This window comes from Populus nigra, chromosome 9, assembly GCF_951802175.1.
Source record: "Populus nigra chromosome 9, ddPopNigr1.1, whole genome shotgun sequence".
Classification (NCBI taxonomy): domain Eukaryota; kingdom Viridiplantae; phylum Streptophyta; class Magnoliopsida; order Malpighiales; family Salicaceae; genus Populus; species Populus nigra.
The window spans coordinates 6,465,611-6,537,699 of record NC_084860.1 but is presented as its reverse complement, the minus strand read 5'-3'; the positions used below and the strand labels follow the sequence as shown (position 1 = coordinate 6,537,699).

Genomic DNA, 72,089 nt, shown 5'->3' with positions numbered 1-72,089 from the left:
TTTGGACATGGAAGTTGGTGACTTTTGTTTGGTGGTTTGGTTTTTTTTTTTTTTAATTATTAGTTTGACTGTAATAATGGTGCTAAAAACGCGTTATTTTTGTGTTCGCTTGTGAGAATTGAGCCGTCAGTCTCCTCTTGGATCCTCGTCTTGTCTTTACTTTTACTTCAAGTGTTCATCTCATCTACAAAATTCTCTTCTAGACAACTAACTACATTGACTTGATGCATGGATTCTACTCTCTCTTTCTCAAGCCCCGAAATTCGGAGAGTGCAGGCCTGTAGGGTGTATTAAATATGAGAGATGAAATTATTTATTTATGTGGATATTTATTGGCTGACAACTATTTATTATTAAATAAAAAATAAATTAAATAATATATAAATTTGGAGAGTGTAGCGTGTATCAAATTATTAAACTATAAAATAATATATGTGTGTGTGTTTTATGTGAATATCAAGATATGTATATATCTTATTGTATTAAAAATCTAAATGTTCAACAAATATATTTGTATAATATAAATATACATCTTGGTTTAAGTTCAGGCCTTTCAAGTATGTTTTTGATAATATTTATACCTTATTCATTAGTCATTGAATAAAATAATTATCTTGATGATAGATAAAATTGAAAAGAAAAAAAATAACTTAAAAAAATTAAAAAAACATAGATAGAAATTAAAAGAATAAAAACCAAATTTGAAATAAAAACTAAATGATGGATAAAATTGAAAAAAAAAACTACAAAACATTAAAAAAATAAAAAGACATCAAAAGAAAGAGGATCCCATTGTATAAAAAAACAAATGAAAGGAAGTTTATGTACTTTGCCAAAGAGAGGAGAGAGAAATTGAGAAGGAGAAAAAAAGTCTATCAGAGCCACATCGTTATTTTTCTGTCACTATGTGTGCCGCCACCACTAGAAAGCTCTTGGTGTGCCGCTTTAAATGCTGTCGTTAAAAATTATGTTAGATAGTCGGAGGAGCCTATATGCGCTTCTTGAAAAGCATGAGCTTCTCTTATTTACTAGGGCACTGTGCTAACAATTTATATATATATATATATATATATATATATATATATATATATAACCCAATTGTTCCTAACTGTAATTGACAATTACAAAAAATAACCAGAGTAAAATGGCAAAAACACCCTTAAATCCAAGGTCAAGAAAAACAAAACAACAAGGGTAGCTCAGTAATTACCCTGTTTAATAAACTAAAAAACCAAAAATGTCGTTTTTCCATGTTATAATTTTTGTTTTTAAAGGGTAGGTTAGTAATTTCACCACAATAAAAATATAAAAATACCGATTTACCCCTAAATAAATTAATAATACTATTTGAACCCCGTGAAAATATAATTTTACCCTTAAAAATTCAACCTTTCCCTTGCTCTCTCTTTTTTTTTTTTTTGGGGGGGGCAATAAATCAAGGCTTGCTTTATACTAAAATATTGAGCAAACTTAGTTTTTTGTAAATGATATTTTATTTTAAAAATACATTGATATTTTATTTTAACTATCAAAACTCTAAAATTGCTTAAAATTACACTAGAAAAGGCCAATAATTGAAAGGTAAAGAATATTAAAATCATATTATATTTTATAAAAATATTAAATCAGATTCTTAATTATGATCTTATCTTATCTTTGACTCTTTTTTACAATGGTTATTAATAATAAAAGAAGATTTTTTAAAGAAAAAGATTCACAAAATTTCACATGCCTATATATATAATTTAAATATAGAAATAATAAATTACATCAAAATTAAACAAATCACTAAATTAAATCTTTTTTGAACGAGACTTTTGGGTGTTATTTTATGTTATCTTTGATTCCTTTAGATTAAAGTATTCATATCTTTTTAATAAACTCTACCTATTAAAAGAACACTTAGATCAAAAGATAAAATAATTTTTTTATATAAAACTTATTATTAATATTTGCCTCACATATATTAAAAAAGAATTATTTGAAATAAGAGGATTTGTAGAAATTATAATGCTAATTTATTTATGTTAAAATTCACATCATGTACCAATGCATTTACCTTATGTATATATTTTGTTTGAAAAATGAACTTCTTTGAACACAAATAATTTACAAATATTGTAATACAATAGTAATTGTAGTACGAGAAAGCATTTCAATTTTAGAAATATTAAAATATCAATATTATTATCTAAGATCCAATGTTTTATAGATTTTTACTTCTCTTCTCTTGAAGCTTTTCAAGAGTTTTCAATAATAGAAATTACTAAATATGAACAATTAAAACAAAAAATTAGATTAAAGATTATCATATTTTTGCTTTTTTATATAATTGTTTTGACTATTAAAACAATTTAGTTCAAAACAATATTTCTAAAATTTCTATTCATCTCTATATTCTTAATTTAATTTAATCCACATCTACGTAAAATAAAAAATATGGAGCCACAATAAAACACGTGTCCCCTGCTTTAAGAACTTTCACATGCAATTAATTCAAAATATTAATAATTTGCACCACTTGAATCAATTGATAACTTACCTAAATTAACTGTTTGGAGCTTTGATAATTTATTTTTTAAAATGTTTTTTATTTAAAAATATATTAAAATAATAATTTTTTATTTTTCAAAAATTAATTTTTACATCACTACAGTAAAATAATCTAAAAATACTAAGAATATTAATTTAAAATAAAAAAATAATTTTTTTAAAATACTTTTAAAATGTAAAAATAAATAAGAATTATCCAAATTACTTATCATAGTAATATTTAGAACCCATATCATCTTCACTTTCTTCTCAATTAATAGCCTTCACATGGTATGTTTCATTCATGTGTGATTGGAGTGTGATTACGGTTGTTTTTTAAAGTATTTTTTTTATTTTAAAACATATTAAAATAATATTTTTTTTATTTTTTAAAAATTATTTTTAACATCAGTATATTAAAATGATATGAAAATATCAAAAACATATTAATTTAAAGCAAAATCAAAATTTAAATTTTTTCAAAAATATTTTCAAAACGCAGCACCATGAACATTTTCAATATATAGCAAATATCAAAATGGCTTTTCTTTCTACGTCTACCTTCTTCTTCATCAAGACACGACGACCAGCAAACACAATTATGGGAATGGCAAAATTATCTTTCAACATTTGTATGATTTTCATGGGTAAATCTATGTGTATAATAGCAAAATAAAAAAAGGCAGGAATTAATGCTCCAAAACAATATTAGGTCTTATTAGTTGACACAACAATACAACATAATATACTGGTGTAATAACTGCATGGAATTGTTCTACCAATCGAGCACATATATATTTATAAATGGAAAAGAAATCAAAAGGGTAGGAATATTGTATCTGTAGTTATTATTCAAGATCTAAGATTGAGATAGGATACCTAAAAGAAAGGAAACGATCGTGCGTGCAATGGAATATTATCTATACATAAAAGCAAAATCCTTGTGATCGTTGCTTAATTCAGTGCATAATCATTTTTGTAGTGACTATTTCTTCGAGTATTTTTTGTACAAAAAAATAAAATATCATAGCTCAAAAAGACTTTTAATAGTTTAGCAAACTTTAATGTATCTACAGGTTTTTTGTATTTTTTTGTATTTTTTTTCTCTTCTGTCTTCATAAATTATAAGGAGAAAAAACAAGAGAAAAAAAAACCGGAAGCAAACAAAAATTCCAATAACAATATCATAAGTACCATAAAAAAGTCTCGACAAAATAAATTCAATGATATTTATAAAAATCTCGATAAAACAAATTCAATAATATTTTTAAAAAATGACAAACAATAACTAAAATGAACCACACAAGCTATCCAAAAACAAGTGAGTTTTGTCATTTTTGAGTGGCTCATGTGGCTCACTGTTAATGACCTTCATTGTGTCGAGTGACATTATTATCAGAGTTTTAGCATGCTTCTAATTTTTTTTCTTTTCTTCTCTTACCTCTTTTTTTTATTATTATAAATTGGGTCAGGTTATTTTAAAATTTGAGAGAATAACTAGCAAGTGTTTTTTATAATTCTTTAAACTATGTAATTTTTGTAAATATTTTTTAGGCTATGTTATTTATTAATTTTTTTTTACCGTGCTAAAAACAAGAATAACTCCCATTTATTGATTGTTATAATTAAGGTAGAACCAAGTGCAACTAGCTGAAAATCTTAACATGAAGTGTAGCTTGAAGAAACTTCAGCATTTGAAGGCTTGGAACCTCACGTTTTATTCCATATTGACAGTGTAGGTATATTGAGTTGATTGCTTATATTGACTCCACGATTAAACAGAGGTAAGAGAGGAGGTGTAGAGTCAAAGGCGTCGATTAAAGAATTAAAAAAAAACTTATTTTATTTTTTCATCTGTTCTCTGCTATTTTTCATCTTAGATGTTTGACTCAATTCTGAACCCAACCACCAAGGCCCGAGACCAAATTTTTTCATCTGTTCTTTGTAGCTTTGTGTCTTTGTTAAGATGATGCAATGAAAAAGGTATGCTTTCATCATAATTACTGGTTAACTGTTAGAGAGGGAGGGAGCGAGGGAGGGAGAGTGCTAGCCTAAATGATGTTTCTCTTTCTCATCTCTCTCTTTTTATCGCTTTCTCTGGGTGACATACAAAATAATACAGGAACATGCACATTTCATATGTAAATATTACCATACTATATCTTTTTATTTTATTTGTACAGTGGTGAAATAACACATCATACACCTTTATAACTATCATAACCTATTTTTAGGGTTTTCCCCAAAATTTCTACATTTTTTCCTTTCCAAAATAAAATAATAATTGCAAGAAGCCTGATATTTTAGCAAAAACAAGCTGAGAGGATTTTAAATGTTGAAAAATTAAACTGCAATTTTGGATGGAATCGGGAGCATAATTGTATCTATTATACCAAAAAAAACTAAAAAGACAATGTAGATTCAAGGTTAAATTAAATCATTATTGGATAAATCTGCATAAAATTAAGTCTAAGGACATAATTAGATTTTTAATAGGTCAATTTAATTAAATCATGGGCCAAATTAAAGTTTAATTATGTTTAAGAATTAATTTGGGTCCAATTGAAGGATTTAATTAGGTGCAAGGACTTAATTATATTTTAAATGGGTCAAATTAATTTTATTAGAAACTTAATTGGTGAAAAATTAAGTTTGGAAGCCCAATTTGAGTTTAATTGAGAAGATTGGAATTTTAGGAGACCATATTTATTTTTTATAAAGTCAATTGGTTCAAATTAAGGGTAAAATCGCAAAATAATTAAAGTTTTAAGGTCAATTAAGAGTTAAATAGAAGAAATTCGCAACTAAGGATCATTTTGCAAAAGACACTGAACTATGGGAACCCAATTGAATGAAATTAGGGGTGAAATTGAAGAGATTTGAAAGTTTAATGGTCAATTAAGGGCTAAATTAAAGAAATTCAAGACCAATGACCAAAATAAAAAGGGCGTTGAAATCCGGGGCTCAAATTGAAGTTTATCAGGGGCAAAATTGCACAAAATAGAAAGTTTGAAGCCAATCAAGGGTGTAATTGAGAGAAATCACAAATAAAAAGACTAAATTGAACTTTACCAAAACGACACTGTTTTGGTTACTGGTCATCTTTTTCTTACTTTTTTTCCTTGAAAAGATTGTTCATGAATTACTTTTTAAGGGCATTTAATGCTTCATCTCTCTATCAAATTTGACAAAACTTGCACAAAAATGATCGTCTGACATCTTATTACACCCCGGTGTGGTACTTTCTGGCTGATTGACACCACAATGGTCGTGGTGCTGGCCTAAAGAGGTCAGCGCAGACAGCCTTCAACTATCAAATTTGATAGTTCATGATGTCTACTTTGAGCCAATAGTTGGGATCCTTCAAGGCTGAATCAAGGGCCAAGATTTGACACCGTTAAAGATAAAATGTTCTTCCATCCCCTATAAATAGGATTGGATTCCATGCCCTGAGCATAAAGAAAATCGAGTGCAAAGTTGACAAAAAACCAACTTCGCTCCCTAGTTTTCCTTTTCTTTTAACCGACAATTCTCTCTCTCTCTTTTATCTCTCTCCACCATGTTTTCAGTTGCCATAACCTCAGCACAACCATGAATAACTACAACATAAACCCCTCCATTAACCCATCTCCTTGTTGACAATAGAAACGACCACTGCCAATCTCTCCTTCTCCTTTTCCACCACAAATCTCTTTTTCTTCTTGCACAACAGGAACCCAGCCACCACCTTATCATTGTTGTGAGCCACCAACACTTCCACCATCCTCTACAAGACCAATGATGACAGCTGCGCCCCCTGCGCCAGGTGAGCTCTTTCTTCTCTTCCCCCTCTCATCTGCATGCAAGATGTGAAATAATTAACATCTTGCAACTGTTGGCTTCTGCCAGCAGATGCAAATTGGGCTAGACTCGTTTTGGCCTTGCCCAAATGGTTGGGACGGGTTTAGCCCACCCATAAAAAAAGAAGGAGGAGGAGGAGGAGGGTCTGTTGGGCCGTTAGTCGGGCTAGACCCATTTCGTCCCAGCCTGTATGGCTTGGCCAAATCCAGCTCAATTTATATTTCATATAATAATAAAAAAAATTCCAAAGGTTATTTTAAAATATTTGTGATTTTCTCGCAAGTTTTTCATATAATTTTGTATAATATCGAGCTGTATATTTACATTGTAAGATACAAATCCAGTATTAAAATACCCAGTATTCTTCGAAACTTTTCTAAAAAAATTTTAAAAATTAAAAAAAAATCTCAAAAATATTTTAAATTAATTTCCTTTTAAAAAAACAAAATATATTTTATTTTCATGCATATGGTTAAATCCTATAAGTTTTCCAAGCATATTTTCTTTAAAAAAACAAAAAATTATATTTTTCTCATCTTCTAAAATGTAAAATGAATATCATAATTAGTTTATGATTATCTCTTAGGGTTTAGCCAAAACATAAAAAATCCTTCACTAATCATTTTGTTCATTTTTTGTTTAAAGTGTTAGGATTTAGTTGTAGATTTTAATATTTGGGGATATAAAATTACATTGTAAAGTATACTTTCAGGTATTAAAGATACAAAGTACAAAGTAAATGCGATGCTAAAATTTAGACTTTAGAACGATTAGGATTTAATTCGATAAGATAGAGACTTCCTCACCAAGAAATGTCTACTTTAAATCTTAGACGAGACCAACAAATAGAAACACGACCTAGAAAAACAATCAAACAACAATGCAGTTTATCTTAGGTAAAATACACTAGGGGTGATGTATCTTCCCCTTACACAACTAGTCTCTTACTTAAACTCTTATAGACCATATGTTTTCTAGTAACTATAATACTAGGTGGCGACTCTTGAATCTTATAATCATAATTTTATGATTACACCCAAACCCTCTTTTTCAACACACACGCCGTCATCACTTGATAACCCCCGCTCGCGTCCCACAACAATAACAAAAGTGAATCTCATTATTGGTTATTGGTTGATAACATGACCAATCAAAGTCTCACTCAAATGAAGCTAAACTTAACATACCACGATAAGAGCATAACAAAAGTGATGCTCTCCAAATTAAAGTTTCTCTATTATACCAAAATACATTAAGCACTTGTCTTTGCAAAGACTTTGTCACCACAAAGATTATTGTGACATGTACGTCGTCGAATGACAGAGCTCCCTCCTGGGATGAAGGGGTTTGAGTTTAATCATAAAGTTATGATTTAAGGGAATTGTCACCTAATATTATAGTCACTAGAAAACCTATGGTTTGCAATAATCTAAGTAAGGAGATTAGTTGTGCAAGGAGAAGACACATTATCCCAAGTGTACCCTACCTAAGGTAAACTGCATTGATGATTGATTATTAATCTAAGTCATGTTTTTGTTCGTTGGTCTCATCTAAATTTCAAGATAGATCTCTCTTCGTGAGGAAGTCTCTATCTTATCGGGTTAAATCCTAACTGTTCTAAGGTTATATTTTAGCATCGCATTTATTTTCTCTTTTGTATCTTTAATACCGGAGGATATATTTTACAGTGTAATTTTATACCCCTAAACATCAAAGTCTACAACTAAATCCTAATACCCTGAATAATAATAATAAATTGTTGTGAGATTTTTGGTACTTCAGCCAAATCCTAATGTATAATAATAAACTTATTATGATAATCATTTTGTATTTTTAAAATATGATAAAAATAGTGTAAGTCTATCGTTCAATATTAGGCAAAAATTGTTTGGAAAAACAAGCGATGGACCCACAAATAATTTTGAAATGATTCTTGAATTTTTTTCAGAATCTTCTTTTTGAAATTTTTAAGGGTTTGTTTGACTAAACTCCAAAATAAAAACAAATTAAAACTAAAAGAAAAGACTTAAGGCGTGTTTGCCAAAGACACCCTTCACCTAAAATCAGAGACATTAAAATTTCTTAAGGTCGTGTTTGGCAACACACATTGTCACAACCCAATTTTTGAATAAATAATAAAAAATGAATGAATTAAAATATATTTGAGAGTGGGGTTAAGACAAAGTAAAATTTGAAGTTTGAGGATGAAATTATTACAGTTAAGAGTTAATTGGTCAGAAATTGAAGAATTAATAAATTTGAAAATTTAATTAAAATTTGGATTATTTTAATTAATGAAATCAAGAGCTTAATTGAAGAATTAATGAGTTTGAGGACTTAATTAAACTTTGATTTAATTAATTAAAAGAATCAGAGATTTAATTGAAGAAATACTAAAGTTTGGAGTTGATTTTAGAAAAGTTGCTAGAAAATTAAAGTTCAAGGATCAAATTGAATAGTCCAGAAACTCAGGATTGTTGTGTAAATGACGCTATAACTCAGGGATTCAAATTGAATTTAATCCAAGGGCACAATTAGAAATTAATTATTACTGATTAAGATCCCTATTGTTGATTTTATAATGTTTAGGGGCCAAAGTGAAATATAGCCATTCCCAAGGACACAAACGGCGTCGTCTGGAAGCACTGTTCATCATCCCTTTCGTTTCGCACGGAGAAAGCCGATTCAACATGAAATCTGCAGCAAATCATGGACCACGTCTCCTGCCCACGATCCCGTTCGTGATTTGAATAACAGTCCTGCAAAGACAAGACTGGTTTTGAAGCTCTCTGGCTCTATAAAAGGCAGAGCAGAAAAAAAAAGCCACGCAGAGAACAAAAAAAACATAAGGAAAAAAAAAAACACGAGGGACGAATAGGAGAAAAGAAACATAGGCGAACAAACACATACGAAGAAGAAAAAAAGGAGAGAAAACGTAAGCAAGAACCACGGAGAAAAACCCAGAAAACAGAGGAAGAAAAGCAGGGGAAACAGAGGAGAACGAGAGCAAAACAGAGCAGAAATTCAAAGCAAAAAAAAAAAAAAAACACAAAGAGAAGGAGAGAAAAAAAGAGCAGTGTACACAGAAACGAGAATTAGCCTTGCTATTGTCTTAGTCCCTACAGAAAAAGAGCAACCCGGAATCATTCAAAAACTCAGAGAAAACCGGCATACCCATTACCTTCTTAGTTCGATCATCTCAAGAACTGAGAAAACAAAAGAAGAGAGGACCGTGGGCACACCGGGAAATAAAGAAAGCAAAAGAAAAGAAACATAAGCAAGAGGAGGCAGTGTCGTCGTCCAGCACAGTGCGCCATCGTCTTTAGCTACGCCTCGCTGCACCAGGTAAGTTCTTCCTCTTCCCCACTTTGCAAATTCATTTCACTTATTACTGTGCAAAGGTAATATAATTACCTTGGTACTGTTGCATGCGTGAATAATTCGTGCACGCAACAGTACCCAGCCGAGTCATTGGCTTGGACCAGTAACTGGATTGGGCCGGACCAGTTTATATAAGCTGAGCTAGACTCAATAAAAAAATAAATTTGTGTATGTATAAATAAAAAATATAAATATGAATTTATTTATTTTTTATTTATTGACATAAAATCAGGAATACAAATATAAATTCAAATTTATTTTATTGTATTTTATTTGGCCACATAAAAATAAAAAAAAATGCATACGTAAAAATAATTTATTTTATTTTTTTATTCATTGACGCCAAAGTCAGGAATAAAAATACTGATTTAAATTTATTTTGTTTTTATAGCTACGTAATATTTATCAACGCTAGAGTTAGAAGTATCCGTAGTTGAATATTCACTAGTATCAGAGTCAGGAATATTACACGCAAACCATTATAGTATAAACCAACAAAATGTTAGTAATTTATGACAAAATCAACAATACAGCCTGCCCTAGACAGGACGCTTAAGGGGTGATAATATCTTTTCTTTTGCGTAACCAGTTTCGTACCATAGAATCTCTGTTGATCAGTTAGGGTTTTTAGTGACCATAATACCAGGTATCGATTCCTTAAACAAGACCATTCTCCATTAAAGAATAGAATGTCAGAAATCAATTCTTTCCAAAGATTTATTTTTAAAGCCGTCGCGATATCAAGTGACACACCTTAAAGATCCAAACAAAGCCTTATTTCCTTAACAAAATTTGCACAAGCCAAAGACACTTTTAGCTTTTGGATTTGGCTTGATCTAGCCATATGAGCTGGCCTATTAAGCTTAAAACCCAAACCCCCGTATGCAGGTTGAGCTCAAGACTTGCCCAACATGATTTTTGTTGGGCCAAAAGATAGCTCAAAAAGCTTTTATCTTATAAACCCAGCCCAACCACGTAGGGTTATATAAGATCTTAAGTCAAGAAGAAATGAACATTCAAAATCTTGCTTACAAATTGTCTTCAATTAAATATAGGACCTTGAGTCCAAAATACAAAAATCTTTAAACTAAGGTAAACACATTCTAACTAGGAACATGAGGGTTTTTGTTTTTCAACTAACAACCACGCAAAACATGGTTCAATTTAGCTAAGGAAAAACTCTTAGTCCATTAAATTCCATATTGGCTATTAACTCACAAATATTCTTATTATGTTGCTCACATCTTGTAAGCCCTAAAATTACATCCCCTTCCAATATAGCTAAATATATTTCCTGCTAGCATATCTTATCTATAAGTTCAACCCACAATCAAAACTCATTATTTATATGTAAGCAACACCACTAGGGTTAACAAAACAATGTCACACAAAATTTTCTCGTCAATAATAATCTTCATAACTTTACTAGTTCATATATTTTCCCATATCTTCGATCTAATGTGGCCATATCATAGAACTAGAGCCTCACATTTATTCTCGTTACAATATGATCTATGTCTTAGCATGGCAGGTGTCACACTCGGACATCGCAGCGACCAATTAAAGATTATCACTCGATTGAAAAAAAAGAACAGATATCTGACATCTTGTTTTTTAGAGAAAAATATCTTATTTAAGGAGTCGCCACCTAGTATTATGGTCACCAAGAGCCTTGACTGGTCAACAAAGATTCTATGGTACATGATTGTTTACGTAAAATGAAATATATTATTACCCCTTAAACATCTTGTCTAAAGTAGGCTGCATTGTTGGTTTTGTTATAAATTACTAACATTTTGTTGGTTTATGCTATGATGGTTTGCGCGTAATATTCCTGACTCTGGCGCCAGTGAATATTCAACTACGAATACTTTCAAATTTAGTATTGGTAAATATTACGTAGTTATATAAAAAAAATTAAATTAATATTTTTTTATTCATGACTCTAATGTCAGTGAATAAACAAATAAAAATAAATTTATTTTTACACATTCACATATTTTTTTATTTTTATATGACTAAAATAAATAAATAAATAAATCAGTATTTTTTATTCTTGATTCTGTCATTAGTAAATAAACTGATAAAATAAATTTATATTTTTTTTTTGCATACAAATATTTTTTATTTTTATATATTTTTTATTTATTTTGAATTGGTCTCAGCTCAGTCTATATAGGTTGGGCTTGACCCAGCCAACCTAATTCAATCATAGACCCAAGCCAGTAACCCGGCATGACAAAATCAAAAAAAGCACACGTGTGACTTCACGATCTTAAACAGTGCGAAGGTAATTAATCTACCTGCGCACAATGTTCTTGCAATACTAAACTTAGAATGCAAAACGGGATGAAGAATGGGCGTACCTGCTTCTGGAGACGGCGAAGATGCTTGCAACGCGGTGGTGCCTCTCGTCTGTGTATGACTTTTCCTACTGCTTTCTTTGGCTTCTGTGCCACCGTATGATTTAGTCTTCCAGCAGCTCCTGAGATGATGAAGGTGCCGGCTTCTATGGAAACTGATGTTTTCGGTTTTTTGTTTTTTTTGCAGGGATGCTTGCAGGGATGAAGGCCAATGCTCTGTGTTTTTTTTTCCTGTATTTCTCCCCTTCTATGTGTAATCCCTGTTTTGTTCCCCCCCCCCCCCCCAACCTCTTTCTTCCTCTGTGAATTACCTAGGCTTTTATAGGCACCTTTCTTGCTCCTTATCTTCCCCTGATAAGGATGAAGTTTTCGGGAGTTTGTGTTTTGAGCAAATGGGGACACCAACAGTCCCGCCATAGCTTGATCTTCCTCACTAATGCTTCCAACATTAAGTTTCAACCACTCTTCCAATGTTATGGAGAGATGATAATTTGCTAGCAACACTATCAGCATCTTAAGCATCATGTTAGTGCAATTATGCGCCTCTCCCCGTTATGATCATCCTACAATGTATACCCTTTACCATTAATCCCTTTCAAAATCACAAAATCTACTAGAACACAACCAGTCCTATGATACCAAATATAATAAACCATGATTTTATAAGCAATTAAGACAATAATTCAAACTCACGTACAAGAAAATATGGCCAATTTTACAATTACCTCAAAATCAGTAAATCCTTTTCCCTTTTACTTTTCATTTACATCAACCTTTTTAACACTTTAACATATGTTTCATTTTTATTCACAACTTTCACCTTTTTAGTCTTAGTGAGTTACTTTCTTGCATGATACTTAATATATTTCTCTTTTGTATTTTGATCATCCTTACAACACATTTTTAATGGAACCTTCCTTTTTAACATATGAATCCAGATGATAAGAATTTCATTTTTCTTTAGCCTTCCATTTAGGATTACCAACTCCAATTGTTTATAATATTCACTGGCAAGATGGAATATTAATGATATCTTTCTTATCTCAGTACGTTTATATACTTTAACATATTGGAACATTCATTTAATATCCACCTCTTTTTAGGCATAATTTACTCAAACAAACCTCGTTTCCTTAGGAAATATCCATATTGTCCTTTTTCATAATACTATGGTTTATCAAATTAAATAGGTAGATCTACCTGATTTATTTAAATTTCAGTAAAATTTTTTCTATACAGGACTCTACCTAAAATTTTATTTGTATAATAACCTAGAAAATCAATATCATAATCACAACCACCCATCACCATGCAAAACAATCCACCTATCATCACAATAACCTATCCTCCCTTGTATTCATACAAAACCTATATTTTATACCTCCTATATTTTATACCTCCTAATGTAATAATAAATTTCATACTATATTAATTGAAACATCATACATGCATAAATAATTCTAAATTATTACAATTATAAGTTTATATACAAATATTCCTAATTTATTAAATCTATAAGTTTACTAAAAGTCATCCAAAAGCATATTAAAAGGAAGATAACATTTTGAATACATAATAAAAAATGATAAAACTAAAGTTTACCAAGCTATAACAAAAGAATATAGCCACATCACTATTGTAACCTCAAACATATATACATATGGTTAGCTATCAATTCAAATTTGCAAACAAATTGAGTAATATGCAACTAATATTAATATTAGGGAATCACAACAATTGTTCCCATACACAATCATTAAAACACAATTCTTTTTATTTTCTTTTTGGCCTCCTTTTGACTATGCTATCTATTTCCTTAACTCTTCATCTGTAATTCTTTACAAACAAGCCCTTACCCTTACACATAATTATAAATACTTCACACTAATAACTTGATATCATGTGGTATATTGGATTATCAAAGGTGTGGTCTAACCATGTAATTAGCTTAGTTATTTCTGATGTCTTAATTATTAATGATGTCTTTGATTTCTCTTTCTAGAATCATCTAAAAAACATTTGATATGTAGATCCTCATTCGAATGATCAACTCATAAACACCTGATTTAGGGAGTGTTTGGGTGTGAGGTGTGGTAGTATTTTTTTTTTAAGGTACCACCTTCTTAAAGCACAAACCGGACCTTCTTAAAGTACAAACCGTATTTTCTAAAAGCATAAAATACATATTTTTTAGTAAAAGGTGTGGTAGCTTTTTGAAAAAAACAACAACCATACCTCTCACCCAAACACCCTCTTATAGTCCCCACTTATGTGGTTAGTTTATCAATTAGTTTTATATTTCTTTAATATTTCTCATTTCTTTTTGAGATGCAAAAAGTTTGAAACAAGAAGTTTAAAAGTAACATTGCTTTAAATAAAAGCAAGTGAAGATCATCTACTGGCTCCTTCTAATGATCTAGTTCGAGGATTCAATTACTGGTGCCTCTATTTATTAAAGAAAGATGCAAACATCAGTTTACAAATTTTGAAATTCATGAATTCACATTCATGTTGTCATTGTTCAATTGATATCAAGACATTTCATTATACCTTACCTTAATTTCACGCCTTTCAATTCGTCCATTTCTTATTTCCATTATCTTATATATTAATTTCCTTGTTTTACAATAATACACAATACCATATTAGATTTCTTTACATCAAAGTTTACCGTCAGCTTGACTCATAACCCTTACATTGACATTATTACACAATTACAACTTTTACTAGCATCATTTTTCTCTTAGTTAAAGTATTATTTATTTTATTTGACTCATTCCCAGTCTTATAACTTAGTCAAATCTTTAATTTTATTTAATATGCTAATATTTTCCACATTGCATTGCATATACAACTTTTCATAATTCACAACTTACCACTTGATTTCCATAACTACCTTGAAATTTCTAAACACACAAAGTCAACACAATATATTATAATGAGTATTCATGCACTCAATAATTTTTATCAATATCAATTTTAATTCTTGTTATTTTAATTTTGTTTTTACAATAATTAGAAATTAAATTATACAAAATTGTCCTACCATTTAATATGCGAACAACATCCAATACTATGAACAGTAATAATATAAACTATGAAAAGTTTAAAAAATTTAAGGGCAATGAAAATATAACTTTTAAGGTCTAAATTGTACATCATCATTGTTCACTAACATCCAAGCTGTAGAAATCAAATAAAGAAAAATTATAACACAACATAAACAAGGGATAATTGCATTAACAGTACACCAATTTTACACCTTTTTATCACTCAAATGCATGAATTTTATTTTATTTTTGTTTAAATACACCAACTCAATTAAGAATTCTAATTAAGCACTTTCATCCAAACTCTGTTAGTTACTCTGATAGTTTTACCAACAGATATTATCCGTCGGTAAAGATTTTACCGACTAAATCCCCGACGGAATAAGTCCATCAGAATACTATTCATTGGTAATTCCATGTTCTGTCACTAATTCTGCCGATAAAAAAATAAAATAAAAACCGATGGTTTTACAAATGGAAAATGAGCTAAAAAAAACATTCATGCTGAAAATATACCGACGGATTCATTCCGTCTGTAGTTCCATCGGTAAAGTTACCGACGGAATAACTATGTCGGTGATTGTGTGGCATGTGCAGTAAATATTCTGCAACTCTTTGTGAAATATCGACGGACTCATTCCGTCTATAGAAACGTCAGTGATTGTTACATATGCAGTAAATATTTTGCAACTCTATGTAAAATACTGAAGAAATAATTTCGTTTGTAAACCATCGGTTATAATTTAAAAATATTTTTAAAAATAAAATTGCGTAGAATAAATAATATAAAATTGTATAGAATAATAGTAAAAAAAACCAATTAAGCAAATAAAATTGTATAAAACATTAAAAATATAAAAATAAAAATAAAGTTAAATAATATTCATCCAAATATTCATTACAATTTTAAAGTGTTTCAAAAAAAAAAATTGAACTAGAATAATGGTGGAGCTGGAGGAGGAGGAGGAAACTGGTCGTTTCTAGGACCATACAGCTAAAAAAAGAGCGCACACGTACTACCCATCTATTATCTCATGTCCATGACGAGCTGGCAGAGTTGTTCATAATTCACCGAGAGTTGTTGATATTGTTGTTTCAAGGCCACAATCTCCTCAGACTGGGTGCTCGATACTGATTGGAAGCTTCCAATGGTTAAGACACTATAGGCCGCTCGCAAGTTATTGGCCATACGTAGTGTTAGAGAGTCCGTACACCCAATTTTTATCTGGTCCACCAGATGATCCTACCTTCATCCACAAATCCAAATCAAAATCCGGGTGGGTCGAAGGATTGTCCTCGTATCTCTCTCTCAACCGACTATTATATGTCTCTTGAAAATTAAAAAAGAATTCATCATATTTAATTTAAGAAAATAATAACTTATGAAATAAAATGGTTGAACGAACATACCTTGAAGTGTTGAGAGCGGTTTTCGATGAACTGTTGCACCCCCTTTTAGCGGTCTTCACTGCACATGTGCGTCTGCATAAACAGTTCAAATGGGCTCGGCTTATGCCCAAGTGACTTAGCTTGTAAGAAAAAAATGTTGCAAGTTAAATATATTTATAAATAACAACAAATTAATTAACGATAGATTTTATTAAAATTAATTTTACCATCCGCTTCATAAGTGTAGTGAACGGAACAGAGCAGCTGGTGTGCGTGGTCACTGAACCATGAATTTGCCGATTTTAATTGTCGGCTCCGAACTGTGAGTGTCGTGTGAACTGCTCAGACGTCACATGCTAGATATATAGCGGCCATATATCCTCCGGGATGTATGGCGGCCTGAAATCCTTTCAAACTGCCACGTAACCTACTTTCATAATAATAAATTAGATTTTAAAACATATATATATTTTTAAAAATATCATATAGTTTTCGATGTTACCTAGTTGTCGCATGATTCTCCCATACCCTCCTTGCAACATTATCATGTACACTATCCCACTTGAATTTGTGCTGTGTATAAATAATTTATTTAAAATAAAGATAATAATTTATTAAAAATAAATATAATTAGAAGTTAACACCAACCTCAAATCTTCGAAACCATGCATCGATATAAGGTATTCAATCAGGATGTTTGGAAACTTGACTCTATTGAAATAATAGAATCTTCATCGATGATTTAAACGTCGATGTTATTACTCGGGTGACCTCAATGTTTGTGAACCTGAAAATAAACAAAATTAATGAAATATTAATTAGTTCACAAATTATGTTATAAGTAAAAAAAAAAAAACTAAAACAAACTTACATTAAAAGGTTGTCCTTCCAATGTGCCTCGTACTTGTAGGTGAATTGACCCCGCTGTGAAGGCACACTGCCTCTGCGTTGTGAAACCGCGCTGGAAGATGCAGCATCGCGAGTCAGCGCAGGTGCTTCTTCTTGATCGACTCCTAAGGACATGTCATCCTTGTTGTTAGAAGAACTAGCTGCAACCATATGTTGACGACGTGCTGTTAATTTCATTCTACGCATTTAAACAAATTTAACGAATAAATACATAATCAAATTTGATTATTTAAAAAAAATTTAGAAACACCTCCCCTATTGACACGACCAAAATATTGATGTTTTCTCCCAAGTGCAGGAGTGTCGAAATAATAAATACTCGGTAAGACCGGGGTCGAACCACAGAGAGGTTAATTGTATAAATTATAAACAACAACAACAACAACAATAATAATAGTACTAATAATACTAATAATAATAGTAATAGTAATAGTAATAGTACTAATAATAATACTACTACTAATAATAGTAATAGTAATAGTAATAGTAATAGTAATAGTAATAGTAATAGTAATAGTAATAATAATGGTAATAGTAATAATAATAATAATAAAGAAGAAGAAGAACAAGAAGAACAAGAAGAATAAAAAGAAGTTGATGAGAAGTTTAAGATGAAAGATCAATGTGAGGATTAAACAATGATAAAAATAAATGTCAAGGTTAGAGGATCCATGCACTAATGGTATTTCAAACAAGTATAGTATAAACTCTTATTATTCAACTGGAAACCATACACAAAGAAGGTTCCAATCTGATTATAAATTGTTAACATGATTACATTAGTTATCTTATTCGAATAATGCTAATACTTGTAAATGTTGTCAGGCATTCATGATTATAACTTATGTTAACAACAAATCAAGTTCCTTTCATAGCACATGTGTCGGTTATACCATACGGTTTGGGCTATGAAAGTGTCAAGTATTTGTTGTACCAAGTGTTATACAACATAAATCTAGATTAACCATTTAACAAGCAAAGTATTAAAAGTGAACAAGATAACAAATATAAAACATGTTAGTATCCAACATTAAGGTCTATGTTGAGTTTATACTATACTTATTCTTACACCATCAGTGTATCCTTTTCACCTTGACATGATAAACTTAGTTGAACATTATGAATAAGAGAAACATAGATAAACAAGAGGAGAACATGATTATATAAGTATAGTAAAGGAAATGAAAGGCATAAACAAGAGATTAATGAAAGCAAAACTTAAGCATTACAAAAATACAAAGAGAGAGAGCAAGAACATGATCTTGATCTGAAAACTAAGATGCTTAAATGCATAGAAAATGCCTTCTTTTATAGGCCAAAATTTGGAACTATTGATTTGATGACTAATTGTTGAGTGGGTGGCCACATCTTGACTTGATCATGACAATCCTTATCTTCTTGTCTGAACAAAACATCCTTGCTAACATCAGAATTTGAACCAACTTTACCATGAAATTTATAGGAAATTATCTCAGCTTTTCAGGAAAAAAAAAATTGAGGTCATTTGGACTTTTAGAACTCGAGATATGGGCTAAACACTAAACAGTGTCTAGGCTGCAGGACAGATTCAGACTTCTCCGTTGTTGCTACAATTTGGACTTGAAAACGGCCTTTTTAAATCTTGGACTCCCATGAAATTTTTAGGCCTATATCTTAGCTTTCCATCCATATAAAGCAGACCTAAATCCAAGATCTACAGCTCCAGATATGATCCAATTACCGAACAGTGTTCCAGTTTGGACTGAACCAACATCTCTTTTCTAAGTTTGGCCCTCTTTTTGTCCTTTCAATATCAGTACTTAAACTCATCAATCAATTCTTTCATTTATGTGATATGCCTGCATTTAAGATGAATATTTACCATAAATTAAAGGTATCTTATATTATCAGACTTGTTATTATAAAACATGTTTTAGTTAAGGAGTTATTGAAATTTCAAGTGCAAAATGATACTATAAAACCTTGATAAAAATGCACTTTTAAGTACTAATTACCTATATTAGAGACAACTCAAAATTTTCAAACTTCAAATATTGACAATATATATGCCACAAACTAGTTGATTTTTTTTTATTCTTGAAATTTCATATTTTTCAATTTTATCTTATTTTCAAAATAACAATAAAATGTTTCTAACTTTAAAATAAAGAAAACAAATCATATATATAACCTAACTTCTATACAAATTTAACAATAAAATAAAGAAAAATAAAATAAAATTTAACTCTATATATTCAACTAACATCTATATAAATTCATCAATAACAATTACATTTCATGAAAACAATCAAACACTTTATTATGCAATAATAGAGTAAAATTGAGATAAAACAATTAAATTTAATCTTATATATTCAATTAACATTTACAAGGAAAATTCAACAATAACAATTAAAATTCAATAAAATATTAAATTATTATGGCAATACAAACAATAAAATAGACAACAAATTAGAAAAAAAAAACTATAGACTTTAGAAATGAAAAATGCTTACCTTGATAGTGTGTTTATTTCTAGATTTTATCTACGTACAATATTAAAAAAAAAATAAAAAACAAAAAACAAAACAAAAATATATTGTTAATATAACAAAGAAAAGATGAAAAAAAGAAAATCATTAACTATATTGAATCACAATACATACTTTTTAACTTGTTGAAGATGAAGATACAACTATAGAGAAAGATTACAAGAAAAAAAAACAAGATGTTTTGAAATGAAGAGAGGAAAAAAACAAAAGAAACGAAGGGGAGAAAAAAATAAACTAAAAGGGCTGTCAGTGCGAGTTATATTGCAATTTTTCCGATGGACTTATCGACAAACTATTAAATAATATTATTTTTAATTATTCCATCGGTATATTCACTTTAAAATTTTGAATTTCGCACTAAAATTTTTAAATAACCCTCCAGATTTTTTGAAGTTCATCGGTGATTCCGTCAGTACTATGAAATAAGTACACGCGGTTAGAAATGCATTAATTACATGCTCTTGGAATTCGCGGTCCGTCTATCGGTGTTTTAAAGGCTTCACCGACATGGGAGGTGAACATTATATTTCATGGTACAAAATTTCATCCATAATATTACATTATTAAATATTCTTTACACTTTTATGTTTTGATAGTTAGCCAGAATTTTCTTCTTCTTCTTCTTTATCAATTGAATCGTCATCAACTCCATCACAGTCTTTGATGTGGATATCATCATCATCATCATCATCTTCAAAATTATATGAGTTTATGATATAACAATATATAAATAATACATTTTTAACAAAGTTTAAGTAGTACATATACTTACTAAATAAAAGGTCTAGGCTCATTATAGTTAAATAGAACATAATTGTGTGCTTGTTTGAACTCTATCTCAAACAAATATCTTACTCTTATGGCATTTTTAGGTATGGGTTGTCTAGGATTAGAGAATATTGACAAGTTATCACTAGAAGGCACTTCACCACGATCTTCATGCTGTGGAACGCGATTGATTCTTGTTCTCAAATGAGGCTCGAAATAGTATGAGATAAATGTTGAGGCCTCACATATCGAAGCCTTAGCATGCGTCTTTGTTCTTAACCTTTTTCTTAAGATTGAACAAGTACTTGTATAGAATTAAACAAATATTTTAAATTAAGCAAAACAAAGAAAATACTTTATGAATTACATTGCAGCTGTAATATCTAACCTCTCGAATGGATACATCCATCTATATTGAACCAGTCCTCCAAATTTTGCCTCATATGGTAAATGTATGGGTAGATGCTCCATCGAGTCATAAAAAGATGAATGGAATATCATCTTAAGTTTGCATAGTGTCTCAACGATATTCATTTCAAGCCGCTTAATATGATTTGTCTGCAACTTGCTAGAGCATATATCTCTAAAGAAATGACTAATCTCCATGAGTATATCCTATATACCCTTTGACAATAAATCACGATATGCTAATGGAATGAGTATTTGCATAAACACGTGACAGTCATGACTCTTCGTTTCATACCATATGCATTCCTCTAGATTAACCAACCTTGATATGTTCGAGGCATGTCCATCAGAAAAATACAGACTCTTAAGCCATTGGTAGACTAGTTGTTGTGCATTTTTTTTCTAACACAAAGCTTGCTCTGGGTTTTGCCTTTTTTTTAAGATTGAACAAGTACTTGTATGGAATTAAACAAATATTCTAAATTAAGCAAAACAAAGAAAATACTTTATGAATTACATTGCATCTATAATATCTAACCTCTCGAATGGATACAACCATCTATATCCGGTCCTCCAACTTTTGCCTCATATGGTAAATGTATGGGTAGATGCTCTATCGAGTCATAAAAAGACGAATGGAATATCATCTCAAGTTTGCATATTGTCTCGACGATATTCATTTCAAGCCGCTTAATATGATTTGTCTGCAACTTGCTGGAGCATATATCTCTAAAGAAATGACTAATCTCCATGAGTATATCCCATATACCCTTTGACAATAAATCATGATAAACTAATGGAATGAGTGTTTGCATAAACACGTGACAGTCATGACTCTTCATTTTATACAATATACATTCCTCTAGATTAACCAACCTTGATATGTTCGAGGCATGTCCATCAGAAAAATACACTCTTAAGCCATTGGTAGACTAGTTGTTATGCATTTTTCTCTAACACAAAGCTTGCTCTGGGTTTTGCAACCCGTGACCCATCAAAAACCAACTCCATATTTTTACGGTTACAGAACAATGTTATATCCATCCATTCTAGCCTTGATGTTGTCCTTTATCTTCCCATTCATATCCATGACGGTGTTGAAAATGTTCTCAAACACGTTTTTCTCTATATGTATGATGCCAAGGTTATGGCGGAGGAGAATGGTCTTACAATAAGGAAGCTCCAAAAAAATGCTTCGCTTTACCCAGTTGTAAGTCAAACTAAAACCATGAAACTTTTGCTTACTAGATTGGAAACCAAACACAATGTCACTGTACTCTAATACAACATTATGCAATTCTTCACCAGAAAGACGCGGGGGTGCAACATCCTTTTCAATTCTGCCAATAAAGAAATCCTTTATGTTCTTTCTGTATCTGTGATTTGTTAGCAAGAAACGACAGTGGCAGTCAAAATAAGAAGTTTTATCTTTATTTGTCAGCGTGAATGCCTTGTTGTTTTCCATGTAGTATGGACATTTTAATTTTCCATGCGTGCTCCAACTAGAAACCATTCCATAAGCTAGAACATCATTGATAGTCTACATCAAAGCCACCCTCATAAGAAAATTATGTTTTCTTGATATATCATAAGTCAAAGCTCCGGAGGACTACAACTGTATTAACTCATCAATCAACGGTCAAAGATAAACATCTATATTCCGGTTTGGACTACTCGAACCAAGTATCACCGTAGATAAAAACATGAACTCCGATCTCATACGCATCCCCGGTGGCTAGTTGTAAATCGTGAGTATGACAGCCAACAAGAATAGGGAGCAACAAATGACCCGAATGGGTTGAATTTGTTTGTACACAACTCAAGACGCTCGTTCCTTAGTTCAACTGAAAAGTGAGGATGCACACTGTTAAAGTGTTTCCATGCTTCACTGTTAGAAGAATGCACCATCACTCCATTAACCACATCATATGATTGGTGTCATGTCATGTGTTCAGCAGTCCTTGGTGACATTAATAACCTCTGCAATCTAGCTGTGATTGGAAAGTATCTAAGTTTCTTATATGCCACGAGAGTCTTTCCCATGCCAGTTTTAGGTTTGTAACAGGAATGCCCACATGTCATGCACTCGGTCATCTCAGCATTTTCAAGGTAGTACAACATGCAGAAGTTAGGGCACATGTTAATTTTCTGGTATCCTAAATCGATAATTCTTTTTCATCATGGGCTTAGCAACATAGAAGTTCTATTTTAGCCTGTTCTCTTCAGGTAAAATGCTTCTTGCCCATTCGATAATTCTTTCATAACCGGCCTCACTTAACCTACAATCTGACTTGATGGTGAACACCTCTGCAATGATCGATAATTTACTATGATTCATACATCCATCCCATAATGGTTCATCAGAATCTTTCAACAAATCAAAAAACCTGGTTGCGTCTGCATTAGGTTCTTCTTCTATAATTGGACATTGAGTGACATTACCTTGATTCATTCTCATTGCATCCATACCCATTTTCCTGTAAGGATTACTGTTGTCATTTACAACTCCATGCACGTTGCTAACACTAGAAGTTGACCCAATCATCCTTTCTACCATGCTCTCATTATGAATAAATAGTTCTCCGTGTGCATACTAACACATGTAATCCTTCATGAAATCCTTGTGTAGAAGATGCATCGTTACAATATCTGGATAAAGAAACTTTTTATTTTTACACTTCCTTCATGAACACCTAATACCACCTCCACTAAAATTTCTCAGAATAGATGTTGCAAAATTAATAAAACCCTAAACCCCATTACAATAATTCATACTCCGCAATCCTTGTGGTGAATCTCGATACATCCATGAACAATCTCTATGACTTATATCAAACATCTATAAAATAATGATGACAACATGTATTAATGAACTATGTTAAGTAAAAAAATTTGCAAAAAAATTGGTTTAATTCGAGATTATCCAACAAACTAATTAGAACTTCTCTTAAATATTCATTATCAATTATCAACTATCAACGTCCATACAAATTTATACACATAAATTTACAGAAATTATAACTCCGCAATAGCATTGATAAAACTTAAAACAGACCCGTTAAATAAGCTATTATTTATTTCATTACAACACATTTAATTCAGTAATTTGACATAAGTTTAAACAATTTACAAACAAATACAATTTTATAAAATCTAAAACAAACCATAACAAGTACAAAATTATACATTCATACTACAAGTTTGTTTGAGAAAAAAAAATAAAACATGTACATACACTAACAAAATACAAATACTAAAAAAACATTAAATAATAATAAAATTGACATTTTAATGTTAAAGTTAAAAAAATATAGATTTACTTATAAAAAATAACAAAATCCAAATAAATTAGAACACAGATGCCGTCACTACAAAAGTTAAAGAAGGATGACTTGTGTTGAGACGAAAGGGATAGTTTAGGGGGGGTGAGTGTTTGCAACTCGGGGTAGGGTAGTTTCTTTAGATGCGGGGGTGGGGGAAGAAGAAGGAGAAATAGGGAAGGGGAGAGAAAGGTCGACAACGTGGTGATATATTAACTTTTACTAATAGAATCACCGACGGAAATATTTTGTCAATGATTCCATCGGCGATTTTACCGGTGAAAGGGTCACGTCACTTTACGAAGATCCCGATTTGAATCTCTCGATCATTTCATTGGTAAAATCGCCTGCAAAACTTCCACATCATCGACCTGCTTTCTTTTTTCAAAATTCTAAATGGGCCATCGGTACTTCCATCGGCAGTTACTGACGGAAAAATTATGTCGGTAAAGACCGATAGAATTACCGAGGGATTTACATCCGTCGGTAAATATCATCGCAAATTCTCAACAGAAAAATTTTGTTAGTAAGTCCGTTGGTTTTAGTCGAATTTCTGGTACTGACATTTATTAAAAAAATTACAACATTGATATACCAACTTTCAGTTTTCACTGGTCAACTAAATAAACTTTTTTTTTCTTTTCTTTTTAGGACACCATTTTAAAAAAAATCTCATACAAAAACAAGCAACAAAATTTAAAAAGTGCCTTGGGCTCTGAATTCTCACAACCACGGAGATAGCTTTCAGAGACTGTTTACATATATAGAATTATAAAATATAAATCCATAATCATACCAAGATGGATGGTAAGCAACAAAACGTTGTGTAGACGTCTAAATCCATAATCATACCAAGATCTGGTCTTTGGCTTTAGTCAAATTAAAGACGAGGTTTCACTAGGTTTAAACTTATGGAAACGGGATTGATGGGGTAGAGTTCAGGGGCAGATGTAGAGGAATTTCCAATCCATGATTTATCAGATGGAGGAAAGAGGTCTTGTGTGCTGTTTAAACTCTGGTCTGTGACCTGCTGATAGTGGCCTTTGACACGTTTGGAGTGTACATCATCACCATAAATGCTAGGATCTGAGGTCACCTCCGGGATGCTGGTCTGTCCTTCAAGCATGCTCACCACTTCTGACATTGCAGGCCTTATAGATGGAGAAGCATTGGTGCATAAGAGAGCCGCTTTGATCATCCTTTCAGCCTCTTCCTTGTTGAATTCAGACTGCAGCTTTGGGTCCACTATCTCCATTAAATTTTCCTTTTTTTGCAATACATGGGCCTGTGACGACAATTTCAAAGACAAATAAGAAGGAAGCTATGATATTTTACCAAATGTACCATGTTTTGCATTGAGAACTGATGCCTCACGCGTCATTAATTCAGGATAGCAACAGAAACAGACTGACGATGATTTACCCAGTCAAGAAGACAAACATTTTCGTTCTCTGGCCTGTAACTTGAGTTGCTCTTTCCACTGACAATTTCTAAGGCGACAACCCCAAAACTATAAACATCTGCTTTATCTGTTAGATAGCCCCATAGTGCATATTCTGGAGCCATATATCCTCTGAAATATATATATTTTTAAAAAATGCGGAATTAGTGCCCTTCAGTGACTTGAGGAGTATTACTATCAATAAACTTCAGGAATTAAATTAGTCTCAATACAACTTACATAGTTCCAGCAACTCGAGTGCTAATATGAGTGTTCTCCTCTTCATTGAGCTTAGCTAGTCCGAAGTCTGATATCTTGGCATTTAGATCTTTGTCCAGTAATACATTTGTACCTTTGATGTCCCTGTGAACAATCCTGATTGCAGATCCTTCATGGAGAAATGCTAAACCTCTGGCTATTCCAACACATATCTTGTACCTTGTAGTCCAATCCAACATCAGAGCACTTGTTTCGGAACCTGCTCCTAATAGGATTGTTGATAAGATCATGTTTGCTAGTTGATGCAGTGTTATAAATAATATATATTTTACTGAAAATTTATCAACAAATGCTACTATGGTTACCGAAAAGTGCACGAGAGAGGGAGTTGTTTTCCATGTACTCGTACACCAAAAGCAACTGGTCTCCTTCAATACAGCATCCATAAAGCCTTACAAGATTGGGATGCTGTAAACAAGATATAATGCCTATTTCGTTCACAAATTCACGGTTTCCTTGCCTGGATTTTGGAGATAGCTGCTTAACAGCAATAATAGTACCATCTGCTAATTCACCCTGCATTGGAAGTCAATCACGCATCTAAATGCTATAGTGTTTTTGGGGCGGATTCACCCATGCATGATTCCAATAATAAAATTGTGATTATATGAAAAATTCATTAGATGAAAAACCTTGTATACGGATCCAAAACCACCCTCTCCAATCTTGTTTTCTGAATTGAAATTGTCAGTGGCCGCTTTTAGCTGCCTCAAGGTGAAGGAACCAGTTTTCAAATCCAGCCCTTTAAGCTCTGCACGTAGCAGTTGGTATGGGAGGATGACAGTCAGGAGACATATCGTGAAATAATACAAATCCTTGAAAATCATATATCCATGCACTACGCGCATTCTTTAGTGTGATTCGCCATTATTTAGAAAATCAAGAGTAGACTCGGTGTGTGGAAATGACTGATTTTACAATACCTCGTTCTCTTGTGTATTTGTCTCCGTAGCAGAGCTTCCAATAAATGACACCCATTACCAAGAAAATAAGGAATACTGCTGAAGTGACAACTCCGATCACAATAGGTTTCTTACTTGTTTCCACAGGTTCTGATATTAAATAAAATTGGAAACGCAAAGAAGGCTAAACATCCCATCAAATGGATAATAAACATTAACGCTGTAAAGACACACGACCACTATAGCACAGTTCAATTCTCACCTTCACAATAAGTTCTGTAACCTGAAAAACCACAGATCATGGAAAGATTCTTAGATGGGATAATGAAGTGAGTGGAAGAAGCTTACAGTTACAGTGACAACAAAAATCAGGCTAATCACTTATGCAGATTGGTTTATGAGAAACATTAAATGTGTTTAATCTTATCAGTTAGGGGAGGGAAAAAAAAACCCAGAAAGCTCAGAAAATTGAAATAGAAATGAATTCAATGGTGTCCTTCTATTGTATATATTAAACTCCTTGAAGTCTGTAAGTTTCAAATGAGAGGCAGAAAAAGAACATGCAACATACCTGAACATACGGATATAGCAGAAATTATAGGACCATAATTTCCTCTTATTGGAATGACAGTAGTGCCTTTTCCAGCCCAGTATAATCGGATCTCCAGGGTACGGTCTGTCACGGTGGTGTTGAATGCTCTTGTGAAACTTCTGTTAGATCCTTTGGCTTCCTCTGTAAAGTTAAAATCCTTTAGCACTTGTATTCCCTGGAACAAAGTTTCCTACTCAAATGGGTTCCTTTGAAAAAGAAAAAAAAAGGACATCCACAATCTCTTCGGAAGGAAAAGATAATTAATTACCTGAATGTAAATATCAAAAACACGCCTTGCAACTTTGTTGTACAGTTTTTCATCTGTGAATTGTATCTCCGCAAAGTGGAGTCTGACAGTGTAATTCCCATTTTCTAGACAATATCCATAATAAGTGATAGACAGGGGAGTTTTACGTGCTGTTGCATACAATTCAAAGTCAATTACAGAAATATTAGAATTTGATTGAAGCGTATATTTGTTATCATAGAAACTTTCATCATCCATGAAATCTCCTGTGCTGCTGAATCCCCAGTTTGATCCTGATCTATTATAACTCCTTGCAGCAGCATTACTTCCACCACCTTGATCACCTTCATACAAGATTTTCCCATTCTTTACATCTTGTCCACCACAGTTTATATGGAATGAACGATAATCTGCAGCACATAAAACTAGTATACCATTAGACATGTTTCAATTTTCCGTTTTGTCATACTTATTGAAGCATATCAATGGGGAATAAGTTTACTACAAAGCTCCAAAACTATGATTAGTCACTGGTCAACACTTCATCAAGTGGCTTGCCATTGTTAGATTAGTTCAACCCAATGAATTCCTTCTGTCAACTTTTGGTTTCTGACGGTGAAACCAGTGGTCAAGTTCTACTTCAAACCACGTTTTGATGTATAAGTTTTCCAACAAAGTGACCATGAATTGACCTTATTAGTTTTTCGAGATAGAATCTAACTAAAAAGCTAACAATCATCAATGTCATTCAAACATTGAAGTACACAAATAAATATGGTACATCGATAAACTTTAATGGCACACTCGGATTTTATGAAGTGCGCAAGTTCTTATTATGAAAAAAATAAAATAAAATAAAAAACCATACATTTTGGGCACCGAGATATCTCTGAGCATGGAAGAAGATCGCTTCTGTATATCATGGAAATTATAGTATGTTAGAATAATAAATGGTTTTGTAGATTGAATTCTAAGAATCTGGTATCAGAAAAAAGCCTCTGAATCAGAATCAAAACATGCTTAAAAAAATTGTATCACTCAAGGAAAATATTCAAGATGTGTTTGCTCTTTGAAAAAATGATAAGCATTATACTCTGAGCATAAATTAATTCTGGATATCTATCTATTCTGCTTAGGTAGGATTTAAACATGTAGTATAGTTTATTATTTAGTTACAATATCAAAATATGTTTTGTCTGAAGTAATTGTATCTGTCTCTGCAACTCTGTACTCATGATAGCATATGTTGTTATCGCAAATAGGTACAAGATCTTGCTAGTACTCCATAGAGGAATTCTTTTGACCCTGTGGGATTTTTTGAAATCACATACAGCAGAATCTCTATTGCTAATTTCATCTCCAGAAATATAAATTAATACGAAAAACATTGCAGTCTGAGTATAAAAGAAGAGCCTTACAATTTATTATTGCTGGACGAGCTTCGAAACCAGTTTATATTATTCCTGATTTATAAACTCAAATCATTCAGTTTCAAAATCACCAAGAATATCCCAACTCAAAAATTTATGAACATCCTTACTCGTTACTGCTGCTGCATCTTGGTGACCGTAAAAAGTTATTGTACGAAACATCACTGGAAAAGATCAAGAAAATCATAAATCTAAATACAAACTTCCACATGGTTAATAAATAAAGAGAATATATAAACTTCACGACGCAAGCGCTAGAAATGCACGCGCTTTCATTTGATGATAGGATTTTTTTTACCACATCCATTTTTTTATTTGTTGTTTTTTTATAAATATATTGAATTGACAACATTTTTATTGCATGCTATAGTTTTTGTATGCAATCCAAGCTTGATGAAACTTTTTGTTAACATATATGTGTGGAGTGATGACCGTTAAAAAAGGATGCATCAGTTCGTTGATAGCCGAGCTCAATATTTTGTGGTATGTTGGTTTTTAATTATTTTTTTCTTAAGTTATTATGTCCTTGAATTTGATAAATTTTTTTTTTAATAGGATACATATAACAGCCGGTTGAAGGAGAGATACAGGGATGAGCCTTTGACCCATTTAGATATCGGTCTGGATTTGTGGTTGGAGGGAGAATCATTTGGTGGACCTAATAGAAATCGAGTGTATGGACTCTCTAACACTATGACTGAGAATTTATAAACGACCCGTAGTACTTTTGGATGCTCGCAATCAATTCTAAGCAATCAAACTCTGGAGTTCGCAGTGATGTTAGACCAACAGGTACAAGATTGGACAACCTATCTTAATGATAAATATGATGACTCACTATTGGTTATGGAGAATTATGTTGATTGGTAATGGAGATGAGATTACAGATGGATGGTTCATGTTAGGAGTGAGCAAAAAAACCAACGAACTGATTAAACTGAGAAAACCATAAAACAAACAACCAAAAAAACCGAAGCCTGAAAAAAAACTGATTACACGATTAGAATATTTTTAAAAAAATTCGGTTTGGTTTCAATTTCATAAGCTTGAAATAAAAAAACTGAATCGAACCAGTTTAGTTAAGAAATAAACCAAACCAAACCAAAAAACCGAACTGAATAGAAAAAACTCATTAGAAAGTCCAAAAAAACCCAAAAAACAATATAATTTTCAATTTTTAATATCAAATAACCGAACTGAACTGGAAATGAACTAAAATCGAATCAAATCAAATTGAACCGAAAACGATCAGTTGAGTTTCAGTTTTTAACTTAAAAAAACCAAAATGAACTGAGACCGGTCTCGGTTCGATTTTTGTTTTTTTTTTTTTTACAAAATTTCAATTTGATTGTTTTTATAGGTAGAAACTGAACTGAACCGAAAATGATCACTCATAGTTCATGTGCACCCCTTAATTGCCCCTACGTTCCCGCGATGACAACTTACCTCCTCCTCCTTATCCATTGTCGTCTTTATTTTAGATTTATTGTATTCGATCGTAAAAGAAGAAATTTATATGCTTTGTCCGTCTGTAAATTCATCGATATATTTATTACCAATAGACTCACCGACAATCTATAAATTACCGGCAATAGTTTTTTCGATAAACCATTTCTATCCGTGAGTCTTTTGGTAACATACACATCGATGGATTGCTAGTGTTTACTTTTCCATGCGGTGATAATTAATGATTTTTTGACTATTTATTTTTTCCCAATAAAATCACCCATAGAAATTAAGTACTGAATCCAATGATGGGTGTAATTTAGGAACCTACAGATTTGGGCTATTTTGGAGGAATGAGTCTTGCACTGTTCCAGTCAGCTTGTTGCCACTCAAAAACCTGGTAAGAACCACACTCATACTTTCAGCATAATTTATTGCGCCATCCTTGATAAGATTTCAATAACCAAATTTCAAATTATCAGACTTTAGCATTGCTCACGTAAACTGTCGTCGTCGTATTGTATTAGGAGGAATCTCCCCAACCAACTTGTTAAAAGTTAAGTCGCTGCAAGAAATTACAGCAAACAAAATTTTAGGCTTCAGTCTCTGAAGAAGATTTTACATCTTTGTAAATATAATGGCAATAAACAGGTGAATATATATGTCTCATAATTAAAGGTTATTAAATTCTTTGAAGTAATCCTCTATTTATATTCTTCCTTGGAGAGTTGCAGTTGCTTGAAATCACTACCTTCTCATAGGAGCTCATCGGTTGTGCAAATAAGTCAATGTTATGTTAGAAGCTAGTTGTGATTCTACTACTCACTCTAGAAGGACTTTAGTTATTATATGCCCAGGATTATATATTAATGTAGGATTTTTAACTTATCCTAACGACCTGATGATTCAGGCAGATCCCACGCACCAGCTGTAAATGGAGATCATAATGAAAAAATGTGGCAGAATTGAAATGTATAAAAAGAAATTCTATGTTGCATAGCAGCAGATGTAAGGCGATGAGTGAAGTTCACACTTACAGTGTTTTTTCCACTTTCCATGCGTTTTCTGGGATTGTTCCAGTTAAATTGATGTTCCTCAGAACCCTGACAACAAGTTACAGGTTGGTTAAACAGCTCTGAACAGAACAAATCCTCAACTTTACTGTGAAAAGTTATGAAGCAGTTCACATACAAGAATTGCCTTTCAATCGGCGAGCTAGGTAACTGAAACTCTGGTCCAGGCATATCAGCAATCCTCCTGCATAACAGTAAGAGACCTTGAATACAAGTTAAATGTTCAATTCCCTTCATTTATCTCTCCCTATCTCTCACACACAAAGAGAATTCTTCAATAATTAATACAGCAGGAGGTATGCAGCACAAGAAAGTGGTTTTACTCACAAATCAGACAACTTTTCCAAATGAAAAATCGCAAGAGGTATAGGTCCTTGCAATCCAGTAGCGTACAATTCACTTCATTAGTCACGAAAAGAACAAAAAATCTCAATAAAGTGTATCATGTTGCATTAGAATGAATTAAGATCTTGTGAAGATAAACATCTCACAGCTTTTGAAGTTGAGTCCAGTTCCCAATGAACTCGGGTACGGTGCCATTAAGATTATTATCACTTACGCGACTGCACATTGAATAAGTTAAATTATATAAAAAAAAAATATTGTGTTCAAGGAAAATAAGTGAGGGCTTACAAATCCTTCAAGTCTTTTATCTGCGCAAGTGCCTCTGGCAAGGTCCCCACTAACTTATTGCCGGAGAGTATCCTGCAATTGTTAATTCACGGCATCAAAGCAAAGATTTCAACTAATGAAAACGAAATCTCTAGCAAGTCTTCACAATGAAGAATTTAGTTAAAATTTCTTACAGAGATTTTAAGTTGACAAGCTTGCCAAGCTCAGGTGGGACAACACCAGAAAACTGATTTGATTCAAGGCTCCTATATTTTATAATTGCATTTGATAAAGTGAAATAACCATTGGAGAACAAAGTAAACTAGCATTGCTTGCAATATTCGAATAACTCAAACTAGAGGTAGAGCACTATAACAGATTCAAGCCATACAAGTAGGTGAGCCATACAAGTAGGTGAGGGCAGTAAAACTTCCCAAATGTCCAGGAATATTTCCTGACAAGCGATTTGCAGTAAGCGAGCTGCATAAGAGGTTAGTTAGGAAGGAAGTTTTAAGCTCACTCTTACATAGAAAATAAGATAAACCAGGAAGAGGGGTGAAGTTATTAATGAGCTTACATGAAAGACAGATTTTTCATCGAAGCCCATTCCACCGGAATTGTGCCGTATAGATAGTTGCGAGTGAAATCTCTGTCATAGACAATGTTGTTGTATAAAAATTATTTTCCTTCTTGAAAATTGCTCCAAAAATTAATATAAACGCTTGAAATTTTAATATAAACTGTGACAGACAATGGCAAACTAATAATCACATAACATCTGATGAGTATTAATTATCATCGAGGCATCTCAAGATTCATAATCATTTAATGGATTCAGAATTGAGGCCTCGAAGCAGAAACATGAGCCAAATATATATGTCCTTAGTTAAGGGTTCTTACATTTTTTGGACATAAGTAAGGTTGGCCAATTCCGGAGGAAGCCTGCCTGGAAGACTGTAATCTTTGAGCTGGCTTTATTGCAAGCAGGGGAGAAAGAGACATCATTGGTCACAGTTTGGGAAAGCTAAGATATATATATAACAAAGAAAAACATAAAAATGTGAAGTAATTAAGAGGCTTACAATGAAGTAATGTGACAGTAATTATCATCAGTGATGCTGCAGTTACATCCGATGGTGCTGTTCCCTTCTAAGTTTGGTGGAGCAGAATTCAGTTCTGTCTCAACAACTCCTTTCTGTTGACAACTATCGACGAACTTCAAGGATAGTTGGCCATCCTCGTTTACTGTCTTACCGATTTGTCTTAACGCTTCAACTGGTGGGTTTTTTTTTTTTTTTAAAAATAATAATTCATGAGGAATGTGCACTATTCAAAACATTCTCAAATAGTTGTTAGATTATTAATAATAATAATAAATAGATTACGATGGTGTTTTTCTTTGGGGTAGTCATGGGTGATTCATATAGGTAAAGACCATTCACATCATGTACCTCGAGACACGCAGTTATATATCAACCTATCATCATAGATATTACTCAGTTCAGAATTTAATTTGGATTAAAATTTGTATTGCATGGTTGGAGGTTAACCTCAAGATTACATTCTTTTCAGGTTTATTTTTAATGAAATTATTTTCAATTAAAAAAATAATCTAAAATGATATTATTTTAAATAAAAATAAAAATAAAAATATTATTTGTTAACTCAATTCTACAATGAGTATGTCATTTCTTGAAAAAGAATTAGATGCAAAACAAAATCACAACTTTTTAGTTGCTAAAAAATTCAGATGCCTATAAATGAATCTAATTATATAAAACAAAATACCCATAGAAGCTATTTTGTGTTATATACGGCCAAAGATATATTTTACTGTTTTTCAAGCATTTGCAAAGTTTTGGTTAATGTTGTTTAATTGTGCGAGTCTCTTGAAGTTGAATCCGAGAAATACAATTAGTACATTTTATTTATAAAAGTTATATATTCATATTATTTTATATAATAATAACTAAAAAGAATTAAAAAAAATGAGGGTAATTTGACTAACCTCTCCTCACAAATCATTGTTAATTGGAATAATAATTTGTTTTTCTTTTTTATACATATAATTTTAATTTTATCTTTCGATATTAAATTTATTAAAAATTGAGTTTTATAAAAAAAATTAATTTTTTTTCTATGGGGTTATTTTATTCTCATAATATGGATCATAGGTTTTGCAGATTAATTTGATTAACTTGATTTTTTTTTTATTTTTTTAATTAAATATTTTTTTCAGTATCTTGATTAACATTGAGTTAATTGAAATTATATTTCATAATTTGTTTTATTTTTTTTATGAAGTTTTCCTAACCTCATGATACAAGTTTAGAAGATTAACTCGAATTGACTAAAGTTTTTTTTTTTAATTTTATCCTCCTTATGACATATGTCTTGGATTTTACTTCTCTTTTTTTTTAATTGAATTTCTTTTTCTTAATTACATCATTCAATATTGAGAATTGATCTTTATAATTTTTCTCAATTTACTTTTTATAAAGTTATTCGGTCTCATAACTCAAGTTCGATAAGTTAATTCAAGTTGACTCAAGTTGTTTTTTTTTTGTTATTAAATTTTGTTTTTAATTTTATCTTTCAACATTTAACTGATTAATCACTTGAAGTTTAATGCAAGAAATACAATTAGTAAACTTTATTTGTGAAAGTTATATATTCATATTATTTTATATAATAATAATAATTAACAAGAACTGAAAAAAAACAAGGGTATTTCACTAAGCTCTCCTCACAAATCAATTTTAATTGAAATAATGATTTGTTTTTTTCTTATATATAATTTTAATTTTATCTTTTAACATTAGATTTATTAGAGATTGAGTTTTATAAAAAAAATTAATTTTTTCAATGGAGTTATTTTATTCTCATGATCTATATCATAGGTTTTGCAAATTAATTTGATTAACTTGATTTTTTTGTTAATTTTTAATTGAATATTTTTTTCCAGTTTCTCCATCAACATTAAGTTAATAGAAATTAAATTTCTTAATTTGTTTCATTTTTTTATGAAGTTATTGTAACCTCGTGACACAAGTTTGGAAGGTTAACTCGAGTTGACTCAAATTTTTTTTTTAAAAAAAATTTATCCTCTAACATTGAATTTATTAGAAATTGGAATATATAATTTTTTTTATTTACTTTCTATAGGGTTATCATGACCTCATGACATGTGTCTTGGATTTTGTTTTTTTTTTAATTGATTTTTTTTAATTATATTCTTCAATATTGAGAATTGATCTTAATAATTTTTTTTAATTTTCTTTCTATGAGGTTATCCGGTCTTATGACTCAAGTTCGATAGGTTAACCCAGGTTAACTCAAGTTGTTGTTTTTTTATTAAATTTTATTTTCAATTTCATCCTTTAACATTAGGTTGATTAAGAATTGATTTTTATTTTTTTCTTATTTGCTTTTTATGGGGTTATCACGGTTTCATGACCTAGGATGGAGATTCGATAAGTTAACTCGAGTTTATCCAAATCAATCTAATATGTTTTCTTCTCAATATTTACAAAAAAATAATATTATCTTGAGTTTTTTAAGTTAAACTATATTTTTATTAGACCGGATCATATTGAATCAATTCTACATGATTAACTTTTCTTCCTTAAAAAACATGTTAGTAATTTGTGGGTATTTCTTTACATTCAAATTTTTTGCATTCGACTCGCATTGTAGTGTAACGAGAGATGATAATCTGGTAATAAACTATTGAGTCAAGGTGCATATTGCCTGAACTAAATTGGGTTGGATCTCAATCAATCTAGCTTGACAATTACAGCCAGATACTAGCTAAATTACTGTCTTTACGTACCTATTAAAAAGTTTAGAAGACGCTTACAAATAAACAATCATCTCAAAAGACAAAAAGAAAACATAATCTTTTTTTCAAAAAATTAATAATAAATAAATAAAAAGAAAACATAATCTTTTTTTCAAAAAATAAAAAATAAATAAATAATTTGAGCTTCTCTAACAATAAAGAGCCTATATATTGTATAGTTAGAAATTGTATAGTTAGAAAGGGTTACAAAAATTAGATATGACTAAGCCCAACGAGGGCCCAAATATTGTCAACGTAGTTATTCAAATTCAAACAAAGATGATACTAGGAAGTGAAGGGGAAACTTTCATTTGGCCAAAATGCCTAGTTTTCACCTTTTTTTTTATGTTATTCTCGTTCTATTTATTAAAGTCTAAAATATAATATATAATTAAATATATGTCTTAATTACTCTTTAATTTTAACATCTAAGAAATTCCTTTTAAACTACTCTCAAAATAATAATAAGAAGAAAAACAATTACAAAAAAGAAGAAGTAACAAAGAAAACCTATATTTTAAGGATTGTATTTTATCTTTGATATTTGTATGTTTTTTTAATTTGGTATATATATTTTCTTAAATATTATATTTTGAAGAATCTAAATTATCAAACTAAGATTAATATCTATAATTACAGTACTTTTTAGTTCCTAACACATATCTTTAATAGTAAAGTCATTGCATCATAAAACAATAATAAAATATTAAAAAAATAAAATTGCTGATCAATTGAGTTATTTGTTCATAAAATTCACAATATTTACCAACGAGTTGAAAAGTTTGAAAGACTTGCTGTATAGTTATAAGACCTCACTGATCTGATCTGAATATATATTACTGTGAAAACAAAGTAATACAGAAGGTTGTTCTTAATTAAGTAGGTAGCTAGGTTGCTCTTACCTTCTCCTGGATGTAGCTGATCAGAAGCAAGCAAAGTAATAGAGCTCCAGAAACAAATCATCACCATAACTTGGCAAAGCTGAAACATCATTAGCATCCTGTGCTGCAAAATTGGCTGCAAAAGCTCGAATAAGTTTTTTATTTGTCGACATGAGACAGGCAGGGAAAAACTCTCAGATATTTTGAAACATGCTAAGAACATACTGGAAACGAGAGAGATTCCACTCAGAAAAGAGAGAAAGAAAGAGGATTTATCCTTGTTTACATTGTTTCAGACCAATCTCTTTTCCACCTGGTGCTAAAGGACATGCTAAGAACATGCTAAAATACTGATTGATGTAGACATATAGACCAGTCTCTTTTCCACCGGGTGCTAAAGGACAACAAGCTATTATTTGAAGTTTATGATAGACTCAATTATATAGCTAGTTGGTGCATAATTGACAGTTTAACACCTGCAGCAGGTTTATTTTTATGTTCGAAAAATATTTTTAGAAAGAAACTGAATTTTTTTTACTGGAATTAGTGATAAATAATAAAATTATTGATGAATGTTATTCTATTAATAAATTAATCAGTAAAATTTTTATCAATAAATTGATAATTTTATGCTTATAAAAAAAATTATATCAATAAAATTGTTAAATGGTGTAGTGATTGATTGCCAGGTTAACTCCTCAATAAGATGGTGTTTAAAAACTATATTTTGGGATTGGTGGATTAGTACTAGAAGTAAGTGAATGATGACAAGAATTTGTTATATAAATAGTATTTTATTGTTAAATGTACCGGTAGATGTATCTTAAGTGGTATGATCAAATGAAAGAAAGGAATCACGTGTTCAAATTCTACAGTGAGTTTGTCATTTCTTGAAAAAGAATTAGATACAAAACAAAATTACAACTTTCTAGGAGCTTAAAAAATTCAGATGCCTATAAATGAACCTAATTTTTATAGTTTGTCATATCTTGAAAAAGAATTAGGAGATGAATTTTATTGATTTTTAAGTTTGTGCGAAGTTAAAAACATTCTGGATAGCGAGTTTAAATTTTATTCATCAGAATAGTAGAGGTGAATAAAAAAACTGAAAAACTGATTAAACCGAGAAAACTAGAAAAAAAATAACCGAAAAAACCAAACCGAAAAAAAAAACCAATTAAACCAATAAAATTTTAAAAAAACCGGCTGGTTCGGTTCGGTTCGGTTCGGTTTCTGTTTTATAAGCAAAAAAACAAACCGAAACCGAGCCAAACCGGAAAAACCGAGCCAAAACCGGAAAGAACAGAGCCAAAACCAAGAAAACCGAGCCAAAACCGAGCTAAACCGGAAAAAGCAAGCCAAACTGGTTTTTGCCCTAAAAAACCGAACTGAACCGAAACCGGTCAGTTTGACCCGGTTTCGGTTCGGGTTCGGTTTTTTTTTAAAAAAAAAATTGGTTTGGTTACTTTTTTTGATAAAAACCGAACCTAACTGAAAATGATCACCCCTACAGAATAGTATTGTATAAAATAATTTGCAAAGATAATAATATATATATTTAATTTTTTAATTATTAATGGATCAACATAAAAAAATCAAAATATTCTTGTTTTCTTGTCATACCTGAACATCACGGCGACTAATTAAAAATAATCTCAATGAAACATATATCTGGTATCTTATTCTTTAGAAATAAAAGTCTAGTTCAAAGAGTCGCTACCTAATATTATGGTTATTAGGAATCCTAACTGGTCAACAGAAATTCTATGATACGGGACTAATTACATAAAATAAAAGACATATCACCTATTAAATGTCCCACCCGAGACAAACTGTATTGCTTGTTTTATCTTAAATTACTAAGAATTTGTTCTCCTTTTCTTTGTCTTCTTTTTTTATTCTTTCTCTCATGTTCCTGACTCTAGTGTTAGTGAACAGTTCATACGAATATTTTTATCTATGACATTGGTAAATATTGCCCAAACCCAAACAAATATGATATTCCTAACTTTGACGTCAGTGAATAATTTTACAAAAAATTGATTTTGAAGAAGAATTTTTCTATGTCATTTTCTTTTTACTTATCCTTTATTATTATTTGCTCTTTTTAGATGAAAATAAAAAAACATTGCACAATATATTTGCGTTTAATAATAATAGTCTATGGATTGAGCATATAGTAGAAAAATACAAAACACAAATAAAAAAATAAAAAAAAATGCGAGAGGCTCATAAATAAATTAACAAAGATCTCCAAATATTTTTAAAATTTTTTGATATTAAAATAGAGTTTATTTGATCAAATATCAACATAGAAGGAAATAAAATATATATATAAAGTGTAAGGATGTGTTTAACATAATTTGAACAGGCTGGACTTAAAACCCAGACCCGACATATTTTTTTTAATAAGTCAGGTTTTGTCTATTTTATATGACACCAAGACCCAGTCAGCCCAGCCTCGTCACTGGCCCAAACCAGTGACCGGCTGGGCAAATCACGCGTGAACTTTGTTCACGCGTGCATTGCACAGTGCGGAGATAATTAATTACCTTCGCACAGTGCTAAATGCAAAGAAGATTCAAAAAGAACGAAAGGGAGATGAAAACTTACCTTGTCTGGAGATTGTTCTGGAGATGAACGAGCGAAAAGGGATGGCCACCGCGCAACGACTACCCAATATTCCCTGCCTCTGTTTTGTGTATTCTCTGTTTTGTGTGCCTATTGTGCTTGAGTTCAGGGACGAAGACAAAGCTGGGTTTATATCTCTCTCCCCTCTCTTTTCTCCTCTGTTATCTCCTCTGCTTCTTTTTTTTGCTCCGTCTTTTTTTCTCCTCCTTTCTCTGTTTTCTCCTCCTCCCCCTCTGGTCTGGCCTCTGCCTTTTTTTTTTTTTTTGTGTGTTCTCTTCAATTTTTTTTTTCTTTTTTGCAAATACTGATTGATGTAGAATCTCTTTTCCACCAGGTGCTAAAGGACAACAAGCTATTTGGAGTTTATGATAGACTCAAAAAATTAAGATTTTATTTATTTTTTTATTTTAAATTAATATTTTTTAATATTTTAATATATTTATATCAAAAATATTTTTTTAAAATAAAAAAATATTATTTTAATATATTAAAAAAAAAAACGTTTAAAAACACCAATGAAGCCGCCCTCGATTTTAATGCTTCTGCCATCATTTGCTTTCAATATTGAGTTTTTTTTCCTTCATTATCACCGTGAGCAAATTTATTTCTCAAACGAACACTCTTATTATATCACAAAAATAGTCTCGTGACACGTGGATTGTGCATTTATTATAAAAAATAATAATCAATAATTGTAATTATCTACGTACTTACCTGTGGGTTGTGCATGTATTATAAAAAATAGTTTCGTTATTTTTAGAAAATACTCTGTGAATGTAAATTTTTTATCAGATGAACACTCTCAATAAAGTGTAATTTTTTTTTTGTGAGTGTAATTTTTTTTTATTACTTATCCAATGGTCTCTTCTATTTTATTTTTCCAAATTTTTTAATAAAGTGTAATTTTTCCAATTTCAATGTCGATTTCGCACCCGACATTACGATGAAGTTTAGAATGTAAAAATGGATAAGAAATCACCATTTGTGGAGAAGATGAGTTTACAGTGTGGGTTAATGGCTGGCTACGGCAGGTTTTGGTGAGAGGAAGTGACTGTGGGTGGCTGGGTTGTGGTAGAGGAATGGAGGCAAGATGATGGTGCCGGTGGAGAGGGCTGTGTTTGTGAGGAAGGGCTGATTCGGCAAGAAAGGACATAATCTATGCCTCGTGTCTTGTGTATTTCTTTTTGGCCCCCAAGCTTTATACACAGTTCTTTATTTATAATTCAAGAGTCTGTAGTCATATTAAATTCAAGAATCTCATACAAAAACAAGCTGATTCCTTCTTTTAATTTAAATTTTATTAAAAATATTCATAATATCCATCTCCATAAATCGGAAGTAATAATCATTGGCCAGGAAAAGTGTCTGGGGCTCTGAATTCTCACAACCACGGAGATAGCTTCCATAGACCGTTTACATATGGTAAGCAACAAGACGTTGTGTAGACGTCTAAATATTGATCATTATATGATTACAAACGAAGCTCCAAGCACGTCTCTGGCTTTATTCAAATTAAAGACGAGGTTTCACTGATGTTTAAATTTATGGACTCGGGATTGATGGGGTAAAGATCATGGGCAGATGTAGAGGAATTTCCAATCCATGATTTATCAGATGGAGGAAAGAGGTCTTGTGTGCTTTTTAAACTCTGGTCCATGACCTGCTGATAGTGGCCTTTGAGACGTTTGGAGTGTAAATCATCACCATAAATGCTAGGATCTGAGATCATCTCCTGGATGCTGGTCTGTCCTTCAAGCATGCTCACCACTTCTGACATTGCAGGCCTTAGAGATGGAGATGCGTTGGTGCATAAGAGAGCCAATTTGATCATCCTCTCAGCCTCTTCCTTGTTGAATTCAGACTGCAGCTTTGGGTCCACTATCTCCATTAAATTTCCCTTTTTTTGCAGTACATGGGCCTGTGAAAGCAAAAGGTAAAGTATTTGCAGAGAGTAGTGCCTAATGCATCATGAATTCAAGATAGCAACAAGAACAGACTTGTAACTTACCCAGTCAAGAAGACATACGAATTCATTTGTTGTCCTGTGACTCGAATTGCTTCTTCCACTGACAATTTCTAAAGCAACAACACCAAAACTATAAACATCTGCTTTGTCTGTTAAATAACCCCACAGCGCATATTCTGGAGCCATATATCCTCTGAAATCAGAACCATGCCAGATTAGTGACTCTACCGGAGTATATTGCGATCACTGAATAAAGGAAGCTGCAAATTAAGTCTGATTAAAACTTACATGGTTCCAGCAACACGAGTGCTAATGTGAGTGTTCTCCTCTTCATTGAGCTTAGCTAGTCCAAAGTCTGATATCTTGGCACTTAGATCTTTGTCCAGCAATACATTTGTACCTTTGATGTCTCTGTGAACAATCCTGATTGCAGATTCTTCATGGAGAAATGCTAAACCTCTGGCTATTCCAACACATATCTTATATCTTGTTGGCCAATCCAGCATCAGAAAACTTGTTTCTGAACCTGTAGCTAATCCAGTAAAGGAGGTTCACTAAATAAAATGACTTCAACTTTGCTAGTCGATGCTATTATTGAAAAAAGAAGAAGAAGTTTTTACTGGAAAGTAATCAGATGCCATTATGGTTACCAAAAAGTGCTTTGGCGAGGGAGTTGTTTTCCATGTATTCGTACACCAGAAGCAACTGATCTCCTTCAATACAGCATCCATAAAGCTTTACAAGATTGGGATGCTGTAAACCAGATATCATGCCTATTTCATTCACAAATTCTCGGTTTCCTTGCCTGGATTTAGGAGATAGCTGCTTAACAGCAATAAGAGTTCCATCTGACAATTTACCCTGCATTGAATTTATTGTAGACATTTTGCATTATCAAACAAAAGGTCCAATGATCAACTGGGATAATATGCAAGAGAATATTAGAGTGACAGACCTTGTATACGGAGCCAAATCCACCTTCTCCAATTTTTCCAGCAGAATCAAAATTGTTAGTGGCAGCTCTCAGCTGCCTCAAAGTGAAGGAACCAGTTTTTAGATCTAGCCCCTTGAGATCTGCACATAATTGTCGGTGACACAAGGGAAATGCTTCAACATCATCAATGCGCGGATGTGTTATATTCTAGATGTTTGCGCGTGTAATAGCTGCTAATTAACTAATTAAGGAAAAGGCTTTAGCACGCAGATGATTGATTTCAATGTACCTCGTTCTCTCATGAACTTGTCTCTAAAATAGAATTTCCAACAAATGACACCCATTACCAAGAAAACAAGGAGTAAGGCTGAAGTGACAGCTCCAACCACGATAGGTGTTTTACTTGCTTCTCCAGGTTCTGAAATTAAACAAAGTTACACGTACAAACACAGAAAGCCAATGGGACAATAAATCACTGTAGGGCAGCAGTTCACTTCTCACCTGGACAATAAGTACTCTGGCCTGAAAACCACAAACCATAAAATGCTTCTTAGATGGTATAATGAACTGAGTAGAAGCTTACATACAGTTAAGATGAAAATCAAAACCAGGTTCATAAGGAAGAATTTGTTTGTTAATTATGCAACTGGTTGGGGAAAAGACCAAGTCTAAGTCTAAGGGTGGTGAGATTTAAATTCATAATTACTTGGTTTATAAAATTCTAATATCATTGCTCGGTTTTCATTTTAACTTAATTGATAAAGGTCATTGTATATGAATGAAATCGCAAAGTCAGTGACTTTCAAATGAAATTCTGGGAATATATATATAAAACATGCCTGAGCATACAGTTATTGCAGAAATAAGAGGACCGTAATTTCCTCTTTCTGGAATGCAAGTAGTCCCTTTTCCATTCCAGTATAAACGGATCTCCAAGGTAGTGTCTGTCACAGTGGCATTGAATACTAAAGAAGTTTTGTTAGATCCATTAGCTGCCTCCTCAATGTTAAAATCTTTTTCCTCTCGTTTCCCCTGGAAAACAAATCCCAAGTTAAAAGGATCTTTTTGAAAGAAAAAAAAAATCTTTTTGGATAATTTAATCTCAATTACCTGAATATAAATGTCAAAAAAGCGTTTTCCAACTCTTTTGTACAACTCGTCATCTGTGAATTGTATCTCAGCAAAGTCGAGTTTAACAGTGTACATCCCATTTTCAAGACAATATCCATAATAAGTGAGAGAGATGGCAGCTCTGCGTGCTGTAGAAAACAACGGTTCATTCGAATAGTTTGAACGAAGTATATATCCGGGGCTTTTAGCATCATCATCCATAAAATCTCCAGTGTTGCTGAATCCCCAGTTTGATCTTTTATTGGAATAAATCGTAGCTGCAATATCACCGTTAATGCTTTCGTCACCTTCATACAAGATACTCCCACTGGTTTCATCCGGTCCACCACAGTTTACATGGAATGAACGATAACCTGCAATACGTCAAATTAGTACACCATTAGAACAGTTGCAAATATTCTTCTCATATATATCGTAGGGGCGTGTAAGTGTTTAGATTTTTGGATCCCTTTGCTCTACAACTAGAGCTATTACTCTACTATATAGCTTCAAATCGATTAGTCATTGGCTAATACTTTTCCAAGTGGCTTGTCACAATCATTGTTCAACTCGAATCGATGGACGTTGTTCTATCAACCTTTGGTTTCCGATTAGTGATATTGATGGTGAAAACGTGAGGTGCTCAAGTTCTGCTTGAGGCCATGTTTTGGTTACAGATAAATCCTTACTTGTCCAACGAAACTGAGAATGAATACATCCTTAATAGATCTGTGTGCAGAATAGAACGTATAATTAGGCAAAAAAATCTACATTGAAATTAGTATTCGTGCTCAAATATTATAGTAGATTACTGGTTTCGGTATGTTGATAAATTTGAAACAGATGTGCTTTGATTTTAAAGAACTTCGTTACTTCTCATTTAAGGAGGGAGAAGAATATCATACTTTTGGGGCACTCATGTATGCCTGAGCATGGAAGAATTCCGCTTCTGTAAGACATGGAAATTATAGTAAGAATTTCAAATGGTTCTGCAAACTGCAATATAAGAATCAGATATCGAAACCATACCTCAAGAATTAGCATTATTTCACAGCCCCCCCCCCCCCCCCCCCCCCAAAAAAAAAAAAAAATTCATATTATTCAAGTAAAATACTCATTTTATGTTTGCTCAATGAGAAAATCGGTACATGGCTGTTCCCTCTTCATAAGTGTTTGTGCTTATATCTTGGGGTAAATGAATAATAAAGCATGTCACATTCTTATGTTCTTCATTCATTCATTCATTCAGCATTAATCAACAACGTACATAATTGATGATTTCTATTGGTATTTTTGCAAGCAGTTTACATAACATGATCTAAATTAAAAAGTTCAAAATGCACAAGTTAGCATATATATGTTTCACTCCTACATGCATTTAAAAACATATAAAATTTGCATAACTGATTTGAAATAGTAAAAATATTTTGAGCATAAAAGCTACAAGGACATGGCCTGGTATATCTGATCCTAGGATACCAAGTTTGTGCTGAGAAAGAAAATCTGGATAGGATTTAAAGATATAAATATAAATTGCAGATTTAACACCAAAGATATTCAGTTATAATCCTGCTTAGCATCTGATATATAATGTATTTTCCCCCCCTGAAAACTATATATGAATATGATATGGTTTATATGATTAGCAGCATATTCTGTTAACGCAGGTTCCACCATTGCAAAGATCTTTTTAGTCTACGGGAGTGAGTTTTTAGAAGGGATATTTACCTGCCTGTCTACATTTAAGAAATCCCTTTAAAATATCCCAAAAGGGAATTTTGAAATTTATCCCTGTAAGAGCTCCATTTCCAAATTAAGGTTATCCATAGGGACCTCGTTTCATCCTAGATTTCTGCTAAGCATATATGAGTTTTATATGTACAAACATATATACACCTCTCTTACGTTGTATCAGTTGTGGTTCTTAATTTTTCCTTGGTATCATGACAACTACCAGATTGGATCTTCAACAACATGAAATACCAAAAATATCGCACTCCAGAGTGTATAAGAGGAGCCTTACAAGTTATTCTTGATGGATGAACTCCTGTACGTGTTTATACCCCTGGTTTATAGATTCAAATCATTAAGTTTCGCAGCAACCAGGAGTATCCCAAATTTAAGAAATTAGATTTCCTTACAGGGCATATTGACAGCTTGGCAGCCGTGAAAAGTTATTGTAGGAAACATCACTGCAAGAAGCCAAGGGAATCATAAATATGAATATGAACCTCAACAAAATTAATAATAAGTAGTGGAACAAATGAAATGCTAAGAAAGATTAAAAAAAAAACCCCACATATTTCCAGAAACTAGGCTTTCGTTGAGGCCCTATATATGGCATGAAAATATATGTAGCCTTAGATTATCAAGAATCACTCAGAAGACCACTTTATAAATATTAATGGTTGATCAATCAGCAGCAGTTATATCTTCACAAGAGAGCAGAGAAGTTGAACAGAATATCTAAACTGAAATAACTGAAACCTGGTGATACATTTCAGAAACATACATTTTGTCGCCTGAGTTCATAAATGAGTCTGGGACACTTCCAGTCAGCTTGTTTCCACTAAAAAACCTGGTTTTCAAAAGCCAGATTGATTCTTTCAGCATAATTCACGCCTCCATCCATGGTCAGATTTCAAGTATTCAAATTTAAAAACATACATAAAATCATATGTTTTTGGATCTCCAGGAATTTCTCCTTCTAACTTGTTGAAAGTTAAATCCCTGCAAAAGATTACATTAAAAGATTTTCCAACTTTAGTTTTCGGAATATTCCTTGCACCTTTGTAAGTAGTTTTGCAATAGACAAGCTGGAGCTTCTGCGAAATGCAAATACCTGCACTATTTTTACTTATGTTTCATTTGGTTCATGGTTAAACACAAACCAAGTTAAATGTCGAGGATGTAAAAGTGTTTAGAATGTGTGGAAGAAAGTTTAGAAATAAGGTATAAATGTTGAAAGTAAATTGATTTCTATAAATTAGTTAAATCGGTAGATTGGTTGATAACAGGTTAATCAGTTGAGACAAAGCGACCAGTTGGATTAAGAATCGGTCAATCGGTTGATCAGTCGTAATAATACAATTCCTGTTTAAATTAGGATTTTTTTAAATTAGTTTAATTTCTTAATTATTTAGGACTTTATGTTTATAAAAAGGCTTGTAATTCAACATTACTATAAATACGAAAAGAGAGAAAATAGCTAAGGAGGCTTAAAGAGAAACACTTAACAAAAGTATTCATTTCTCTCAATCTTCTTCTTGTTCTTGTTCTTGTTCTTGTTCTTGAGTTTTTGACCTTACATTATTGTGTTTATTATTTGACATAATCAATCCAAACTTCTCACTTCAATGTCATAAGTTGACAAAGGGCAACTATGAAATTTAGTGTATTTAAGTAAAAACTTAGCTAAGTTTCCAAAGATATATAGGAGATGTTTGAAAAAAGCTTTGAGAAGCCTATAGATGGAGCAACGTTGACTTCAGCTCAAAAGGAGGTCGTGCAAAAGGCATGAAGGAATAATCAACAAACATTCATAATTATCTATCAATGTCTAAATGATGCCACTTTTGAGATAGTGGCTAATGCAACCGCCGCCAAGCATGCATGAGAAATTTTGGAAGAATCAAATCAAGGAGTTGACAATGTGAGAAAGGTATGTTTACAAAAGCTATGTGGTGACTTTAAAAAGTTACATATGTTTAAATCAAAGAATATTTCAGAATATTTTGCAAGAGTATTGGTCATATTCAATCAAATGAAGAGATATAAAGAGAAGATGGAAGAGACACGTGTGGTAGAGAAGATTCTACGCTCGCTACAAAAAAAGTTTCATTATATGGTTATCGTGATAGAGGAATCACAAAATATGGATGTTCTCTCAATATAAAGTCTCATGGGAAAATTACAAGTCCATGAGAAAAGAGTCAATAAGATTCAAAAGGATGTGGATGCACAAGCACTTATTTCAAAGAAAGATGGTTATGGATGTTTCTAAGGGAGTAGAGGACATGGAAAAAACAAAGAAAGAAGAGTAAGAGGCAGATTTGAAAAAGGAGGCAAAGACAATCTTAACAGATCAATCAGTCGACCGCATGAAACAAACCGGTCAATCGGTTACGCCAAAAATGACAATCCAAGATCCAGGTTTGACAAATCAAATGTTAAATGTTATAACTGTCAAAAGACAGGTCATTATGCTAGGGATTGCTAGATTCCAACCAAGAGGGTTGATGAGAATGAAAATATTAAAATATAAGGAGAAAGAAGCCACCCTACTATAAGTGCATAATAAGAGAATGCAACATAAAAAGAATTGGTGGTATCTATAAAATTGAGCTAGCAACCACATGTTTGGAGATAAAGATAAGTTCATAGAGCTTGATAAAGCAATTAGAGGCAATGTCACCTTTGCAGATCATTCAAAAGTTTTCATCAAAGAAAAATAAATGATTTTGGTTAAATTAAAAGATAGAATTCATCAATGCATTGGTGATATCTATTATATACTAACGGTGAAAAGTAACATATTGAGCTAAGGACAATTGTTGGAGAAGAGATATGAGATTAAGATGAAATATCATACTTTAACATTACTTGACACTAAAAGAGTTATGATTGCAAAGGTAATCATGACAAAGAATATAATATTGTTAAATGTCATAACCTATTTTTGGATTATTTCTCAAGTTCACTTCTTTTTCTTCTGAAAGAAAAATAAAAAATAAAATAAAATGATGACCAGTGACGCGGAGAAAGAAGGTCAAGGAGGATCTCAAATATATAGGAAAATCAAGCTGTAATTTTGGATGAAATTTGAAGCCTAATTGTACCTCATTATACCCAAGACTAAGAAAACAATATAGATTTAAGGTCAAATTAAATAATTATTGGACAAATCTGCATAGAAACTGTTAGAGAATAATAATATCAATTATATCTTGAGACATCACCTAAAAGTTTAAGCTATGGGGTTGAGATGGTTCTTTAACATGGTATCATAGCCTTGATGACCAAGCGATCAAGAGTTCAAATCCCACCATCTCCATTTATTTGATAAAAATCAAACACAAGGTAATGTAGGTCTGTGTAAGTTTCAAGTTCAAAGGGTTTTCACTTGAGGGTGTGTGTTAAAAAATAATAATATTAATTATATCTTGGGATCTAACCTAAGAGTTTAAGCTATTGGGTTGAGATGCTTCTTTGACAGAAATGAAGTTCATAAGCATAATTAAATTTTTAATAGGCCAATTTGATTTAATCATGGGGAAAATTAAAGTTTAATTATGTTTGAAAATTAATTTGAGTCGAATTGAAGGATTTAATCAAGTGCAAAGATGTAATTATGCTTTAAATGAGTTAAATTAATGTTATCAGAGGTTTAACTGGTGAAAAATTAAGTTTGAAAGCTCAATTTGAGTTTATTTAAGAAGATTTGAATTTTAAAAAACAAAATTTAATTTTTATAAAGTCAGGTAGTTGAAATCAGAGGCAAAATTATAAGAAAATTAAAATTTTATAATCAATTAAAAATTAAATTAAAAAAATTTACAGTTAATAACCATTTTGTAGTGTTATTAAAATATATTCATGTTTTTAACTTGTATAACATTGCAGCGCATGTAAGGTGATGAGTGAAGGTGTTAAGACTTACAGCGTTTTCAGAGAACCCGATGTCCACACATCTCCTGGGATTACTCCAGCTAAATTGATGTTTCTCAAAACCCTTCAAAGAAATTAAAGATAGGCTTAATTAGTTCTCAATGGAATGTTCTCAAGTTTATTTTAGACATTTTACGGACAGTTGACGAACAATCTTTTCACTCTGGGGGGGATGCTGGTTAAATTAAACTCTGGTCCATACATATCAGTGATCCTCCTGCAGTACATTGAAAAGAAAAGAATGTGTTATAGTTCCCTTTATTCTTTCTCTCTTCTTCAAAGAGGAAACACCAAAATCATTGTATTTATTGCTGTGCATCTCAGGAAGTAGTTTGACTCACAAGTCTGTCAACTTCTCTAAAGAAAGAATGGCAGGAGGTATGGGCCCTTGGAGTCCACTTGCGTATAATTCACTTCGTTAGTCCAAAGAGGAAAACCAAAATATCAGAATATTGTGCAACATGTAGCAGAGAAATGAAACGAAAATCTCATGCAGATACAGATCCTCACAGTCTATCAAGATTATTCCAGTTCCCAATGAAATCAGGTATTCTGCCACTAAGATTATTATCACTCGCACGACTGCACATTGCAAAACCGAATTAAGGAAACCAGATGCTATTGAATTATCAAAAACTGTGTTTAAAGAAGAAAGGAATTGATTGCTTACAAATTAGTCAAGTTTAGCTTAGCGAGAGTCTCTGGCAAGGTTCCCTCCAACTGATTGGAGGAAAGTATCCTGCAACCATTAATTCATAGCACAGCATCAAAGATTGCAACTAAAATGCCTAGCTTGCGTTGGTTTAATAATGATGAGCAGGTAAATGTCTTACAGGTCTGTTAAGTTGACAAGATTACCAAGCTGAGAAGGAATAGTACCAGAAAACTGATTTGCTTCAAGGGACCTTCATGTATTTGTATTTCATTAATTGACAAAAATAAAATTAGTGAACAAAGTAAGCTAGCATTGTCAAAAACAGAAACAGAAAACAAAACAAACGATAAATCGGCAGAACATATATTTATGACTTCAATACATACAAGTAAGTCAGGCTACGAAAACTTCCCAAGTACTGAGGAATATTTCCTGACAAGCGATTGGATGTAAGTGAGCTGCATGCATAAAATGTTATCTAGTTATGGTGAATTCTGCCTTGTGTATGAACTGGTAAGCAAAGATGAGGTGAATGAACTTACAGGTATGTCAAATGTTTCATTGAAGCCCATTCCTCAGGAATATTGCCAGAAATGTAGTTGCGAGTTAGGTCACTGTAACAGATAATATAGTGGTTAGCATCAATATATACTTGAGAATTTAACTTGTTCCACTTTATAAAACGTCAAGTAGACATTGCTTTGAAAATAAAGTTTCTTTTACAACATAATTTGAATTAGACGATACTTTAGTTTCTGTTAAGGTTGTGTCTATGATGCAAATCGTGCATGTTAGATTTTGAATGCACATATCATTACCAAATACTTCATAGGTGCAGTCAATAATTTTTTATTTAATTATTAAATTAAGTTAAAATTTTACCAATATATTTTTACGGGATTAAACCTAAACATTATTGTTCAAGATTTACTATATTTTTATAGTTAATTTAAAATTCTTTAACCTATTTAATATATAACTCTTTAATTATTTTTCTTGGTATCCAAATAGCTTTAAGAGTTGTAACATTAAGTTTTTGATTATTAAAATTACTAGAAAGAAATCAATATTCAATAATAATAAAAATGAAATAAGGTTTATGTGTGATCACATCTTTAAAAAATTATATTTTTTTTAATTCTCGTTTGTTAGGTTAGCTGCGTCAAAAATGCTTCTTTTTTATTATTATTAAGGTATTTCCATTCCACAATTTATAAATTAGTCGATAAAGGTTACTTTGAGATTCTTCAATTAATCAATACAACATATAGAAACGTAAATAAAAAAATTCTTACAGATTTTCAAGATATGCAAGGATGGCCATTTCAGGCGGGAGTTTGCCTCGAAGACTGAGCGTTTTGAGAAATCTGTTATTGAAAGAGAAAAACACCATCAGAACAACTAATTCAACACCAAAACATTTTAACAGCAAGTACTCAAATAAATATAGAAAACAAAAAAAAAAATCTTACAATGACGTGATATGACAATAACTATCATTATTGAGGTTGAGGGTGCAATTGCATACGAGGGTGCTATTGGCTTCCGAATCTTGTTCCGACAGATTCATATCATGCAGAGTTCCTGATTGGTTGCAAGCATCGCCCACCTCCAAGGGTTGCCCACCCTGTGCCAGTGTCTGGACAATTTGTTTTAACGCCGTCTCTAGTTTAAGGATCATGCATCCACGGAAGATTTTATCAAAATATGCATATCCATAACATAACATCGGTTATCAAATGATATACGAGAGACAATAACTAGCTTTCCATCTTGTTAATGTATCCACCATGTGATAACATTTATATAATTGAAGAAAATTACAATAATCATGAAATAACAAAAATATCCAAAAGTGATAAAAAAAAAAACTCCTTATTATACCCAAGATCCACTTAAATTAGAGGACAAAATACTAAAAAGGAAACTCAAAAAATAAAAACTAACTTGAATTAAATAATAATATTAATATTATTCATATATTGAAAAATCATGCCCCATTTTCTTATAATCTTTTTCTCTAAGTCTTTTTTTTTAGTTCTTGATTTAAATATCTCTTAAAAATAATAATTAAGGGCATTTTTTTGGTATAAAAAAGGTTTTTGTAATATTTTCTTAAAAGTGAGAGACGTTTTATTAATTAGATATTCAAACTTTTTTTCATACTCTTTGTAGTTTCCAAATACCTCGAGAATTATTGTAATTTGTAGAAAAAAGAAATCTGATACACATTAAATAGTTTATTCATCTTTAATATCATCCCCACATGAGCTACTTCCTGTTGGATGCACCGTTGAGAGTGAATGTACGGATTTGGGCCCTTATTTTTTCAGAATTTCCTTTTATGTTCTTATATACCCCATTAGTTATTTTTCTGTAGCTGCAGTGTAAAGTGAAGAAATGATTCTCCAATGAAGTAATTCATGAGCAATGAACTATAAATTTATATTAATGAATTTCTTAATCTTAAAGTATGAGGTTGTACGTAGTTGTAAGCAAATCTGTGGATATGTGACTTAGCACACCAATGGAGTGGAAAGTAATTAGCTCAGATTATTACAACACTCCATATATTATTGCAATAAAAACAAAGCTTACTCTCTTACCTTCGTCTGGATGTAACTGATATGAGACAACCAAAGTAGCAGAACTGAAAAGAGTGATCACGACCACCATAACTCGGCATAACTGAAGAAGTCCATGCGGAGGCTGAAGCATCGTGAACATGTTGGGTGCACGAGTAGGACAGAAGCTTTGAATAAGTTTTTTCATTTTATGAGGTACGTACTTGATTTATACTGGACGTGGGGACAAATTCGTAAATTGGTTACAATGACCTTTAGCCACTAGATTTGACTCCTTTTCATTTCTATCTCTCCAAACCGACAAGGGTTGATTACAAGTTACCAACTGGTAAATTAATATCGCAACAGGTAATTAATTATAGGTTGGACAAGTTTAAGCTGGTCATCTCTCCAGCCATTAATTTCTCCCCTTCTCTTTTCCTTCATCAGCCTAAATTATTGATAAAATTAACTACAACACGGTAATTCTAATTCTTTGGCCGAGTCCAAACAGACTTATGGTATATATTTTATACAATATCTATACTTTCATAAATTTCTATAAATATCTAGGATATTTTTAAGGTATTTATATTAAATATTTTATAATTATAAAATATTTATTTATAAAATATTTATCTTAAAAAAGTTTATATAAACAAATATCTCTAGGAACATAAAGAAAGAGACTAGAAGGCCACAACCAATCTCTCTAAATAGCATAACTCTAATATAAAACTTAAATAAGGTTTAAGGAACATTGAAATCTAGAGAATACTCACTCTTCACATCACCTGTACAAACACTTTACTGACTTAAGCATTAAAATGTTTTTTTCTTGTAGATGTCACCAAGCCCATGCACCAGGTCCTCCGGATCTACTTTTATTAGCCCATGAAAAGCACTCATAACCTTTCTCTTGAGGATTTTTCTAGCCTCATCAATTAGCATCGTCTATGGAAAATAAACAAGAAGTCAGTTCATTCATGTTTTTTTAAAACTTTTTTCATGGCTGACAATATATCTACAGCTACGCCAACAACACATGATGCTAGCAACTAAGCCAATGACATGTGATGCCAACAGCTAAACCGGCAGTTAAGCCCATCGATTATGCCCCATATGGCTATGCTAGTGGCTAAACCCAAGGAAACACCCACGATGATGCCTACAACCATGTCTATAGCTATGCTTCATGGCTATGCCCCAAATCTACACCCACAAATAACTTTTGTATCACCTGGACATCGCGGCGACCGTTAAAATTTTTTCATGAAAAAAGAATAAATATCTAGCATCTTATTCTTCGGGGAAAACAGTCTCATTTAAGGAGTCGCTACCTATTATTATGGTAACCAATAACCCTAATTGGTCAACTGAGATTCTGTGGTCCGGGACTAATTATGCGAAAAGAAAGATGCTATCACCCCTTAAGCGTCTCCCTAAGGCAGATTACATTGTTGGTTTTGTCTAAAATTGCTAAGTGTTTTGTCCTTTTTTTTTTCTTTTTCCTATCATGTTCCTGACTCTTGCATTAATAAACAATGCTTGCGAATATTTCCAACTCTGGCATTAGTAAATATTACACAAACCCAAAAAAATTGTGATATTCTTGACTTTGGGATCAGTGAATTAGTTTGTGAAATTTTGAATTTTTAATGAAGAAGAAATAATTTTTCTATGCCTTTTTCTTTTTGTTTACCCTTTTATTATTTACTCTATTTAGACAACAATAAATAAATAAATAAATAAAAAGCATTACACAACATTTTTTAATTTAACAGTAATGGTCCGCAGATTGAGCATATAGCAGGAAAAAACAACAAAACGTAAAAGAAAAAACAATAAAACAAAGCTAGGATTACATCCTTCTTTATTGGGAATTGATATTTATAATATTTCTCAATTTTCTTTTTATAGGATTATCTCAATCTCGTGATCCAAGTTCGACAGGTTAACCCAGATTGATTCAAATTGTTTTTTTTATTGACTTTTGTTTTCAATTTCATCATTCAACATTAAACTAATTAAGAATTGAGCTTTATTTTTTTCTTATTTATTTTTTATGGGGTTATCACGATCTCATGACCCGGGACGAGAATTTAACAAGTTAACCCGAGTTAATCCGAGTCAATCTAATATTTTTTTTCTTAATATTTATAAAAAAAATATGATTTTAAAATTTTCTAATTTGACAATTACAGCCGGATACTAACAAAATTATTGTTCTTACCTATTAAAAAGTTTAGAAGACACTTACAAATAAACAATCACATCAAAAGACAAATAAAAAACATAATTTATTTTTCAAAAAAATAATAATAAATAAATAAAAAGAAATAATAATATCACGCAATTACCCAGATTCAAATTTAAAATCACAATCAATTGAGTCCCAGTAAGCAACTAATTTCGTTCACTCTCTCACTAAACCTTTCTTAGTTATTTTATTATGATTTTATTTTTATCCTCTTCTAATTTTGTTTATTTTTATACTTAATAATTGAACATATTAATGTTTTGACAAAAACCCTATATTTATTTATGAAATCTACACAGAATAGAAAACACGTCATCACTTTCTCAATGAATGTTAGCAAAAATACTCCATTAATAACATTTCGAAAAGGAGGAAAGAGAGAAAGAAATGAGAGAAGAAGGCAGGTTCAACCGAGCTCAAACAGAGGAAGAATGGGAGAAAGAGGAGAGGAAATGAGAAAGAAAAGAGAGGTCCAAACTCGAAGAGAGGATAAATGAGAGAAGGGGAAAAGGAAAGGGAGGAAGAATTGTAAGAAGAAAGCAGGCCCAACCAGTGTAATTAATCACTACATTAATATAAATTGTCTGACAAGTTTAAAAAACCACTCTAAAATTTGTAGAGAGGTATTGATTTGGTGGATGGTTATCTCATAAATATTTTTAAGTTTGAACTTTTTTAAATAAAGTATTATTATATTTACTTGATTAATTAGGTGAAAGATGTTGAAATTTAAAAGATAAGGAGGCAGGCACATAGAGAGGCATTTGAGCCACAAATTTATTGACTACAAGGCTACAAGCTACGATGTTGAATGATTCGCATCACTAGCGCCGTCGACTGCTAAAACTCTCAGATATTGATTGAAACATGCTAAGAACGTACTGAAAACGAGAGAGATTCCCATCAGAAAAGAGATTAAATTTTAATAAAAATTTTCTTTTAAAAATGATTGAATTTTACTTTTAATCTGGCCTAAAATATATCTATATTATAAATAAAATTCTAATAATCCCATACATGAATATATATTGTCTGAAAAAATTAAAAACAATTCTAAGATGCTGTTTGGTAACGTGGCTGCGGATGAGATTCACCCGCAACCACACCAAATACGTTTGGTTAAAAAAAAAGAATTGCTTTCTGATGGTAGGATCCACCAAAATCTCAGTCGGACCGCGTGTTTTGAAGAAGCAGCTTCTCGTAGGGGAAAATTTAATGACTACAAGCTATTATGTTGAATGATTCACATCACTATAGCGTCGGCTGCTAAAAAGCATTTTCATGGGAAAAGTCAATTTATTGTACAGAAGTGATTACTCAAAGAGACCCACATTGCTTGAAGTCCATTCCATACTGCTGTAAAGTGTACTGAGAACTTCATCAACTGTTGAGGCCAAGAACAATCTCTCTTCCACCTGGTCCTAAAGAACGACTATCTATTTGAAGTTTATAATAGACTCAATTATATAGCTAGTTTATTTTTATGTTTTAGGAATGTTTTTAGAAAAATATTGAAATTTTTTATTTTTTATGTTTTTTTAGATTGTTTTAATGTTGTTAAATTAAAAATAATTTTTAAAAAATAAAAAATATTAATTTAATATATTTTTAAATAAAAAATATTTTAAAAAACACTAAATACTTCTATTAGTCACCCTCTGTTTTAATACTTCTGTTAGTCATCATTTGCTTTGAATATCACTGTGACACACTCTCGTTATAACACGTGGGTTATGCATGTATTATAAATAATAATAATAATTATAGGTAACATTACCCTATAAGTACTTCCTCCCCCACTATTGCTAGGTCAAGTTTTCCAAAAACATCTATTTGCAAGACCAACGTATACATCTTCGTAAATATATTTATAAATATCTAGGATATTTTAAGATATTAATATTAAATATCTTATAACTTAGATATTTATATAAAATATATTAAAACTTAAATATTTTTTAAGATATTTATCTTATCTTAAAAAGATTTATATAAACAAATATCTTTAGAAGCATAAAGAAAGAGGTCAAAAGGCCAGATTTCATCTCTCTAAACAACACAAATCTAATGTAAGACTGAACAAAACTTAAGGAACATTTAAGCCTAGAGAATACAATCCGATTTCTATCGGATCCACTAGACGATCCTGCCTTCATCCACAAATCCGAATCGAAATCCTGGTGGGTCGAAGGACGTCCCCGTGTCTCTCCCTCAACCGGCTATTATATGTCTCCTTAAAATTAAAAAAAAATCATAAAATTCAATTCAAGAAAACAATAACTTACGGAAAAAATTGGTTGAACGAACATACCACGAACTATTGAGCGCGGTTGCCGATGCACTGTTGCACTCCATTTTGGCAGTCTTCACTTCGCACGTGCGTCTCCACAAAAAGCTTCACTGGGCTCGACTCATGTCCAAGATTCGTAGCCTGTAAGAAAAAAATATTGCAAGTTAAATATATTTATAAATAACAACAAATTAATTAAAAATAAATATCATTAAAATTAATCTTATCATCTGCTTCACATGTGCAATGAATGGAACGAAGCTATTGGTGTGTGTGTGGTAACCGAACCGTGAATTTTTCGGTTCTGGTTCTTGGCACTGGACTGTAAGCGTCTTGTAAACCGCTCGGACATCATGTGCTGAATATACTACGCCCATATATCCTCTGAGATGTATGGTGGCCTAAAATCCCTCTAAACTGCCATGTTATTCCAGCCTGGTAGAGCACTATCTCTAGCATATTTTTTAGCTTTTTTTGCGCTTTATACCAAAAGTCACGCAACCTACATGATGCAAATGTATTTTATATAAGTTAATGACAAATTAGATTTTAATATATAAATTGTTTTTTTTAAATATCGTATTGTTTTTTATGTTACTTAGTTGCAGCGTGATTCTCCCATATTGTCCTCGCAACATTATCATTTATGCTATCCCACTCGAATTTATTCTGTGTATAAAAAAATTATAAAAAATAAATCAAAAATTTCAATATAACATGAAAAATAGTTAAAATTTTAAGTTAACACTAACCCCAAATCTTCTAAACCATGCATCGATATAAGGTTTCCAATCAGGATGTCTGCAAACCTGGCTCAATTGAAACAATGGAATTTCTATCAACAATTTAAACACCGATGTTATTACTCGGGCGGTCTCAATGTTTATGAACCTGAAAATCAATAAAATTAATGAAATATTAGTTGTTCACAAATTGTTAAACACAAACCAACTTAAATCAAAATAAAGTCCAAAACAAACTTACATTGAAAGGTCATCCTTCCAATGTGCTATGTACTTGCGGGGGCATTGACCTTGCTGTGAAGGGACACCGCCTCTACATTTTGGAATTGTGCTGGAAGAGATAGCGTCGTGAGTCGATGCAGATGCCTCTTTTTAGTTGGAACCTAATGACATGTCATCATCGCTGCTATAAGAACTAGTTGTGATCATTTGTTCAGGACGTCCAGTTGATTTTATTCTATGCATCTACAACAAATTTGATGTATCACCATAAATGCTAGGATTTGAGATCATCTCCTGGATGCTGGTCTGTCCTTCAAGCATGCTTACCACTTCTGACATTGCAGGCCTTAGAGATGGAGATGCATTGGTGCATAAGAGAGCCAATTTGATCATCATCTCAGCCTCTTCCTTGTTGAATTCAGACTGCAGCTTTGGGTCCACTATCTTCATTAAATTTCCCATTTTTTGCAGACCATGGGCCTGTGAAAGCAAAGGGTAAAGTATTTACAGAGAGGAGTAGTGCCTAATGTATCATGAATTCAAGATAGCAACAAGAACAGACTTGTAACCTACCCAGTCAAAAAGATATACGAATTCATTGTTGTCCAAAACTATAAACATCTGCTTTGTCTGTTAAATAACCCCACAACGCATATTCTGGAGCCATATATCAGAACCATGCCAAAGCTAAATTTTGTGTGTGGTTGGGTTAACATGAGATCTCTTCTGGCGATCTCCTTTAACCAGAACAAAAAATTTACGTATAACTCGATCAACATGAAATCCCATCTGGCAATTCCATTTAATCAAAGCTAAAATTTGTGTGTGGTTGGGTTAACATGAGATCCCATCTAATAATCTTCTTTAACCAGAACCAAAATTTTATGTGTAGCTCAGCCAACCTGAAATCCCATATAGCGATTCTCTTTTACCAAAGCTAAATTCTATGTGTGGTTGGGTTAACATGAGATCTCATATGACGACCTCCTTTAACTAGAACTAAAATTTTATGTACAGCTCGGTCAACCTGAAATCTCATCTGGCGACTTCCTTTAACCAAAGCTAAATTTTATGTTGCGGTTGGGTTAACCTGAGATCTTATCTGGCAATCTCCTTTAACCAGAACCATAATCTGTCTATGTATAGCTTGGATAACCTGAAATCTAATCTGGCGACTCCCTTTAACTAAAGCTAAATCGATGTATGGTTGGGTTAATTTGAGATCCCATTTGACGGTCCCCTTTAACCAGAACCAAAGTTATGTGTGTGAGGCTGAAGTTCATGTTTTTATCTATGGTCATACTTTGTCCTAATAGTCCGGGCCAAAATATAGATGTTTTTATTCGACCGTTGATTGATAAATTGACACAGTTGTAGTCTTATGGTGTTTTGATTTATAATGTATCGACAAAACAAAATATTCTTATGAAGACAGTTTTGATATGGACTACAATGATTTTCCACCTTATAGAAAGGTTTTAGGTTGAAGCACGCATGGAAAACTAGTTACCACCATCTCCTGGTGACAAACATTTCTTGGTTAAGTTCGGTTTATTTGAGATTGTGGTAGCGACTGCGGTTCAAAGTATTTTTCGCTTAAAAATACATCAAAATGATGTTTTTTATTTTAAAAAAATTATTTTTAAGATCAGCACATTAAAACGATCTGAAAATATAAAAAAATTATCAAAAAAAATTAAAATTTAAAAAAATATAGTTTTAACCGCGTTTCCAAACGGAGCCAACATCTCTATCCACCACCTCACCTCTTAGTCATTACCACCTCCTCGCATCGTAACCACCCTCTCACAATATGATCACCTCTTACAAATATCATTTTTATATAATTGATTTTACTTTACATACTAAGTCATTAATCTACCGAATTAGTGAATGAAAAAAAAACTAACATATTATAGGTTAGTTATTGTTTTTTTTTTAATATCCTAAGTGTCGTTGTAATTTGTGCTTCTTCTGCCACCATTTTTACAGGTCTCAATCTCAAGATTCTAAACAATAATGTTAAAAAAAAAAACATAACCCATTTAACAGAATGAAAACCCAGAAAAGTATGTATTGGCCTTTTAACAAAACAGCAACCACCAACCCAGAAAAGTATTATTCTACATGCAACAATCCAAACAAAACCTAGTAAGTGTAATTTATTAAAATATAATTGCCTTCAACAGGTACAATTAAGTAATCTTTCCTTCTTTTTATTTCTGATATATCTAATTGTTCAAGCAGCAAAAAGAAAGGGCATAGAATTTTCCGCAAAGACTTTTCACAACTTCAATGCATTCTTGGAAGTTGCAATGTGAACTCAAGTAATCTCATGGATGCATGGATCAATCAATATTGATGCTAGTCTTTCTCTGTGTAATGAAGACAAGGGTAGAAAGAATTTGCTGCTTTTAAATGCTGATAGGTTGATCGATGCAGACATGACTTCTTTTTTCCATGTTAATATCATGGACTTGATAAAAAAGATGCATGGATCGATCAGTCAATATAGATAGTACGTGAAGTGTTGATTAATTTTAGTAATTCCCATTCCCTTCTTTCTGATTTATGGCTTCCTTTCTTCTTCTTCACCTTCGTTTCTGTACATTGGTACTTTAAAATTTTAAAACATTTTGGGGAAAATTATTAAAAATCTCTTATAAATTATACCTTGTAATCATATTTTTGTAAACTGTGCTTTACAAATATCAATTTTATATGATTTTACTTTACATATTAAGTCATTAATCTACCGATTTAGTGAATGAAAAAAAAAGAAATCATAACCCCTTTAACAGAATGAAAACCCAGAAAAGTATTTATTGGCATTTTAACAAAACAGCAACCACCAACCCAGAAAGTATTATTCTACACGCAACAATCCAAACAAACCTAGTAAAGTGTAATTAATTTATTAAAATATAATTGCTTTCAACAGGTACAAGTAATCTTTCCTTCTTTTTACTTTTGATATATCTAATTGTTCAAGCAGCAAAACGAAAGGGCATAGAATTTTCCGCAAAGACTTTTCACAACTTCATTTCATTCCTGGAAGTTGCAATGTGAACTCATGGATGAATGGATCAATCAATATTGATGCAGACATGACTTCTTTCTCTCTGTAATAAAGACATAGGTAGAAAGAACTTGCTGCTTTTAAATGCTGATAGGTTGATTTATGCAGACATGACTTCTTTTTCCACGTTGGGTCCTGTTAATCTCATGGACTTGATAAAAAAAGATGCATGGATCAGTCAATAAAGATAGTACGTGAAGTGTTGATTAATTTTAGTAATTCCCATTCCTGTCTTTCTTCTTCTTCTCTTCTGGACATAGGTACTTTAACTCCGGATTAATTTGGCTCAAATCTAAATATTAAACTTGGTCCAGCCTGGCAAGTTAATTTGAAATTCAGTTTATCCAGTTACTAGACTGATCCGGGTTTAATAAAAGATTAACTGGAAAAACAATATGGCAAAACCCGGTCGACCCAGCGGGTCAACTCATGACCCGGGCTAGACCCGATATTTTTTTTCAAATGTGAGATTTGAAATCTATTAGTATATATACTCTATTTTCTCAAAAAAAAAAATTGAACTTCATTTTTAATCCGGTCTAAAATATACTTATATTATAAATAAGATTCCAATAATTCTTTGCATAAATATAAATTATTTGTAAATTGTCTGATAAGTTTAAAAACAAAAACAACTTTAAAATTTATAAAGATATTCACTATCTTAAAAAGATAGTTTTGACTTTAAATATTTTTAAGTAAAATATTATTAAATTTACTCGGTTAAATACTAAAAATGATATTTTAAAATATTCAGTTTTTTATTTAAATCAAAATAATAATACTCTTATAAATCTTCACCTTGTATTTTCTTTGGCTCTCCTAGTTGCAGGTTGCAAGATGTTGAAATTTAAAAGATAAGGAGGCAGACACATATAGAGGCATTTGAGCCACAAATTTAATGACTACAAGCTATTATGTTGAATGATTCACATCACTAGCGGCGGCTGCTAAAAAGCATTTTCATGGAAAAACTCTCAGATATTTAAACCCGGCTTGTCAGTTTATTGACTTCAAACATGCTAAGAACATACTGAAAACGAGAGAGATTCCAAGTAGAATTTTCTGCTTTTTTTTTTGTTTTTGCAAATACTGATTGATGTAGACATAGACCAATCTCTTTTCCACCAGGTCCTAAAGGACAACAAGCTCTTTGAAGTTTATGATAGACTCAATTATATAGATAGTTGGTGCATAATTGACAGTTTAACACTTGTAGCAGGTTTATTTTTATGTTTTAAAAATGTTTTTAGAGAAAAAATGAATTTTTTTTATTGTTTCAATGTTATTATGTTTAAAATAATTTTTTAAAAATAAAAAATATTATTTTAATATATTTTAAATAAAAAATACTATGAAATAAAGCCGCCATCAGTTTTAATACTTCTGTTAGTCATCATTTGCTTTGAATATTGAGTTTTTTTTATTTCTCAAACGAACACTAAAATAGTCTCATGACCTGTGTGGGTTGTGCATGTATTATAAATGCTAGTTTTTCTCTCTGTAATGAAGACACAGGTCGAAAGAATTTGCTGCTTTTAAATGCTGATAGGTTGATCGATGCAGACATGACTTCTTTTTTCCATGTAATCTCATGGACTTGATCAAAAAGATGCATGGATCGATCAATCAATATAGATAGTACGTGAAGTGTTGATTAATTTTAGTAATTTAACTCATGCACGACTGCTAGCTTAAAAGGCAAATATTTTACCACTGTGCTATATCTGAAAGCTAATTGTAGTAAATCTTAATTTTAGTAAATCAATCAATATTCCATTAGAGACAACTTTTGACCTTAATCAAAAGTTTATTATGAAACTAAGTCAAACTTTTGTTTAAACCGAAGTTATATTCTCAACTTTAACGATTCTAACTTATATTATATTCTTTATTTAAAAAAGTTGTTTCGAGCCATTTTTACTTAAATATATTTTTCTAACATCATTTTATTTTAGCTCATTTTTGTCATAAACTATTTATAAAAAAAAACACACTAAAGCAACTGATACTGAGATTCCTTCTACTAAGAATCCATACAAATGTAAGTGACAAATGATAAATAGTGAAATATTGCTCGAATTCAAATTAATATACGTTTAATTATATACAACCTATTCTTAAAACGTTATTATGTCTTTAATCTATTCTTTTGTCATAGTTTCTTCATGAAAACTAACAAAAATACGCCAAGTCAAGTAAGTAACACGCAACAAAAGTTGTAATTTGAAAACACTATATAAGTATTAATGTCGAAGGAAGGATAAGCTCCACAAAGAAACAAGATATTAGTGACGATAATTTATATCATTAGCACTGCATGGAGATTGAGTGATTAATTTTATGATATCTAGCTAGGAGAGAAGTGATAAGGCCGATCACACAACCTATTAGCACTGCATGCAGCAAAATTCCAGAAATCTTGTCTAAGAGCATCTTCAATGGCAAAAATTATTTAGAAGAGTTAAATTATTGATATGGTTTTTTTAAATAGTATAAATATAGTTTTTTTGTATGCATTTCAATGAAAAAAAATCATTTTAACAACCCATTTGTATTTTAATATGTTTAATATTAATATTTTTTTTGTTTTTTTAGAAAAGTTATTGAAAAAAAAGAATTCAAAAGAATTTATTTTAATTTTTTCACTCTTTTAATAGATAAATAGGAATGATTTTTCTTTGGAAAAAAAAAAGTCATTTAGGCTCATGACTTGGTTTTCCCTGCAAAATCAATAAAGAAGAACTGAAAAAATAGTTTTTTTTTTTTTTTTTTTTTGCTTTTCTCTTGGCTTTCTCACTGAAGACACCTAAGAAAGAAAAGGAAAGAAAGTGTTGAACATTAATCGGTATCCATGTAAAAGACAGGGATAGCACCATCGATTGTGAAATATTGTTCTTTATTTTAATGGGCCACTACAAAGAAAGTGAAATAGATATGAAATTGCTTGCAAAATTGTGTGAAGGAAATTCAGTGTAGTTTGGCAGTCCAAATAAAAGCCTCAAGAAGCATCTTCATGCTAATAATACAAACGATCATAACTGTATATTCTCTTCCTCTCAACCTCCAATTCCAATATGAGAAGAACATTAAGTAGGACCCATGACTTTAATACTCACATTATCCAACATTACCCCATGACTAATGATTTTCTCCCCTCAAATTAATTGGAGCATAAATAGATAAACTGAGTTATGAGTTTGAAAAGTTATTAAGAGTTAATATTACTTTTTTTTATTTTTTTATATCATTGTTCGACATTATTTAAAAAAAAATTTATGGTTTCATGAAAAAATTATTTAATTATCCCAATCTTATAACCCATAATACATAATAAATATATAATATAAACATATCTCATATATGGTTCACATATTTCATGGAAAAAATCTCAAATATGTAAACCCGACATGTCAATTTATTGACTTAGACCAATCAGAAAAGAAAGAAGAAAAAAGGATTTATCCTTGTATACATTGTTTCAAGATTAATAAAAGAGACCCACATTGCTTGAAGTTCATTCCACACTGCTGTAAAAGTGCACTATGAACACAAAGGTTTTCTTACTTTCAATGCTGTAAAGTGCACTAAGGACTTCATCATCAATTGTTCACTAATTCAAAGTAGAATTTTCTTCATTTCTTTTTTTTTTCTTTTTGCAAATACTGATTGATATAGAATTAGACATGTTTGTCAGTGTAGTTGCAGTTGTTTTTCATTTAGAAATGTATCAAAATAATATTTTTTATTTTTAAAAAATTATTTTTGATATCAGTGCATTAAAATGATTTAAAAATATTAAAAAATATTAATTTAAAATAATTTTTTTTTAAATACGAAAACAACAAATTGGCCTTAACCAATCTCTCTTCCAGCTGGTCCTAAAGAACGACAAGCTATTTGAAGTTTATGATAGACTCAATTATATAGCTAGTTGGTGCATAATTGACATTTGACAGTTTCATACTTGCAATTATTTTTATGTTTGAAGAATGGGTTTAGAAAAAAATTAAAATTTTATTTATTTTTTAAAAATTAAGATTTTTTAATTTTTTTATATCGTTTTAATATATTTATATTAAAAAAAAATAAAAAAAAAAATAATATTTTAATATATTTTTAAAACAAAATACTTTAATAAACAACTATTTATATATCTCATGAAGCCGCCCTCGGTTTTAATGCTTCTGTGCATTTATTATAAAAAAATAATAAATAATAATTGTAATTGTCTACGTACCTACTCCTGGGTTGTGCATGTATTATAAAAAATAATCTCGTTATTTTTTAGAAAATACTTTGTGAACGTAAATTTTTTATCAGATGAACACACTCTCAATAAAGTGTTTTTTTTTTTTAATGTAATTTTTTTTTATTACTTATCCAATGGTCTCTTCTATTTTATTTTTCCAAATTTTTTAATAAAGTGTAATTTTTTCAATTTCAATGTCGATTTCGCACCCGACATTACGAATGAAGTTTAGAATGTAAAAATGGATAAGAAATCACCATTTGTGGAGAAGATGAGTTTACAGTGTGGGTTAATGGCTGGCTACGGCAGGTTTTGGTGAGAGGAAGTGAATGGAGGAGGCAAGATGATGGGGCTGGTGGGGACGGCTGTGTTTGTGAGGAAGGGCTGATTCGGCAAGAAAGGGGCTGGAATTAAATGCTGGACATAATTTATGCGTCTTTCTTTCTGCCCCCAAAGCTTTATACACAGGTCTGTCTATATTTATAATTCAACAGTCCGTAGTCATATGAAATTCAAGAATCTCATACAAAAACAAGCCCTTCTTTAAATTTAAATTTTATTAAAAATATTCATAATATCCATCCCCATAAATCGGGAGTAATAATCATTGGCCAGGAAAAGTACTGTCTGGGGCTCTGAATTCTCACAACCACAGAAATAGCTTCCATAGACCGTTTACATTATATAGAATTATAAATCCATAAGCATACCAAGATGGATGGTAAGCAACAAGACGTTGTGTACACGTCTAAATATTGATCATTATATGATTACAAACGAAGCTCCAAGCATGTCTTTGGCTTTATTCAATTAAAGACGAGGTTTCACTGATGTTTAAATTTATGGACTCGGGATTGATGGGGTAAAGATCATGGGCAGATGTAGAGGAATTTCCAATCCATGATTTATCAGATGGAGGAAAGAGGTCTTGTTTTCTGTTTAAACTCTGGTCCATGACCTGCTGATAGTGGCCTTTGAGATGTTTGGAGTGTAAATCATCACCATAAATGCTAGGATCTGAGATCATCTCCTGGATGCTGGTCTGTCCTTCAAGCATGCTCACCACTTCTGACATTGCAGGCCTTAGAGATGGAGATGCATTGTTGCATAAGAGAGCCAATTTGATCATCCTCTCAGCCTCTTCCTTGTTGAATTCAGACTGCAGCTTTGGGTCCACTATCTCCACTATCTTTTAACATTGATCAAGTCATACAGTCGGGTTCGTTACAACCGTGCTCAACACTTCATGATATATTCGTTCAATCATTTTATTTCATAAGTTATTATTTTCTTGAATTGAATATGATGATTTTTTAAAAAAATTTCAGGAGACCTATAATAGCCGGTTGAGGGAGAGATATGGAGATGATCCTTCGACCCATCCGGATTTCGATCCGGATTTGTGGATGGAGGTAAGATCGTCTGGTAGACCCAATAAAAATAGAGTCTACGGGCTCTCCAACACTAGGGCTGAAAACCTGCGGTCGGCCTATAAGGTCTTAACCGTTGGGAGCTCTCCATCAGTATCGAGCACCTAGACGTCTGAGTAGTTCATGGCCTTGAAACAATAATATGAACAACTCTTGACAGATTATGATCAGCTCCGTCAAATGGTCATGGAGATTAGATCAAGGATGGGTGATGATACATGTGCAGTCCCTTTTTGGTCGTACGGTCCCGGGGACAACCAGCCTCCTCCTCCTCCTCCTACTTCTCCAGCTCCGCCATTATTTTAGTTTAATTTGTTTTTGAAACACATTAAACTTGTAATGGATATTTGGATGAATATTATTTAACATTATTTTTATATTTTTAATGTTTAATACAATTTTATTTGGTTATTTATTTGGTTAATTAGTTTTTTTACTATTAATAAATATTTTTTTATAAATATTTTACATAAATACCGATGGTTTTCCAGACGGAACCAGGCCGTCGGTATTTTACCGAGAGTTGCAAAAAAATTACCACCCATGCCACAATCACTGATGGATATATTCCATCGGTGTTTACCATTACTATTACCAACAAAATATATTTCGTCGGTATTTGACAGAGAGTTCTGAAATATTTACCGTCCATGCCACAATCACCGATGGATATTTCGTCGGTGATTACCGTTGACAATATAGATGGAATGATTCCGTCAGTAAAGTTCTTGCGGGAAAAAAATTTTGGCGCGCTTCGCCGTCTGTAAGATTGTCGGTGTTTGATTTTTTATTGCCGACAGAATTAGCGATGGAACGAGAAATTACCGACGATCAATATTCCGACAAACGTATTCCGTCGGTGAGGCTGTCGGGAAAAATTTTATCGGTGAATTGCGTGCCTTATACCGACGGAATGAATTCGTTCGTAAAAATGTTTAATGGTGTAGTGAAAGCCTTGGAATCAGAATCAAAACATGCTTAAAAAAATTGTCTCTCAAGTAAAATATTCAAGATGTGTTTGCTCTTTTAAAAATGATAAGCATTATACTTTGAGCATAACTTAATTCTGGATAAAAGATGTAGTATAATCGGATCTCCAGGGTACGGTCTGTCACAGTGGTGTTGAATGGTATTGTGAAACGACGTTAAAATCAAGGGATCCAATTACAATTTATCTGGGGCCTTGATTATAAAATTGTAAAAACATCCAAGGACCAAATCAGAAATATTCATTTTGAATTAGAAAAACAGCGCCGTTTCCTTGACAACTGTTTATCGCCTTCTTCATTCGCGACGGTTTCTGCAGTAAAGGCAATGCAGGCGTTAGCAGTGGAGCCGCTTCAATCAAGGAGCACGTCTCACAGCTGTTATCCCTCGCCACCATGATGCACGCCAGCCGTTACCATCTTTCTGCAATAAAAGCATGCATCTATAGCCAGAGGAGAGACAGGCATGAGAGAGGGGGGGTTGAGACGAACGAAAAACGGAGGGGGAAGAGGGAGAATAAAAAAGAAACAGAGAGAAGCATTGGCCAGCCAACGCACGAGCATCAGCTGCACCAGAAAGAAAAACAGAGGGGAGGGAACGACCGCAGAGAAACGAAAGGGAAGAAAAGCAGGGGAGGACAGAGGAGGAAAAAGGAAGGAGAAAGAAAGAAAAAGAACTAAAGAGAGTAGAAAGCACAAAAAAAAAAACAGAGACCAGAAGGAAAAGACAGACGCAAACCAGCTGAACAGAGAAAAAAACAGGGGAAGCACACAGAGGGATGAAGAAAAAATGAAGACTGGGAACTAACACAAAAAAAAAAAAACAGAGAAAAACTAGAAGAAAAAAGACACAGCGTTGATCGTTTTCATCGTCCCCAGAACCAGTCACCAGCGATCCTGCGCAGCAGTTTCATCGCCATCGTCTTCGTCTGTCTCAGTTACCAGGTAAGCTTCATACATTTCTCTTCACGTTGCATTTTTTCTGTCATTGCATGCAGAGTTTTAAGACCCGGACCGGCCAGCGGGCCGACCCGGGACCCGGCCGACCCGGGCCTGAGACTAGTCCGGATGGAGGAAAAAACCCGTTTGGAAATTGATCCGGAAAAACCCGATCAACCTAATGGGTCGACTCGGGACCCGGTTAAACCCAGGTGAGACCTGATCAATTTTTTTTTAATTTGACAGTCATTAAACGAAGTTATTTTAGCCTTTTAAAAGGCCAAAACACTGAAACTGAAGAGTAAAGAAGAACGAAGCAATATCAGTTACAATTTGCAAACCTAATTAACTCAACTCTTTGAAACCCAGCTGAGGAGCAGAGGATGTCTTGACTATTGATCGCTATTGTTTCTCTGCGAAAAAGGTTTGAATCTCCTTCTTTCACTCTCTGTTTTCTTTATTCTTGACCGTTGAAACAATTTGTTTTCGAATATGGAATTAAGCACAATGATAGCAAAACACAACCAGTCAGTCGCCCCCCTCCCCCCTCAGTCTATCGAACAGCTGAACTGCGTGCCTTGTCTCTTTCTGATTTAACAATGGGGGAGACCGACGTTTCTGCTCCCGGCGAGAAAACCATAAGCAAAAAGTTAGTCTCTCTCTCATTTGTTCTTACTGAAAATTCTGTTTTCTATTTTTTTTCAGTGATGGATTGATTGTGGCTTTTGGGTATGTTGCTACTCTTGCAGTGCACTGAAGAAGGAATTAAAGAATAAGAAGAAAGAAGAACAGAGACGCCAAAAAGAGACGTCCTCTGCTCAGTAATAAGGAATGAAGTGTCAGGTGTCGATGGTGGCCGCGGAGAAAGTGCAGTGTCTTGTTGATTTTGGTGGCTTCCTTTTGTCTTTTTGAATTTCAGTTGCTCCCTTTCGTCTTGTAATTTCAGTTGCTTCCTTTAGCTATGTGCCCTGAAAATTACCCTGAAGATTATATGTTTTTTGCAAGAAATATTATGCTCAAATATTCTCGCTTTTTGCTTGATTGTCTTCTGTGTCTCATATGCATGATCGTGGCTGGCTGGCCCTTGAGGCTTTGGGTGACGTAGCATTTTTAGAGGTCACATTGGAATTCATTTGGCATTGATTTAAGGATTACTTTTGGTCTTGCTGTAGTAATGTAGGTAATGTGGGGGTTTTTTGAGTTAATTGTTTGATTTATTTAAATCTGCAAAATGACAACATATGCAATGCTTAATGTTGTATTTTGTGATGAATTTCCAGTCCAACATGGTCCATGGCTACACTATGGAATGTGTAATGGGCTCAAACCCGTGTATTGATAATATTATCTGCTCTTGCTTTTTAATTGAGCTAAATTTATTTTATGCGTGTAGTTCCAAATGAACATTGCTGGGGTGATATGCGTGTAATTCCAAATGAACATTGCTGGTGTGCTGTGTAATGTTATATGAATCGGGAAATGATTGTCTGTTGAATGGTGACTGTTTTGTCTTTAATTTGTTTCTATTGATGATTTATTCTTTTTTTCAGGGATTATCATCCTGAAAATGTCCTTTCATCAATGGAGACCATCATGTCCCTTGTCTTAAAAGAAAGTGAAGATATCTCTGTGGAATAACGGTCACCCTTTTTAGCTAGTGTGAAAAAGGGTGATGAGGTGAACTATTTCTATCAGTTCATGGCACAAGCACTCTGTTTATTTCCATCGGTTTCTGTGAATGAACTAACCGTTTTTACTGTTTCGCAGGAAGCTCTACCTGTTGCCCAAAAGTTGGGAGAGAAAGTACTTGAAACCTGTGCTACAAAGGTTAAACCTTACTTGATACAGGCTGTGAAATCTTTGGGTGTATCTTTAGAGGACTACAACGATATTATTGGTTCAATGTGCCAAGAAATCTCTGGTTCCATTGAGCAGAAAGATGTCCATGCTGGTGATGAAAATAAGGTAAGCTGTTGTGCTACTAAAGATAACATTGTAGTTATAGTGCTGATTTAACCACTCATTTAATGGTGTATCTTGTGCTGCCATCATTAAGCTGTATTTAATATATCTAGTGGCATTGCTATTTATTTTCTACAGATGATTTAATGAAGATTCTCAACTGATTTTTGCCACTTCATTCCTTATTACTGAATTTGAATTGATTGAATTGGCACATCATGGGACTGAATATTTACTTAACAAACTCTTTCTGATGTTTTTTTATAGGTGTTTTTTTGGGTTGACCATCTAACCCGTGACCCGATCACTTGACCGGGTCGATGACCGGGTCGAGTTTCAAAACTATAAATGCATGCATTTGTTCTTTCATTGTTATGTTTTACTGTTCAAGTGAATTATAATTCAGTTGAACAGTAATGATTGCTCTTTACTGTTCAATTGAATTATAATTCATTTGAACAGTAGTTTGAGCATGCACGCGTGAGGAAACTAACATATGCCTCTTATCTGTCCAGCCAGGTCACTAGCCCAACTAGGTCCAGCCCAGCCATATGGTCCGGGCCGGGTTGGGTTCAGCCCGTAAAAAAAATTCTTCAAAAAATTATTTCAAAATTATTTGTGATTTTCCATAAATTTTTTTATTGAATTTTGATTAGTATTGGTTTGTATTTTTATACCGTAAAGATACAAATTCAATATTAAAATACCTAATATTCATCAAAACATTGAAAAAATAAAACAAAATGTTTTTATTTTCAAGCATACGGCCAAGTATCTTAAAAAAAAATTATATTTTTCATATGAAATTCAAAAAATAGATATTAGCATGTATTTTTACTTTAATAACCAGTTTATTAAAGCCACGAGAACTAAGCCAATATTTCAAAAATTCTAAAAAAAAAATGCATTTTGTTTTCTTTTAATATTAAAGATTACGCACTTATACGTAAGGCGTAGTCTCGATATTAAAAAGATAGTTTTTTTATTAACTTTAGAATGGTTAGGTTTTTACCCGATAAGATAAGAACCTCCTTACCGAGGAGGACTTTTCTTAAATCATAAACGAACAAACAACTAGAAAACATGACAAGACCTTATATTTTATCAGACAATAAAACAATGCAGCTTACCTTAGGTAGGGTGTATTTGGGGTACTAATATCTT

The 72,089-nt window shown here is 32.1% G+C and overlaps 2 protein-coding genes and 1 long non-coding RNA gene across 18 annotated transcripts in view; 1 reads left to right on the top strand and 2 right to left on the bottom strand.

The window, feature by feature from the left end:
• Positions 1-25,166: 25,166 nt before the first annotated feature.
• On the bottom strand, positions 25,167-40,149 carry LOC133703597 (probable LRR receptor-like serine/threonine-protein kinase At1g29720). Of its 10 annotated transcripts, none has more exons than XM_062128212.1 (26): positions 39,849-40,149; positions 37,257-37,371; positions 33,596-33,788; positions 33,414-33,485; positions 33,091-33,162; positions 32,922-32,993; positions 32,708-32,779; positions 32,535-32,606; positions 32,393-32,464; positions 32,229-32,300; positions 32,020-32,085; positions 31,866-31,931; positions 31,328-31,393; positions 31,160-31,225; positions 29,493-29,546; positions 29,371-29,415; positions 28,821-28,864; positions 27,974-28,362; positions 27,685-27,880; positions 27,376-27,396; positions 27,135-27,263; positions 26,844-26,962; positions 26,517-26,727; positions 26,173-26,416; positions 25,914-26,064; positions 25,167-25,776 (listed from the first exon to the last, which is right to left on the bottom strand). In XM_062128212.1, exons 2-26 carry the CDS (start codon positions 37,351-37,353, stop codon positions 25,372-25,374), a joined length of 3,066 nt encoding a protein of 1,021 aa, XP_061984196.1. In that variant the 5' UTR covers positions 37,354-37,371; positions 39,849-40,149; the 3' UTR covers positions 25,167-25,371. The 10 variants fall into 10 exon arrangements, with proteins under 10 accessions (XP_061984196.1, XP_061984197.1, XP_061984193.1 ...); XM_062128213.1 differs by lacking the exon at positions 39,849-40,149 and adding an exon at positions 37,461-37,603; XM_062128209.1 differs by lacking the exon at positions 39,849-40,149 and having other exon boundaries at positions 37,257-37,543.
• A 993-nt stretch (positions 40,150-41,142) lies between these two features.
• Positions 41,143-52,949, bottom strand: LOC133703600 (probable LRR receptor-like serine/threonine-protein kinase At1g29720). Of its 4 annotated transcripts, none has more exons than XM_062128223.1 (25): positions 52,805-52,949; positions 51,671-51,863; positions 51,494-51,565; positions 50,741-50,812; positions 50,585-50,656; positions 50,377-50,448; positions 50,214-50,282; positions 50,054-50,125; positions 49,885-49,956; positions 49,695-49,760; positions 49,536-49,607; positions 46,544-46,606; positions 46,389-46,454; positions 46,018-46,068; positions 45,900-45,941; positions 44,782-44,825; positions 43,877-44,250; positions 43,606-43,798; positions 43,268-43,288; positions 43,056-43,184; positions 42,788-42,906; positions 42,483-42,693; positions 42,121-42,364; positions 41,875-42,025; positions 41,143-41,784 (listed from the first exon to the last, which is right to left on the bottom strand). In XM_062128223.1, exons 1-25 carry the CDS (start codon positions 52,923-52,925, stop codon positions 41,374-41,376), a joined length of 3,072 nt encoding a protein of 1,023 aa, XP_061984207.1. In that variant the 5' UTR covers positions 52,926-52,949; the 3' UTR covers positions 41,143-41,373. The 4 variants fall into 4 exon arrangements, with proteins under 4 accessions (XP_061984207.1, XP_061984209.1, XP_061984208.1 ...); XM_062128225.1 differs by having other exon boundaries at positions 42,121-42,358; XM_062128224.1 differs by having other exon boundaries at positions 44,782-44,822.
• A 15,412-nt stretch (positions 52,950-68,361) lies between these two features.
• The window catches only part of LOC133703604 (uncharacterized), a 6,057-nt gene continuing 2,329 nt past the window's right edge, over positions 68,362-72,089 (top strand). The window contains exons 1-6 of one of the 4 annotated variants that reach the window (XR_009843911.1): positions 68,362-69,175; positions 69,333-69,387; positions 69,467-69,612; positions 69,713-69,852; positions 70,514-70,640; positions 70,731-72,089. The exon at positions 70,731-72,089 is cut by the window's right edge and continues 2,329 nt beyond it. This is a non-coding gene — a long non-coding RNA (uncharacterized LOC133703604). Of the gene's footprint in view, positions 69,176-69,248; positions 69,613-69,712; positions 69,853-70,513; positions 70,641-70,730 lie in introns of those variants that run through there. The other 3 variants (XR_009843909.1, XR_009843910.1, XR_009843908.1) reach the window with 3 other exon arrangements.

Excerpts from the sequence above, each read along its gene's own strand:
- LOC133703597 (XM_062128209.1), bottom strand. The coding sequence starts at position 37,458 with ATGTTCTTAGCATGTTTCAAAATATCTGAGAGTTTTTCCCTGCCTGTC. Across the intron at positions 31,226-31,327 it reads ATACGACGACGACAGTTTAC|GTTTTTGAGTGGCAACAAGC; the intron begins GTGAGCAATGCT and ends GGTTCTTACCAG. Across the intron at positions 27,881-27,973 it reads TTTTTGATATTTACATTCAG|GGAATACAAGTGCTAAAGGA; the intron begins GTAATTAATTAT and ends ACTTTGTTCCAG.
- LOC133703600 (XM_062128223.1), bottom strand. The coding sequence starts at position 52,925 with ATGTTCACGATGCTTCAGCCTCCGCATGGACTTCTTCAGTTATGCCGA. Across the intron at positions 50,657-50,740 it reads ATGAAACATTTGACATACCT|CTCACTTACATCCAATCGCT; the intron begins GTAAGTTCATTC and ends TTATGCATGCAG. Across the intron at positions 50,449-50,584 it reads TTTCGTAGCCTGACTTACTT|GTCCCTTGAAGCAAATCAGT; the intron begins GTATGTATTGAA and ends AAATACATGAAG.